At 35.8% G+C, this 62632-nt stretch overlaps 3 protein-coding genes across 3 annotated transcripts; 1 reads left to right on the top strand and 2 right to left on the bottom strand.

The window, feature by feature from the left end:
- Positions 1–16192: 16192 nt before the first annotated feature.
- LOC144666577 (uncharacterized) lies at positions 16193–16880 on the top strand. Its single transcript, XM_078527986.1, has one exon. It carries the CDS (start codon positions 16224–16226, stop codon positions 16878–16880), a length of 657 nt encoding a protein of 218 aa, XP_078384112.1. The 5' UTR covers positions 16193–16223.
- A 500-nt stretch (positions 16881–17380) lies between these two features.
- LOC144666576 (uncharacterized) lies at positions 17381–26796 on the bottom strand. Its single transcript, XM_078527984.1, has 7 exons — positions 26503–26796; positions 26142–26280; positions 20190–20316; positions 20144–20154; positions 19378–19491; positions 18790–18984; positions 17381–18314 (listed from the first exon to the last, which is right to left on the bottom strand). Exons 1-7 carry the CDS (start codon positions 26794–26796, stop codon positions 17995–17997), a joined length of 1200 nt encoding a protein of 399 aa, XP_078384110.1. The 3' UTR covers positions 17381–17994.
- LOC144666575 (uncharacterized) lies at positions 17995–42793 on the bottom strand. Its single transcript, XM_078527983.1, has 15 exons — positions 42655–42793; positions 42350–42527; positions 41743–42038; positions 40716–40830; positions 39762–39875; positions 37078–37351; positions 32149–32315; positions 31707–32002; positions 27614–27728; positions 26503–26816; positions 26142–26280; positions 20140–20316; positions 19378–19491; positions 18790–18984; positions 17995–18314 (listed from the first exon to the last, which is right to left on the bottom strand). Exons 2-15 carry the CDS (start codon positions 42426–42428, stop codon positions 17995–17997), a joined length of 2715 nt encoding a protein of 904 aa, XP_078384109.1. The 5' UTR covers positions 42429–42527; positions 42655–42793.
- Between the last annotated feature and the right edge of the window lie 19839 nt (positions 42794–62632).

The raw sequence follows: 62632 nt of genomic DNA, 5'->3' as shown, positions 1-62632 counted from the left end.
GAGTTTTGCACTGGTCCATATTTTGATTTTGTTTTGGCAATCATTTGGCGATGATCGAAATGCAGCCTTTGGGTACAGAGTAACCGATATCAATTAGAGCTATGTGATATGTAATTGGAATCCTTTTGGACAAATCTTCATGCTACGTCACATTCGTCAGTAAGCTAGAGAGAAAAGATGCGCACAAATCAAGTGCCACTGCAAGTTTTACCTTTCTAGAAATTTAAACCATTTACAAGTTGATAACACATATGTGATATACCGTGTACAAATTTGAACTGCGATCGGTAAATTGAAGAGAAAGAGAGCTTTGTACCATAATCTTTGCCCGACGATCATTTACTCAATTAGTCACTCGGTGAAGGAAAAAGTAAGGTTTGGGATATTTTTAAAGACTCAAAAGCGATTCTGCTTTTTATTTAAATACTCCTTAAGAAAATACGCCAACATGGCCGGTGTAATAAAAACAACACTTTTTCTGCTGTTACTTTGGTTTCGAAAAGCTTGTCCAAAAATTGATGTCGCCATCAATTTGCACTGACGTTTCCCCGACTCTAACTTTCTCTGCTTGACAACGTGGTTAATAACAGATGGTTATTCTTGATTGGCAGGTGAAGAAGATTGAGTCATGCATAAAATACTGGCCTGTATTTATCTCGCTTTTTTCTTTGGAGTTGTAATGGGTTCGCTAAAAGGTACATTATCTTCTCCATACATGCTTGCGTGTATTCATTTAGTATTACATTTTAGAGTCTAATGCTTGCGTGCGCTTTGCGCATGCGCATTAGACTCTTTGTTATATGAACAAGCAGCTATTTCAAAAAGAAATAGTGTTTCGTTTCCAGATTGCGGATGGGTTTGTGGTTTACTTTAATTTGGAGAAGGTCCTAGTGTATGTTGAATTTGCCGAATTTATGCACGAGTGAAGAATGAAAAGAAGAACTTCAAATTGATCAGTAGTAATTTAAAGGTCAAATGAACAGAAATTTCAAAATGCCATTTTAATCAACCAAATGCTAAAACTATCCATTATTGAGAAAAATTAAGAAACATTTTTGCTTTCCGAGCCATAAAGCGTGAATAACAGCAAAAAATACGAAGATTTCCGAAGGCTTCACGAAAACGTTTTTGAATGACTGCGCACTAAAATGGAAGGAATGGAACGAGTTTTTGACGTCATAATTGGTGTTTTTGAAGACGACCGCAGACCGATTCCACAGACCGCACTGACGGCAACGTCAACGACAACGTCTGGTAGAAAATGAATTTATATTTTACTTGAGAATCTCGCAACTTTCCGGACGTATTCTGCTTATTTATTGCTTAAAAAAGCTAGCTCCCGCTGAATATTTAAAGAGAGCGTTTTACCCCAAATAGAAAAACCGAATATTAGCCGTCGTGGCTGATAATGTCCAAAATACGCAGAATTTCGTCATTTCATGTTGTTGTTTGGCAGAGGACGGCTTTGATTCAAAACGCACGTGCATAGTTAAAGCACGTGCAAATAATTCTGCTCATTAACGTAAAATGCTAATGAAAGAACAATAGAGATTCCTGATTTGTTTTCATACCAGCGTGCATTCTACCTATGTCTCACATGATTACGCAAAACGACAGCAAACAAAACTTAAAGCTATTTTTGAGCTTTAGCTATTTTATTTTAAAAAATGTGCGTCTCTGAACAACAACGAACAATCAATCAACTGAAAAACGGCCAAACAGAACGAAATAACTGCTTGAAATTCACTAAACACATTTATTTAAATTTTAACCGTGCGGTCTGCGGAATCGGTCTGCGGTCGTCTTCAAAAACACCAATTATGACGTCACAATTTTTTATTTCCGACAATTTTTCCGAGCGCTCTACGATTATGAAGGGCTAGAAAAAGCATTTTTCAACTTGCAATATCTCTGCGATGCAATGTCCAATTACTTTGAAACTTAGGGATATGTTTATTTGGCTCTTAATAAACACGTGGGCAAAAAATTAAAAAAATCGAAATTTCTGTTCATTTGACCTTTAAATTCCCATTTAACGCCTACTGTCCATTTTATGTAAAGGAGACATAAACTACGTCCTGCTGCAGTTTGGCTTTCAAGAGTTCAAGTAACACATAAATATTTCTCTTTATAGAAATAGCACGTGTCTTTCTCTCCAAATTAAGTTAAGTGAAGGGAGCTTGCCTTTGTCGTTTTTAATCATCCAGTGAAAATTAAAATGATTTTTTATTTCTGTAGAACACTTTTTTGCTTAAAATGGCACCTTTTAGCATAACTTTGAATGTAACATGAATGGAAAAATAACTTACAGAAAATATTTAAATATATTCCTATCAATGTGAGGAAACATCAAATCACAAGAGTAAAATGCACGATCAGAGTAATGCAACTGATTTAAATGGTTTATTTTTTGAAACAAACAATCCAAAATAAATCAGTTCCATAAATAAAGTGTTTTGTGACTACTGATCTCTGATAAAATGAAAAACAACACTTTAATCGTAGATGAAATTATTACCTTTTGACAAAAAGCTTGAGGTATATACTTCTCTGAGTTGATCACATGCTCAAATCAAATAAATGCCAAATTCAAAACAAACCAAAACCCTGGTCGAAAAGAACAGAGATAAGCACACTGCTTCGAAGCCATTTCTTCAAAATCAAATGGCTGTTGTCACTTTACAAAGACACGTAAACAACCAGGGCAAATTAATGTAAAAAGCTACCATACACAGATTTTTAACCGGGATTTTTAATTAAGCAAAATTCAAGTTTAGAGAAAGTTTTATGTTATATGTTATACATGTATATAGTCATACCAGGATTGTATTTTGCTCGATCCGCGCTGCACGCTCTCCCGGCAAATACAAAATTATCTCCACAGAATAAGACACAGCCAAGTTGCTTCTGTTGTCAGTGTAACAGCCTTGCATTGGTAACACTGATAATAACGATTTGCATTTTTGGCGATACTGTGGAGTTTCGATCAGACCGCGATGGCTTTGAATAATCCAAATAATGTTTATATCATTAATTTAATCTCAGAAATCTGCTCCAGCAGTTGCAACGGTAGTTAATGTTGAGCGTTACATCAACTACGGAGACAAATTTAGTTCGACACGGCAGTTGCACACCTTGCTATACGATACTGTCCATACAAAATTTAAACTTTGAACAGAACTTGACTGTCTTCTTTTTGTTTCGTTTCCTCAGAAACGATACGGTATTATTTTGGCTTCGATGTGAACTATTTACACAGTGGGGGCTACTATCCAATCAGAAAAACGGTCGTAACCACAAAGTAAATACGTTTGACCGAAGGCAATTAATTTCGTAAAAACATGTTCTTCAAATATCGGAAAGATATTCCTCTGCATGATAAAAAAATATTGAGATTCGTTGCAAACAGAAATATCTGACGACTGCAATGGTTTTAAGTTTGATTAAAGCGATGTATTGTAAGAAAACTAGAGAAAGCTCTCGTAGCGTTTAATTGTTAAGTAAACATTCTAGCGATTTTCTGAAACGGAAGTCAATTTCCACCAATCAGTGTTTGTAAGCGCAAACAAAAACGGGATGACTTGTCGTGTTTGCTCGCACGGGGGGCTGCTATCCAATCACAAGAACGGTCGTAACCACAAAGTAAATACGTATGACCGATGGCAATTAATTTCGTAAAAACAGTCATGTTCTTCAAATATCGGAAATATATTCCTCTGCATGACCAAAAATATTGAGATTCGTTGCAAACGAAATATTTAACGACTGCAATGGTTTTAAGTTTGATTAAAGCGATGTATTGTAAGAAAACTAGAGACAGCTCTCGTAGCGTTAAATATTATTCTGAAACCGAAGTAAATTTCCACCAACCAGTGTTTGCAAGCGCAAAGAAAAACGGGATGACTTGGCGTATCTCGTGTTTGCTCGCACGGTAGAGCTTAAGTGCGCTACAAAGAGATGTGCATATTTGCAGGTGACTTACAAAGTTAATTTCACTTCATGTAACAGAGGAATGTATAAATGTGGGAGATTGCCCTATTCTATTTGTACAGGAAAATTTCACAGCATCTTCGGCGTCACAAACAGCGCGAATACACGCAAAATTACGTGGGTTCTCGCGTGGATGTACCCGGAATTGCGTGATCAGTGTCACGTCGGCGTCGCAAAAACATTCGAGTCTGCACGGAAAGTTGAGAAAAAAGAAGACAGTAAGTTCTGTTCAAAGCTTAAATTTTGTATGGACAGTATCGTATAGCAAGGTGTGCAACTGCCGTTTCGAGCTAAATTCGTCTCCTTAGTTGATGTAACGCTCAACATTAATTTTTAAACAGCGAATTCATCTTTAACTACCGTTGCAACTGCTGGAGCAGATTTCTGAGATAAAATTAATGATACTGATAAACATTATTTTGGATTATTCAAAGCCATCGCCGTCTGATCGAAACTCCACAGTATCGCCAAAGATGCAAATCGTTATTATCAGTGTTACCAATGCAAGGCTGTTACACTGACAACAGAAGCAACTTGCCTGTGTCTTATTCTGTGGAGATAATTTTATATTTGCCGGGAGAGCGTACAGCGCGGATCGAGCAAAATACAATCCTTGTATGACTATATATAACATATAACATAAAACTTTCTTTAAACTTGAATTTTGCTTAATTAAAAATCCTTGTTAAAAATCTGTGTATGGTAGTTTTTTACATTAATTTGCCCTGGTTGTTTACGTGTCTTTGTAAAGTGACAACAGGCATTTGATTTTGAAGAAATGGCTTCGAAACAGTGTGCTCATCTCTGTTCTTGTCGGCCAGGGTTTTGGTTTGTCTTGAATTTGGCATTTATTTGATTTGAGCATGTGATCAACTCAGAGAAGTATATACCTCAAGCTTTTTGTCAAAAGGTAATAATTTCATCTACGATTAAAGTGTTGTTTTGCATTTTATCAGAGATCAGTAGTCACAAAACACTTTATTTATGGATCTGATTTATTTTAGGATTGTTTGTTTCAAAAAATAAACCATTTAAATTAATTGCATTACTCTGATCTTGCATTTTACTCTTGTGGTTTGATATTTCCCCACATCGATAGGAATATATTTAAATATTTTCTGTAAGTTATTTTTCCATTCATGTAACATTCAAAGTTATGCTATCAGGTGCCATTTTTAAGCAAAAAAGTGTTCTGCAGAAATAAAAAAAATCATTTTAATTTCCACTGGATGAGTAAAAACGATAAAGGCAAGCTCCCTTCACTTAACTTAATTTGGAGAGAAAGACACATGCTATTTCTATAAAGAGAAATATTTATGTTACTTGAACTCTTGAAAGCCAAACTGCAGCAGGACGTAGTTATTTATGTCTCCTTTACACAAAATGGACAGTAGGTGTTAAATGGGAATTTAAGTTACTACTGAATATGAAGTTCTTTTTTCATTCTTCACTCGTGCATAAATTCGGCAAATTCAACATACACTAGGACCTTCTCCGAATTAAAGTAAACCCCAAACCCACCTCTCCTTAAGTGTTACACTATTCTCACCCTTCCGCAATCTGGAAACGAAACACTATTTCTTTTTGAAATAGCTGCTTGTTCATTCTCAACTTTCCGTGTAGACTCGAATGTTTTTGCGACGCACGTGACACTGATCACGCAATTCCGGGTACATCCACGCGAGAACGCACGCAATTTTGCGTGTATTCGCGCTGTTTGTGACGTCGAAGATGCCGTGAATCTTCCTGTACAAATAGAATAGGGCAATATCCCACATTTATACATTCCTCTGTTACATGAAATGAAATTAGCTTTGTAACTCACCTGCAAATATGCACTTCTCTTTGTAGCGCACTTAAGCTCTACCGTGCGAGCAAACACGAGATACGCCAAGTCATCCCGTTTTTCTTTGCGCTTGCAAACACTGGTTGGTCGAAATTTACTTCCGTTTCAGAATTATATTAAACGCTACGAGAGCTTTCTATAGTTTTCTTACAATACATCGCTTTAATCAAACTTAAAACCATTGCAGTCGTTAGATATTTCTGTTTGCAACGAATCTCAATATTTTTGGTCATGCTGAGGAATATATTTCTGATATTTGAAGAACATGTTTTTACGAAATTAATTGCCATCGGTCAAACGTATTTACTTTGTGGTTACGACCGTTCTTGTGATTGGATAGCAGCTCCCCGTGCTAGCAAACACGACAAGTCATCCCGTTTTTGTTTGAGCTTGCAAACACTGATTGGTGGAAATTTACTTCCGTTACAGAAAATCGCTAGAATGTTTACTTAACAATTAAACGCTACGAGAGCTTCCTCTAGTTTTCTTACAATACATCGCTTTAATCAAACTTAAAACCATTGCAGTCGTCAGATATTTCTGTTTGCAACGAATCTCAATATTTTTTGGTCATGCTGAGGAATATCTTTCCGATATTTGAAGAACATGTTTTTACGAAATTAATTGCCTTCGGTCAAACGTATTTACTTTGTGGTTACGACCGTTCTTCTGATTGGATAGTAGCCCCCACTGTGTAAATAGTTCACATCGAAGCCAAAATAATACCGTATCGTTTCTGAGGAAACGAAACAAAAAGCTGTTAGCAATCCCAAGGGAATGGTTCGGGATCGATAATCGTTCGCTGTAATGTAGAAAACAATGATCAGCTGCAAGAACGGACTCCGTACGGACACGCACGATTAGTTTCAATTAAAAACAGCCAATCAGCGACACGTGTTCCCACGCATAATTAAAAGTTCTTTCTCAAGTCACGATTATTCAACACTTGAACAGGACGTAATAATTTTCCAGTTAAGACATTTGTAAGCTTTTTGTGAAAATAAATCTTCGTTTTCAGTTCAGTTAAGCACTTGTGTTTTCGTCTCGCTTAAAAAGCAAGACGTCTTTGAGAAAAAATATTTCGACGGCGACTCGCGTTTATTTACACAATGCGACCAAATATTTATTTTGTTTTAAAAAATAGAAAACTTTACCTCGTATTTTGTATTTAAGTCATTCGAATTTTGACCAATTTTTTCTTTACAGTGCAAACAAAAACCTTCAAAAATAAAAGATGTACATGGATAAATGTAAATCAAGTTACGCGACTAAATCAAAATGCGTTTGTTTGGCCGCTTTGCAGTATTACACTGTCCCGGCCTTTGCCATACACTGAAATCGAATTTCATGCTTTTACGACTCTCAGAGATCTTAAGTTCTTCTTACAGCTAGAAAAATCATAAAATGGTTACATTGATATGGAAGTGATGATTCGCGAAATTTGTACATCATGATAAACAGTCTTCGCTCCTGTGTATGGTAGCTCGATAATAATTGCCTAGTTTCCAGCGTTCAAAAGGTCATCATTATATTGACGTGAGCATTTACACCCGTTTTTAGGAAAATCTGTCACTAAGTGCTTACAGTACAATGGAGTAACAGTCACTATTTCAAGTGCTTTTATTGCAAAATCTGTTTCAAGAGTCATCATCAAAATGGTGAAAAATCTGAAAGAAAACGATGTGAAGTTCTTCAACCCTTGTTGTAATGAACATGCTTTTTGTAAATCGTCACGCAATCTTGTCCAAATGTTTAATCGTTTCTGCTTTTACGGACAATACGGAAGAAGTAACATCAACTCCTGTTCATACTTTAAATTTTGTGAAGCATATAACATTTATGACTGTTTCGTTTTCATCCATAATCATCCACGATGCCCCTAGCTTGCTATAAGCATTTTAAATTAAACTCCCGAACACAAACCTCTAACCAATTTTAACCGGCTTACGAAAACCGCGCAATCTGTATCACTATGCCATACGGCATTAGACTCATGTCACCCTTGGTGACCTTTTTTTAATAGTAAGTGTCCATATTTAGTCGAGTCTCGTTGAGTAAATAAAGACATCGAAAGGCATTCAATTTCCGTTTTAATTTCACAGAGGGTGGACAGAGTCTTGGAGAGAGGGAACTTTGGGTGGCGATATCTTTTTTTTAACATGCATATGTCAACAATAAAAAAACGTAAAAAAAATAATTATGCAATCACTAGAACTCAGGGCTTTGTAATTGTAAATAAATAAAAGAAGTTTAAATGTAAGTTCACTCTATTCAACGTAATATAACCCCTTGTGCAGCGATGCCCTCAAAATTATATGATATGCCATGTCTGTTTCACTGTTTTATAGATTATGCTTTCGAGTTCCCGAACAAAGGAGTGGATGATTTTGTGCGTTTGTGGAGTACGCGGAGTTTGGAACAATTCACCGTGTGTTTCTGGATGCAATCGAGTGACGCTAGCGGTGGGACACCATTTAGTTACGCTGTACCTGGAGTAGATAATGAACTGGTTATCACTAACTACAATAACTTTACTGTGTGGATTGGGAACGAGGAAAGGTAAGTTTCTCTATCGTCATACCCAGTTTAATTTTGCGTTTTTCGAGCTTTATTATTTGTTAAGGATAACTGTATAACCCTTTCAGAACACATACAATTTCTTAAGACCACCTGATGCGAAAATGAACAAACATTTCCATCAGTTGCCGCTACGAACTTTTTTCTTTTATAATCATTTTTTGTGAGGTGCTTAAACTCGAGATCCAAACCATAACTTTGCTTTCTTTTCTTGAGAGGCATTAATCTAGTGCATTGCGGGAAAATCTAAGCTTGATACATGTTATTGTTATTTTTTTTTTTTTACTTTTTATATTTACATTGCTTTACATTACATTACAACTCTTACAATACGTAACGTTACACTTATTTACACTTCAAGTAGAAAACTAAAATTTTACATTACATTCCAAATAAAAACGTAAGAATTTACAAAACAAATTAAGACATTAATACGCAATTGAATGCACTACAAATACTCTACTGAATTTGCTTATAGCTCACCGAATACAAAGTTGCTAACCGAAATAAAACGATCTATAAGTCTTTCACTTACTTACTTGACAATATTTATGTTGAGACCTTCTGGAGAGAAAGAAACTATTCTCCTTAATTCCCACCACTTCCATGCATTTTTTTTATCAGTCTTTTATCTGCCTTCTGTTTTTGCTGCCACTGGATTAAATGTTTTATTTCGTCTGCCAGACACCTTTCATTGTCAGCTAATGACGGTAACTGGCATCACATTTGTGTCACCTGGGAAAGCACCGCTGGCTCGCTGATTTTCTACAAAGATGGCTTGTTGTCCGCAAGTGAGACAAACTTCAAAACAGGCCACAAGATACGATCTGGAGGATCAGTGATGCTGGGTCAAAACCAAGCAGGTGGCCTAGATAGCGGACGATCATTTCAAGGTTTCCTGAGTAATCTGAACGTGTGGGATTACGTCCTTTGCCAGGAGATCATCTTCCGGATGTCAAAAGCATGCCTATCTGGAGAGGGGAACGTACATAAGTGGTCCAATTTCAAGCATGGTGTTGAAGGGGATCCTAGATTGTTTGTTCCATCTCCCTGTGCTCCAATGGGTAGGTACATGTGGCTTTTGGAAAGAAAGGGTAGTGTGGTGGATCATGGTGTTTTTACAATTTTAGCAAAAAGAGGGAATATTCCAGTTCCATAAAACAATAAAAGGTGATAACTGAGCATCGAAAGGATTTTGATGAAACTTATTTTCACTGAAAGGAAATCATTCGAATCACAGTCAATCAGTTTCAGTTTGTATAATATCATTAAAACGCCAAATATAGTTGGATCTACGCGTGGTTTCTTTCTTAAGCAATAAGGAACTTTCTCGTGTTCATAGGCTTAGTAATATACCGTAAAAATCCGGTTATAAGCCTCACCCCCACCCCCCGCTTATAAGCCCTCCTCTGTCGGATGAGGGTACTGAAAAGGGCTAAATGTTGCTTTATTATGCGTTTTTAACTAAAGAAACGCATTTCGATCAACACTCCAGTGGCCCGTTTCGGGATGTTTTTTTTTAATTCCGCTTATAAGCCCTCCGAGATATAAGCCCCTCCACTTATAAGCCCACCCAAAAACTCTTATGAAGTTGTATATAAGCCCAGGGCTTATAACCGGAATTTTATGGTATACAGCTTAGTAAAGTTTTTAAAAATAACGTTCTGATCAATCACCCATTAACGTAACTTTATAAGCACCTTAAGGTACAATACTAAGTTAACTAATAGAAAGTTTGGATCTTTAAACAGATATTAACAATAATTACTGCGCAATGAATCCTTGTACGAACAATGGGACCTGTACCAGCCGCGTAGGCGGATATAATTGCAGTTGCATTCCAGGATTTAATGGAAATCGATGTGAGCTGGGTGAGTATAAACACGGTTCAAGTATTAGCGTGAGTAAGGCCATCCCAATTAAATGTTTCGTTTCCCATCGCCCGACCGACCCATTTGTTTTCGAAAAGTAAAAACCAAAAAAAAATCCAGATTCACTAGTCAAGGACGCAAGTACTTCAGTTTACAAGCACAAGATCTTGTTTTATTAACAGCAATATGTATGATGTGATGTCTTTGTCTTTAATAAACATCGATACTACGTTATTTAAAGGCTGTTAAGACATTTGATAAGGAATAACGAACGAAAAGACCAAATCAGGTTTTCTTACTTTGCAGTCGGGCCTTCTCTGGAACCCAGAACCCTTCAAGTGTTCATTCTTTTTTTTTTTTTTTGCCCGACCGACCGACCCACCATCACAAGAGACGGGGCGATGGGAAACGAAACATTTTATTGGGATGGCCTAAAAAAAAGCTCATTATTTAATTATTATTATTATTTTTTTTTTAAACTCATTATATTCCTTGTGTGAGACACGCCCACAATTAAAGTTTCAAATTTATATACTTGTGAGACAACCTACAAAGATAACTTCGATCTCGGACAAAACGATTGACAAACTAATTTTTACCAATTTTGGCAATTTTCTCCCGCTATTTCAATTTTGTCGATGTTGTCTTGTTATGGAAACAAAGCCTGGTGAATTGCAAACCCCATAAAACTACCTTAAATGGGGAAAAGAGGTGGGTAACATGTTTTCACAAGCTTGACAGGCAAGACATGCGCAAAAAATCTGTGAAATGCGATTGTCTCAACTGGTTTTGTCCAAGATTGTGGATTAATCGTTACTAAAAAAAGAACAAGGAAGAAGAACATGCGAAACATTTTTGCTATATGTGCGCGCGTAGTCGATTTCAATACAAAACGTCCAACAGCTGATGGACTGAGTGGGGTGGCATGGAAGATCTGTTTGGCTAACTTATACATAGCTTATATTTGATTAGCTTTTCGCTGATATAATAGGTCATAATATGTAAATAATCAAATACTCACATTCATATTTCATTTGGATACGCACAGTATTTGTGCCTTTTAAAGGAAAATTTACTTACTACTTGGTCTCGTTAAGTGGCCCACAATTGAGTATACCTTGTTTACCTTTTCGAAATTAAAGTCGAGAGGTTTGTAAAACATATAATACACCCCTTATATGAAACAAAACAGCAATTTGCTTTGTATTTGTTTGAACAACTACACTTTCAGGAGGACAAAACGAAGCTGTTCCACAGAAAAGCTGTTCTTCATGCACTTTCCAGCTGGCTGAGAAAAAAAAATTCAACCCATCTGGCTGGCCGTGTTTTTTGTAATCAGCAGTTTTCTTGCTTAGTATAACCATGTAAAATTTCATAAAAATCTAATGACTGGTTCGTTAGAAATCGTACGTTTTCTCGGCCAGCTGGGAAGTGCATGAAGAACGGCTTTTCTGTGGAACAGCTCCGTTTTGTCCTCCTGCACTTTGAGGGAACAAAAAAAACAAACAATAGAAACAGCGCCTCTTAGCCCCCAAATTACAATACTAGAGGACTAGTAGAATTACACAATTACGAGAGCTGCTACACTACTGCTTCAATTACTATAACACAACTGACTAAGTTGCTGTGTTTGTACCCGAAAGCCATAGGTCCTAGGTTCACGTAGGTCTCATGCGTATAGACCTTCGTTTCGAAATTTTGGCCATTGCTATAAACCAGACTGCTGTTTATTTTCGCCAATGATCCTTGATTAAATGCTGCATTCAATCAGCCCGCAGTGTTTAGTTTATTTAACATTTTTCAATTAAAATAAGTACATTCTTCACTTTTAGAAATAAATGAGTGTGCGAGCAGCCCTTGCCTGAACAATGGCACGTGCACTGACCAAGTCAATGGATTCAACTGCAGCTGTCCAGCAGGATATGCTGGGGATCGTTGTGAAGGAGGTGAATTAAGAAATAAAGACAATTTTGCTTTTAGTATTATCTTTGTGTGATTTCGAGTTAAACGTTCAAAAAAGTTCTGAATTCGTAGACATCTCCAACTGTCAATTGTCAAAATTACAGCGAAATACTAAGCAACAATACTAAGCTTGCTCTGTACTACACCTTAATTTACCCTTATATCACTTACTGTAATTCAGCCTGGTCTTCTACATATATAACTAATTTAAATAGAATTTTTTATTTACAAAAACATGCTGTGCGAGCTATTACCAACTCAGACTATCGAGAACATTCTGCCCCCTTATTTGCTAAACTGGGCATCTTAGATATCTTTCAAGTCAATGCTTTGCAAATAGCTAAATTTATGATTTACTATCATAACCAATTATTGCTCCCGATGTTTCCCAATTTGTTTTCTACTAGTAGTCAAATACACAGTTATGACACGAGAATAGCCAAGTGTTATCGACCACATCACTGTCGTACAAATCTAAAGCAGTTTACAATACTTTTTCAGGGTCCTAAAATTTGGAATTCTTTACCAGAATCGATCACTGGTTGGAGTAGCTTCTCTTCTTTTAAAAAAAAAAATGATTAAATTTCTAATAAAATGAGTCTGAAATTGGCCTAGCTGCACATTCACAGTGAAATTACAAACTTATTGCTAACCCGAGGTGGCCTCCCCCATACGCCTTGTGGTTTCTTGGAGGTCTCCTCGCCCTTTCTATTTAAGTTATATTGTATGTTTAATTCTAAAGTGGCAAATAAATGATGATGATGATGATGATGATGATGATGATGATGATGATGATGATGATGATTATGATGATGAGGATGAAAAGAAAGCGTGATAAGATTTCGGCTGTTATTACAGTACAGCGAGACGTACATAAAAAAATAAACGAACGCACAAATGAATAAATAAATAAATAAATGAATGAATGAATGACGCACAGATGAATGAATGCATGAACGAATAAACGAATGAATGAATGAATGAATGAATGCACGAATGAATGAATGAAGGAATGAATAAATGAGTAGATAGATGATTAAGTCAATAAATAAATACATCTACGAAAAGAAATTTGATGCATAATCTTTAGTATGAGCTTTTAAACACAGTTCGTTGTATAATTACTTTTAAGTCACTCTTTACTAATCCAGAACTGAATCCAACAACAATTTTTCTTTCGTTAGACAGGCTGATCTGTTGAACTCTGTTTTTGTTTTTTTACTCAGGCTTTTTCGATAACTCAAGTATAATAGGCGACAATGAATTTTATCAAATCACTCTTCACCAGTTCCTTGCACCAGCTGTTGGAAGTCGCGCTATGTGGCTGCTCTGTTACCGCGCCTCCACTCATGGTTGGGCCATGAGAAACTTCCACACCAGGTGTGATGGGAAGCGTGACACGGTCTCGATCATCTTAAATGATCAGTGGATTTTTGGAGGATATACTGATATTCCATGGGGTAAGTAGTATGTGATTTTCACAGTTTTATTGTGGTTTCGGAACACGCGATATTTTAAAACCATAGTTTAAAATTCATAACCTAAAGAGTTTAACGCTTTACGAAAAGAAATACTTTATGTTATTATGCATTATAGTTTGGAAAAATGACTTACTGTTTCATCTATTAAGACGTGAGTAACAAAATAATCTACATTTCCTTTTTTACTTTTTCTAGAGCGTGGAGATGCTTGGGGTTATACCCCCAATGCGTTCATCTTCTCTCTTCACAATAAAGAAAGCCTGGCACCGTTTAAAAGCATTGTGAAACACCCAAGTGGCGCAATTTATTCCTCAATAAATATTGGCCCAACATTTGGTGGCGCACACGATATCTACATCGCAGATAATGCAAATACTAACCCTGGTTCATACACACACTTTGGAAGTGGTAATGGAAACTACCCGGTCCCTGCTGGAGTTCAAAGCAGCAATTCAATCCTGGCCGGGACAAACGGCTTTATGCCTGAAGAAGTGGAAGTATTTTATGTTGCTTTTTGATGATACAACACTTCATCTCTCTCGTTTGAGGTTAAACTGTAATTAAATTAGATTTTAAGGTGTTTAAGTAGGCTGGGTAACACGTTTCCTTTAAAGGCGTAACGGAACTCGCTGGATAATGTGAGTCCTTTTTTAGCAAATTTGGTAACCATTAACCCTATCGACTGTGGCCATTAATAAAATGTCATCAATGTATTGGATGCACCTTTTTGTTGTGCAGTGTTTATTTTCCTTGATGTTCTCAGAATCCCGCCGAGGTAATGTGGTCCACATTATAATGAATGACGGAAGTTCTTGTTCGTCTCTTTTTAACCGAAAAATAGATGTGTTGACAAATGGTCAAGTTGATCAAATAATTCAGAATATCATATAATCTTTATTCGCTAGCTCTTGGCATTTAAAAGATACAAAAATTGCAAAATCAAAATGAGAGAAAATTTAAAATGCGTTTGTCCAACTTCGATTAACATTACGTTATTATTGTTTTGACGTTGAGTTTGTAGAAACATGAGACTAACAGTCTGTACGTTGGAGATATGCATATGCATGATGAAAATTTGATGTGTAATAGTGTAATGCTCCATTTCCGTTCTAAAGCTGACAGTCATCAGAAGGAAATATTAGATGGGTTCTCTAAATAATTAATTCTCTGTTTTCTAATTTGTATAGTATTGGTACTGCGTGGCTCCGCATTCAATTTAAGGGAAGTGGTCATAACAAAAGTACTCGACGAGGACCCACCTTGTGTAGGGGTAGGGGGCTATGCAAGATACCGCCTGTCTGGTTAGCCAAATGGACAAAATTTATTGGCCTCAAAATTTGAGTTCAGACTTTCTCGGGGACTGAGACCTAAGCAACAAAACAACCGTAGACAAAAATGCGGGGCTGAATATTAGAGCTAACATAGCATGTTCATCACATATACAAAACTCTGTTTCCCGGACTGACAACTACATGTTGTTGTTCAGTTTTTTTTTGTTTTTGTTTTTGTCTTTCAAGTCGGGAAAGTATTTATCTTTTGAATGTAAAAAACCAAAATGGCTGAGACTAAATTTGTAACTGGGTCATTTCTCTTAGGTTTCTCATTTCTCTAGGTTATTTCTCTCTTTTAATTAATTCGTCAAGTAATTTTTTTTCAATGGTTTATAATTCTGTTTAAAACTTGTGGTTACACATTCAAACGTGATGGAAATATCGATGAAAAAAGACTTCAGGCAACAAAAAACAAAGCAGATGGCGTCATAAGGACGCTTTCCTTTTTTGCGTTGTAATTTCACTAAAGAATCTGTTTTTATAAGAATTATTATTGACGTCATCCTGTGTTAATTTGGAGATTTTCGCGGTCTCCTGGAGCACTCTCCCCCCCCCCCCCTCCCCCCCCCCCCCCCCCACACACACACACACACACACACACACACACACACACAAAGTTCTGAATATAGTTCAATTGAAGTTACCTTTATTAAGATTGTTGCGTTACACAACGCATGGACTAGACACCAATTAAGTAAGGGCCGCAAAGCCCTATGGACCGACTTTTTATTATGCAATCTTTTTATGTTGAACATGTTTGCCATGCATGTATGTCGAAGTCGCGAAAGCTAAATGTTTTGTTAATAAGGTTTTTTAAGGAATCTCTAGTTGAAATAAGAAAACCTTCCAATTGAGATATCGTTTCAAATTTTGTTGTATTTTTGACTTTTAAGATATAAACACGCGCTTTTTTGGAAAAGCTTTATTCAGCCTCGTTTCCGTGCTTCTCTAAAAACGTGTCTCTGAGCTTCTAAAAACACCCATTTTTCAATGACTTTCCCTGCCGGGATTTTCTGGGACTTTTGATATGATATTAACGATAAGTTTTTCGGTCAAAAACCGTTGGAATTTCTTCTGTTGCAATTAGTTGCAGGTTGACCCATTATTTTTAGTAAAATGACTGGACTATTACCCCAAGCTACTCCTTTCCGACAATGGCTCGCAAATGGTCGGAGCAGAACGTGAACTGCGCCTAATGATTCAAGGATGGAACAACACCGAGCTCACAGAATTCTGCGCCAATCGTGGTATGAAGTGGCAATTTACCACACCCGATGCCCCACATCGGAATGGGTGCTCAGAGGCCATGGTTAAGACTGTAAAGAAGTCCCTCAAGAAAGCCATTGGAGACACTGTACTCACCCCATTTGAGCTCTACACCTGCCTTCTTGAAGTTGCCAACCTTGTCAATCAGCGACCTATTGGTAGGATACCCAATGATCCCGATGATGGTGCATATCTATGCCCAAACGATATCCTGTTAGGAAGAGCATCCAGTACAGTTCCCCAAGGCCCATTCCGCCGCAAAGAAAATCCCCGCCATCGATTTGAATTCTGCCAGAAAATTGTGGATTCGTTTTGGAAGAAGTGGGCAAGAGATGTCCTGCCGCACCTTGTACCCAGGAAAAAAAGGAATGCTGAAAGGAGAAATGTTGCAGTCAACGATTTCGTTATTCTGGCCGACTCGAACGCAGTTCGTGGAAAGTGGAGCGCTGGCAGGATTCTTCTTGGTTCGGAACGCGCAAGTCAAGACCGCCTCAGGAACATACATGCGTCCCATTACCAAGATTTGCGTGATCTTTCCTGCCGAAGGCTTTGGTGAATAGAATGGGGATTCCCCATTGCGGGGGGGAATGTTGCGTTACACAACGCATGGACTAGGGCCGCAAAGCCCCATGGACCGACTTTTGATTATGCAATCTTTTTATGTTGAACATGTTTGCCATGCATGTATGTCGAAGTCGCGAAAGCTAAATGTTTTGTTAATAAGGTTTTTTAAGGAATCTCTAGTTGGCGAGTTTATACTCTATGTCTTTTATCTACGGCCGGACAATGTAAGTAATATTTTTATGTAATCAGTTTTTAAATGCGTGTCATTTGCCGAAGATATTCAGTCGTAACATTTTGTACAATTTAATTGCAGCTTCAGATTACATTACATAACATTTCATCGAAAATCAATAAATCCTGAAATCCAGCCTTGCTGATACGTTTATTATCGTTTACTTCATTGACCCATCGGCCCAAAGATATGCAAAAAGTGTTAATTAACATTAATTTGATTTATTTCTTTATTAATCCTCCAAAAATCTTTTGGCAGATATAGCTTATAATATGTGGTCTATATGACAGTTTTTATTTTTAGGTTTCAAGGTGATGTTGCTCCTCTATCACGGAAAAATCGCTTTCAATAGAACTCTAAAACTCTTTTCGACACCTATCTACACTGAAGATTCGAGACACAATAAAATTAAATAGTTTGACATATGTCGAACAAAAGAAGAGAAGAACTAGGTCGATAAATCGATTTATCGCTCAGGCTGCCAATTATATATGATGGCAGCCACACTTTATTCCTGAACTTCAAAATGTGCTAAATTCTATGTGCCACTACTACAAGTAGTGAACTTGGCTTCTTCTTATAGCTTGCTGTAATGTGTTGAAATTAACTGTAGTCCCGAGCTTGACAGAACAAATCGACCTAATCTTAAGGTGTCACCATACCGTTTTTTTTTTTTTTCAGGACCAAACATAACATTTACCATAATCTGATTGATACGAAAGTCACATCAGCTATTGATCATGTGAACTTCACGTGTTTGTTTTAAAATATTGCAGTTGTAAGTATTAATAAAGCCCAAAATTTTAATCAATTAACATGAAACTAATGCAAACTTCGTTACAATGATAAGATAGCAGTCAAGTCATCGGACAAATCAACCAACATAAAACACCTCCACCTCATCAGGGGTAAAATGGTAAGTCCCAGCAAGAACCGTTTTACAGTCTTTTGCTGCACTTGGAACGTGGTAGTCTTTGTGGTAGCTAAAATTTGTGTACGATTTGTTGTTGCTGTTTGCATTATCAGCGATGTAGATGTAGTGTCCGTGACCAAAGGTCGGACCGAAACCTGGGAACCGCCCAATGGCGTGCCTGCCAGGGTGTCTTGCCGTGCTTTTGAAAGGTCCAAGTCCTTCGTGATTTCGGAGAGAAAATATGAACGCTTTGGTGGTGGCACCATATTTACCGCCATGCTCTTAAGGAGGAGATAAAGGGAAAAAATAATTACAATGTTAGCATTTTTTCCTTCGACCAAGTACGATAAGTTTGATGTTAGTATTTTTTCCTTTCGACCGAAATAACAGGAGACAACTTTATGACACTTGTTTTCCGCACATTTTCTTTATATTTCCGATTGTTCAAGCTTTATAATAAAAGTGTCTAGCATCCTCCCCCTTTTAACAAGTTGCAAACATACTGACTGCAATGATCTTTAGTGTCTTACAGTATACAGTCTTTTAAGTTTGGTTAAGCAAATGTAATGATGTTTTGGCTCTATAACGATCGCCTACGTGTAGCAGTACCGACACGTAGGTTAATTAACGAGGAATAGGTTCACTTTTGAACTAAGCATTGAAAAAAAAAATACTAGTACACGTGCGGTGATCACAAGAATGTGAGTTTAATACAAGATGTCAATATACTATTAGATGAGAAAACATTAAACCTACCCCAAGGGATGTCAGTGTATCCTCCAAACACGTACTGTCCCTTTTTGATGATGGTAACCGTGTCACGTTTCCCATCACACCTGCTGTGGAATGTATCCGCTTTCCAGCCATGAGTTGTTGCTCGGTAGCACAGCAACCAATTAGGGTTATTTCCAACAGCAGGCGAAAGAAACTGTTTCAAAGTACTTGTAAAATCTAAAAAAAAGAATAACTGGTTTTGAATAAATCAACGAATTATTTCTTAGATTAGACTGTGAGTGAAGTCATTTTATCACCACAAACAAATGGGGACTTCTGCCATAAATGATTTAGTGAGTGTAGGTTATTTTTTCTATGTCCCGTTTTCGCCGCGTTAAAAATACAAAATGTAGACACTTGCCATAAAACAATAAGACATGGTTTATTTTAGCACGATTTAAACTTAACAAAACGAATTGAGATTGGTGTAACAAGATAAATATAAATTGTAGAAAATAAAATTTTTAGTTGCAACTTCGACACTATTAGAAGGTTAAGTGTTTAGCTCTCATAATATGATCTGGGCTTTTGCGTTTATAAAACAAGTTTTACGAGGTTGATTAATCTTACCGTCTTGGCATCGTTCCCCAGCAAAGCCCAGTGGACAGCTACAGTTAAATCCATTGGCATGTTCATTACATGTCCCGTTGTTCAGACAGGGATTGCTGTCACACTTGTTTTTCTCTGTAAGACAAAATTTACCCAGTCAAGAGAAGAAAAGATATTTACAGTTGTTTTATTTCCCCAGTTGGCAGATTTAACCACAGGATGTATTTATAAAACCTTAGCTTAAGCCAGTCGGAGACTAGCCTGTTCCAGGCGTCCGGTTAGTTGGGAAGCATCTACAATCAAGTGGTTTATACATGTAAATGAATATGTTTACTGGTTTTATTTTTATTTCCTTTTCATTTTTCTGTTTTTTCAACTTGCACTCGTGATAACAATTAATCCACGGCATGATGTGTATCTCGATTTCTGACTTTAATGCGAGTAATGATATACCTTACAGAGTGATTACCGTGCGTGGCAGTATTGTCGCAAAAGCATTTTATTCATTCCGCATTATGGCGTGCCCAGTAATAATTACATGTAGTCTTCTAGCCAAGGAAATTAAGAAAGCCTTTATTCCCGCTACAGGAGAGTTAATTAAATCCACAAAAGCGTTTGAAATGAAAAATCTGATATAAAGAAATAATGTAAACAAAGTGGGGATGGTTTTAAGTTTGAATCATAATTAGCAGTTTAACTTTGCGTGAACACTCCCATCGACCACAGTTGTATATGCAAGGGAAAAATGATTTTTTAATATTTTAACTTTTTAGATATAGCCACCTACCCTCGGAAGCGCTAATAGAGTCACTTGCGTCTTCAATTCATCTAACTGCTTCTTTATGTCTGTCAGAAGGTTCTCGACGTTCTTCTGTGGCCCAGCATAGTAGTTGTTATTGTAGTTGTTAACACTACAATCTTGTGGAACCTTCGCAGCAACTTCGTCATTGGCTGATATCACTGTCGGAAAGAAAAGTACACAAAAGGCAAAAAGATAAAACATTGTAGGACGTAGTACCAACACAGTCTTGCTTCAGCGAAAATAAGTTGCAGGGGGATACTGTTTATCGGGAACGTGACCAGTGCTAATGACTCAGTCGCAAAAATAGCTAATCTATGGAGATGTCATGCTACCGACTGTAATTGTATACTGATTATACAAACAGCAATGTTTTTAGCTAAAATTTCGTTCCATGCAAGCTATTTCAGCAGCCTTGCTGGAAAGTGACTTATATTGTAAACGTCATCTCCAGAGCTAGCATTAATTTGTTCAAAACTGTGTACCGTACTCCTGGTATCTTCATAATGAAAATTACCTTAAATTTGTACGTGATATTATCTTCAATGAAACTGTTCGTTCGGTTTAACAGGACAATCTCATTCTAGAAGGATATTACTATTCTAAGAAGATTATTATATTTGTATGAACTTTAGAGACTTACTTGACGTGGAGCAAAAATACGCACAAATCACGAAAAGGCACGAATGAAGCATTGCAAATTTTTGTCGTTTGCCAAAAGGCAGCTTCAGTTTTCTTGCAGAGCGCGGATTGTAGAGACGGAATTTTCTTACACAAGTGAACAGTTTACTGCACTGTTGATGAGCAATACTATTTTGGAATTGCTTACATAGCTGGGACAGCTAACTAAATGTTGATTAAGTTTAAGGTGCTTTGATTGAATCGTTTTGGTATTAATTTTGCTCCTCGCTTATTAGTTTTTGACAATACATATTTTGTTTACTTAAATGAAATCGCTTTTTGGCACGGAATCCTATAAGTCGCTTAGAAATGAAGTACAGTCGAAGCTCTCGTAAGCGGACACCCTCGGGACGCGAAAAAATTGTCCGTAACTGGAGCTGGCCGCTTACGAGAATGGTTCTCGTAAGCGGCCACTAGAGATGAAGGGGATAGATGGCCGCTTACGGGAGCTTGCCTAGCTAACAAGTGGTGTTTCAAAATGTAACCGGACGTGGATGACGACAAAACAAACACTGAAATATGGTTCTGTAATTACTGTAAAATCATTGAGACGAACGGCGATGTAAAGTTAATAAGAAACAACAAGATACAGAGGTTGTTTATAGGATTTTCTTTTGGGTGTCCGCTTACGGGAGCTTAAAAACAAAGAAAAAGTCAAAGTCGTAATCTCTGAAAGTGTCCGCGGCCGCTTACGGGAATGTCCGCTTACGAGAATGTAAAAATACAGAGTTTGTATGGGAGTTAAAACGGGGTTTCAAACAAGGCGGCCGTAAGTAGAGCTGTCCGCTTACGGGAGTGTTCGTTAAGAGAGCTTCGACTGTAGTTGTGAAACTCGCTCTCTTACCTAAAATCGCTGCAATACTAACAAAACGATTCGATTTCCTGCGAGGGACATAACAAAGTATATGAAAGGCGCCTTGATTCTCGAACTGATAAGTCTTTAACCACCCATGACATAATCACTATAAGAGTGTTTTCGTGCCGTGGAGCATTTATTTACCCTGTTGTCTAAATAGTTATTCCGGAAACGTCATATATCATTCTTAGCAGTGTTATAAAGCCATCCTTTGCGATTTGTTGTCTGCAAAGTTTCTTGTTTTTTCCATTACGCTTGCTCATTCCATTTGTTAGTTTCCTAACAAAATTTCTGTAACTGCTGTAAAATGTACATTGTACACCACAACTCAATTATACGAAACTTGTTTGTGCGATATTTTTTACCTTTAAACGAACTGTGCCCAAGTTTAGATCGAGGTACTGCGTTGCCTGTCTGCTTTCCTCCCTTTCTGTTTGACAATAAGATTCTATTTAATTTAACGTGCGTCTGTTCAGTTTAATAGAAACTGTTTGGGAAATCCGCGAATCTGATTACTTCTTTCATTGTTCCGTCTGTTTTTAATAATTAGACTACGAGCTCGTGTTTTCCATGAGCGACTGGCATGCTTTTCCCGATAGTCCTTCCCACGCTCGCTTATAACAGATTGAGATATGCAACCGCGCTTGTGTGAGTTGTGAGTGGAAAGGGTGAGGTGGGGGATAGAGGGGAGTAGGCCAGCGCGAAAAGAAGAAACAACAAGTCTTGGCTGCCAACAGCCCGAATTCTTACGCGAACTGGGCCGAAATGAGATGCAGTACTCTTATTTATACCCGCTCTTGTAAGGGACATCAACGCGGTTAAATGTTTCAGGCAAAGTTTCTTTCTATTTCGGTGAATTTTGTTTATATTAAGGAGCAAGTATGAGCAAGGGTAGTTAAAATAATTGCTGAGTGTAAATATGTTTCTATTCCCTCGAATAAGCGAGTATTTTTTATTTTTAACGATATGCAACAGAGCCGAATTCTTTGTCAAATGGCGCCGTCAAGTCCGTATTTACCTGCTTCCAAACGATAACAAGTAGAATGTTTTCAGTAAAATTAACCAGCAGCCAACAGCAGTTAACCATCAGAATACCTGTAAAGTATCGAACTTTGAATAGTGAAAATGAGAAATTTATCTTTGAAGTACTTTTCTTGTTTTGCACATATTCACGGCTATCGTTAAAACGCAGTCTATAAAGGGACTAGCGCGAATTACAACGGATTTTTTCTACTCTCAAGAAATGCAATGCCCAGAGCTCTTTCTTGTTTGCGGTTAGAACACCAGTTGGAATCTGGTTACCGGTTACCGGTTACCCATTTCACATTTTCAGTTACCGGTTACCGATTTCTCATTTGGCATCTAAACTACCTTTCCTCGGTCTAATTTTAAAAAAATCCGTATGTGAGGTATTGGCAGGCTTTTGCCTAATACATACACAGCAAACAAAGTGCTAGAACAAAAACAAAATGCATATGTTGCATCAGTTGTTAAAAATAGCTTTTCTTGTCACGTTTTGTTTGTTATGCAAGGTTTGCGAAGTTTGAAGCGTTATAACTTAGAGAAAATTAGGTTAAAAACTCGGTTCTTTGCAGGCGTGATGTTACATTCGTTGGTGTAGTCATCGCAATATTTCACTCGCCGATCGCACCACATGCTCAAGGTATATCAGGTTACAAAGTATGGCGGACGCATCTTTTTACCTAACGATGTGCCATTTTCAAAACGTTATAACTTTCTATACCGGCAATGAAGGCGCTAGATTTTGCAAAACTTTGAAGTGCTGCCGCGACAAAATGATCATAGATAAAACCCGTTTGTTTTGGTCTCTGGTTTTTTAAAAAAAAACTTTGTCACAACGACTCACTCACACTATGATCCGTGATCAGCCGATAGAAGGAAAACCTCACAGTGAGGTCATATGTATATCTATCCTTTCAACGATCACGTGATTTACATACTTATGGCGCGTGCGATATCGCTTATCGGTGTCGTTTAGCACATGCACACACTCTGGAAAATACATTCCACGCTTTAACACCAGTGAAGATGCAAGGTTTTTTATTGAAAGCTTGAGGCTATTGAGTGACTCATTTATGTTTATCCTTAAAATCTAACGTAAGATATAATGCAAGGTTTGCAGTTAATCCCTTTTCTGGGCGGCATTAAATCAGTTAAAAACATAAACACTGCAATTTAAAGTAAAGTCTCTAAACCTAAAGGCTAGTGGACTCTTGAACTAGCGAATTTTATATATGTCTGGATTTATCAAAACCAGGTTAATGAAATTTTCACCGTTTTAAGCGCAAATCGCTGTAAACGCGCTTTTTCTTGCCAAACTCGACGATATAAAAACGAAAGGGAATGTCAGTCTCTTTTTCTCTTCCCTTCTCTCTTCTCTACCTTTCAGCGCTCTTGTTCATTTTTCTTTTCCTTTCTTGTTGCGATTTAAGCCAATTCGCACAGTAACATACATGTTCAAGAATACTGACGTCACTTTTCATTTTCATTGACCAGGTTTTGATAAATCCAGACATATATACATTGACAAATGTTATGACACATAAAGTATCATAACGCAGAAACATGTTCAGCAACACGCCCAATAAAAAAGTAAGCACACGCGGGAGATTGCGTCGCTACAGCATGCACTCGTTACGTTCTCGTGTTTTTCCAGGTACACGTTGTGATGTTATACCGCAATATGTCCCTGAAGCTTGTCCCTCTGTGCGTCAGCATTTTACCGAGTTAACCCCTGAAAAGCGTAAACGATCTAGTAATAAGCATGTCTTAATAATTATCAACATGTACAGCTAGACTATAATTTTAAAGAAGCACTTTCTCGTTGCAACCTTCACTCTAGCCTCAATAAGCTTTATGGTGGATACTCGGCGTTCTTTTTCTTTTTTTTTCTTGTCTCAAAGATTCGATCACATTTCCAAGGCTAAAAAAGGTTGGAATCCCAGAAAATGATGTAAACCTTTCCCTGTCGCAAAGGATAAAATTTTTCAATTTACAACCCCTTTTGTAAGGCTAAATATATACAAGTGCTTAGTTCTTTAGAAGTAAATATGATGCAAATTAATCCAAAAGGTAAACGAGGGTTAAACCAACTAGAAATATGAAATAGATTTAGCCAAGCCTAAATACGGAGCTCCCAGGTTTTTAACCTTCCCCTTTATTTAGATCTGAATTTTCTCACCATAGACAGATCCAGTGGAAATGCCATTACCTGGTCGGGGGTCAACTTCAAAAAACACAGGACCTCGATAAGCTCTACACCAAAGCATGCGATAAGGTCATATATATGGTCAGCGGATACCTTTTTTGACAGCTGTCAATTGAACATAACATGGATGTCCAATGTCCAATATGAAAATTAACTTTTAGTTTTCCAGTATGCCTGACTTTAAGCCTGGAGTTCGGCCGCCATGTTGCGCGACGTACTTACGTACGTACGAACTTGGGTACGTGTATACGTACATGAAAAAATGCCGAAAAATAATTTAAAAAATCTAACACATGGGTTTCCTATTTCTATGGTTATGGGGCTCCCCTCGGCAGCTCTTCGAATGCTGGAGGTACATGAAGTTACCAGGACAAACGATGGCATTTACTATTGTAATTAACTCCATTTTTAGCACTTGTTATTATATAATTGTAGTTAGGTGTCCCCAATTAGTTACATCGTATGCTTGCGATTTGACACGTTAAAAAAGATATGATCTTATCTTATCTTATCTTATCTTATCTTATCTTATCTTTGTTTGTTTGTTTCTTTGTTTGTCGGTTTGTTTGATCTTTCATCCTCGTCTTGTATACATATAGGTTACAAATTAGTTAAACTTTAGGCGACTTAACAACATCTATAGCGCATTGCGCTTAACATGTTCCAAGTATTCCCCACCGGTGCGTAAATTTTACGTGTTGCTAATTGCATCCAGCTTTATTCCCCCGTAGTGAAGACGTCGGTCTCTTTAACAGGTCGTGTAACATCCAAATCCTAGTGCCTGTGAATTGTCCCACTCTTTCTTGATCACGAAAAGCATGAACCCCATCAATCTAAGAAAAAAATATCGTAGATATCTATGCGAAACGATGTTTTCATCCATCCATTCATTTATTTATTCGTTCATTCACAGTTAGTTAGTTGGTTGGTAGTTTAGTTGGATGCCTCGTTGACTGATTGACTGACCGACCGTCCGTCTGACGGTCTGACCAATCTACAGACTAACCAACCGACCGACCGACCGACCGACTGATTAACGCATTTATTGGTTGCATTTCCTTCCTACTTACTTAGGAACTCAGTTTCGTCAGCCTCCCTCCCTCCCTTCCTTCCTTCCTTCTTCACTCCCTTTTTTTTTCTCCCTTTTTTTTTGTTCGTCCCTCGTTCGACTGTTGCTCAGTTTAAACTTTTTACGTGTAAAGGAAAAACGTTTGCAGTACCTTGGCATCCATACAGCTCTACCCTCATTGCTATGAAATTGTTCCAAGCTGTTGGCCGGAAACGGATATAACGCGCTGTGATTGGTGGGTTAAGTTCTTGATAAACAACAGTGTTGCGGTCTGTGTTTCCAGAAAAATCCTAAATCGGTAAAATTTAAAACTTATTAATTATAGATCGTTTAGTAATTTCCTTTTATCAAACCTTGTTACCGCCAAAGCTATTTTCAGATCTCATAGCACGCCATTGATCATTTGAAATTGTCATTACAAGCAAGTTTAGCGCGATTCTCTTTGATAACGTTAGTGAGTTTGAGAAACGAAAAAATGAATCTAATCAACGCATACATTACGCCTATTTTACCTTGATTGCGGTTTGTCCTTGTTCCCTGTAATACTGGAAGTTTGCTCCATCATGTCCATACTGAAGCTGGTACCTAGTCACCCACTGGTCATAAGAATACCTTCCTTGTGTTGCTACACGTGTAATGCGAATGGAGTCATTACGCAAATCAATTTGAAGCCAGTGTTGACCAGCCCCAGTTGTCCAAGCGCCTGCGCTTTCTTGATTGTAAAGCCTGGCCCGGAAAGGTGCGTGATCGATATTGGTGTACAAAGAGGCAGTGATTTGATCATCCAAGATTGAACGACTTTCCATACCGAGGGTATCTTGACATTCTAGGGATATTTAGTGGATTCCATTGAAAAATAAACATGAATGCTAACTATGGTACAATACTGTTATGCTGAGTGGGAGGAGCGGTGGCCCAATGCATAGAGTGCTGGGTTCTGGACTAAGTCAATAGTGTAGCAGCTCTCGGAAGCTTGTAATTCTACTACTCCTTTAGTGTAGCAGTTGCTAATGATTTTGGGTCTAGGTGCATTGTTACTGGGGAGTGCTATTGTTTTCTCGAAGGACAGCGAGACATTCATGTAAGACTTTGCGAGAGCTGCTACCCGACCCCACCCTGACTGGGGACGTTTTATCGTCTCCTTGCCAACGGGCGCACCACTTTACTCTTACGTAATCAGGATATATAAGCTATGAATTGTTAGGCAACATGGGAAATTGTTATGTGCTTGCATCACAGGCAAGAAGAGAAACAGAAATACTCTCAGTGTCCTCATGCCGCAGACGCTAAAGTAATCAGACTCTTCTGATCACAAGGATAGAATGAAATTAGCCTTGTTTTAGTGTAAACAAGTATTGTTATTAAATCTCTAAGTTGATTGGTAGATATTTGCTCAGCTCAGCACTATTACTTTAATTTTGTCTTTCCAAACAACTATGAATAAATTTCTGTCTCGTAGACACCATAGTTTGTATGGGAACTATGAGTCAAAATGATTCTTGTAATAATTCCAGCGCATAATTAAATACAGAAAACACTGAATTTTTCAACTGCTCAAGTCATTGTGATTTGAAAGCAGTGAAAATGAAGTAAAATAATTACTTAAAGGATAAAGTTCCTTACTTGTTTCACAGCGTGTGCCCTTATAATTGTAAGTGCAGTGGCACATATAGCTGTTCTTCTCGTACTGTGGTACACACGTTCCATTGTTCTTACAAGGCCAGCTACTACATGGAGACTGCAGAAAGAGAATAGGGCTTTGGGCTCTTTAAAAAGTAAGAGAAATATGCGTTTTCGCATTCTTTGGAAGATTAAATGCCCTGTGAGACAAAAATATCTTATTAACTGAATATAATCACCAAACTTAATGTCGTTCATCGTTGTCGTAACCCTGCCCCTAACCATAAAGAAATTATTAAAGAATACAAATATAAGACATCTAAAACCCAGTACCCGATGACAGTTTCAGGACATAAAGGACGAAGGATAAACCGAATAAGTTCATTGTGTCCAACCATTCAGACAACAAATGAGGATCTTGATAAATAGCTTGTTATATTTCGGTATAAGCTATACCATCATCAGACTAATAAAATTAACATACAAGCTAGATCTTAAATACTGTGAGTGAGGAGACGGAAACAATAAGTTTACTCAGGAGAATAGATAGAGTTCTCTGCTGGATTTTAGTCCATTGTTCAGGGAAGGTGCTAGGCGTTTGATATAATAAGCCTCTTTGTATAGAAGAAGATTCCAGTTGTGATCACAGTCTAATGCCGTCAGGTTGTATTATCACGGACAACATGGGTGAAATATTCTTTGTCATTACTGATAGAAGGTGGAGCAATCTCAGTGTTTAAATTATCCGGTAAATTACACAAATCACGAATGAAAAGTAAATGGTTACACGTTCGTAGGTGTTTGTAAATTGCGCTCTCTTTGTCAGAGATTGCGTGTTCATGTGTTCGGACGAAAAGAGTTCTGTCCGTTTTGCCGATGTACGCTGATTGGCAGCCAGGGCATTTAAATTTGTAAACAACATGTGATTTATTCAGAAGTGGAAGTCGATCTTTATTGTTCGTATAGAAACATAGTTTCGTTGTTTTCTCGCGTACTTTTATCTCGATGTTAGAGTTTGTAAGACATCTGCGAAGCTTTCTTTTGAAGGATCTTAAGAGTTGGGATGTTTTGTCTCCGATGTACGGGACAGAAAGCCAGATGGTTATGGAGTCTTCCTTGTCTTTGTTCGCTGCTGTACGGATCTTATTCAGGGCATCGTAAGAGAACCGTCGAATTAGCGCGTTTGCAATGCGCGAGGGGAAATTGTTCCAAGATATGATCGTTTTGAGCCGTTTTAGTTCAGATTTAAGCATATTAGGTGAACAGATACTGTGGATGCGGTTGACTAGGGCTTTAATCCAAGAAATTTTCTGGCGCCATGGAACGAAACTATCAAAGTTCGTGTATTGGCCTGTAAAGGTGTCCTTACGGTAGATTCCGATGCCGTTGGTTAAAATGTTGATATCCAGAAAGTGCGGAGTGGTATTTTCAAAGAGATCATAAGTAAAGCGGATGTTCTTGTCAAACTTGTGGAAAAGTTCTAGAATGATGTCGATTGTGTCAGGTTTTATCAAGAGTAGTGTGTCGTCAACGTATCTACAATAGAAGGTGATAAGTCCTCTTTGAAAATACCTCTCCGCACTTTCTGGATATCAACATTTTAACCAACGGCATCGGAATCTACCGTAAGGACACCTTTACAGGCCAATACACGAACTCTGATAGTTTCGTTCCATGGCGCCAGAAAATTTCTTGGATTAAAGCCCTAGTCAACCGCATCCACAGTATCTGTTCACCTAATATGCTTAAAACGACATATCAAGTGCCTGTGAAAACAGCGACGTAATTCTTTATGCCGATGACACTGAATTTCATGCAAGTTCCAATGATGTTGGTGCTGCTGAACAGTGTGTTAACGATGATCGTAATCAAGTAAGCGTTTGGTTACGCCGCAACGGTCTCATCAGCAACCATAAAAAGTCCGAGGCTATGCTAGTTGGATCAAGACATTCGGTAGCTAACACCCGTGACTTACAAGTGACACTTGACGGATCGCGCCCTTTCTTAGCCAACGAGTGCTTCTAAACATTTATAAACAAACTATATTACCCATCCTAGATTATGGGTGTATCGTATGGGGTGTTTGTGGAAAGAGTAATTCACGACGCTTAGAGAGATTACAGAATCAGGCCATGCGTATTATTCTTGCTGCGAATCGCAGAACGTGCTCACAGGATATGCGAAACAGGCTATATCTGCTATCCTTAGACAGTAGACGGAGGTTTTTGAAGCTTCTTTTGGTGTTTAATATCGTACACAATGTTAACTGTCCGCACCAGTTAGAGGGATATCTTGTTAAGAGATCAGATATTCACGGTAGAACACTCAAAGACTCAACACTTATAAACGTCACACCATCTAAAACGAAAATGGGTCAGTCTACGTTCAAGTGTGACGCTGCACGAGAATGGAACGGATTACCAAGGGAAATGAGAGAATTAAACACTCTATCTAAGTTTAAAACACACATTTTTAAGCATTTTATGGAACAGGACCGTATAAATCATATATGTACTGTAAATTAGGTTCAATTTTTTTGTTTTTTTTGTTTGCTTGCTGCTCTTTGCTCTTCTCTTCTTTTTAAATGCTTGAATTTGATACATAAACTCCAGAATACTTGTATTTTTTTTTAAATGTATTTTTTAATGTAAATTTTTAATATGTATATATATAAATCTTCTACAATTTTAAGAATAGATGTATTTTACACTTAATGCTGATCGCCAGTTTATACCAGTGATCTAATGATCACTGATTGGCCCTTCAGGATAAATAAAGTTTTTATTTATTTATTTATTAAATCTGAACTAAAACGGCTCAAAACGATCATATCTTGGAACAATTTCCCCTCGCGCATTGCAAACGCGCTAATTCGACGGTTCTCTTACGATGCCCTGAATAAGATCCGTACAGCAGCGAACAAAGACAAGGAAGACTCCATAACCATCTGGCTTTCTGTCCCGTACATCGGAGACAAAACATCCCAACTCTTAAGATCCTTCAAAAGAAAGCTTCGCAGATGTCTTACAAACTCTAACATCGAGATAAAAGTACGCGAGAAAACAACGAAACTATGTTTCTATACGAACAATAAAGATCGACTTCCACTTCTGAATAAATCACATGTTGTTTACAAATTTAAATGCCCTGGCTGCCAATCAGCGTACATCGGCAAAACGGACAGAACTCTTTTCGTCCGAACACATGAACACGCAATCTCTGACAAAGAGAGCGCAATTTACAAACACCTACGAACGTGTAACCATTTACTTTTCATTCGTGATTTGTGTAATTTACCGGATAATTTAAACACTGAGATTGCTCCACCTTCTATCAGTAATGACAAAAAATATTTCACCCATGTTGTCCGTGATAATACAACCTGACGGCATTAGACTGTGATCACAACTGGAATCTTCTTCTATACAAAGAGGCTTATTATATCAAACGCCTAGCACCTTCCCTGAACAATGGACTAAAATCCAGCAGAGAACTCTATCTATTCTCCTGAGTAAACTTATTGCTTCCGTCTCCTTACTCACAGTATTTAAGATCTAGCTTGTATGTTAATTTTATTAGTCTGATGACGGTATAGCTTATACCAAAATGTAACAATCTATTTATCAAGATCCTCATTTGTTGTCTGAATGGTTGGACACAATGAACTTATTCGGTTTATCCTTGGTCCTTTATAAGACATCTAATTTGCATATGCAGACCATTCCGTCGTAATGAACTGAGCCTACAAAGGACTTGTTTTTGCAGGGGTACTACTAAAATCCCATGATGAAATAGTTGTTGATGCTTTCGAGTGGGAAGTGAAAGAAAAGATTAGCTAAAAAACAAAAACATGGCCATTTTTAATTCCGTGATTATCTTTCACGATAGTAAACGTAAATAAGCATTAATTTTTCGACTGTCGAAAGAAGAATTTTCAAACTTAGTCAAAATTTAAAGCTTTCAAGTCGATTTACGCAATATTTCAACGATACCTTCCTAACTACCTTGTGTAGTGAATTGACACGAGAAAAAAAGCACGGAAGGGCACTCTTGAGTTATGCAACACTTTGAATCAAAAATGTAGCAGCACTCTTACCGGGATGCCGAAATGATGAAACACCTGACTTGCGATGATCTTATCCGAGTTGTTGTACTTGTTAGATGGGAGCAACTCGCACAGTAGTTTACCGTTGACATCTGGGTATGCAGCCAAGTTGTAAGAAACACATGAAGGGATTTCCAAACAGGCAAACCCACACTCGCTGCCGCTTCTAACAGGATAAGAGACGATGCTGGTGATGTTCAGGTAGGAAAACTTGTCAGCCTCGAAGTTAACGAAGGACACACCTTTGGAAGAACCTCGGCTGAGAGCTTTGCCTTGTGCATCAATAACTTTGGTGTTTACAGTGACGGAAAAATAAAAAGCAGAAAGTTAAAATCTGTCATAACCTAAATTCAGTATACTTCCTCGAATAAATAGAATTATGATAACAAACATAAAAATAGTAGTACACAAGACAAATACTGCAGTTGCTTACTTTTTGTTGCATATAGAGGGAAGAATGGCAGCCCCACCACCACGACAATGTAATAGATCCCCATTTGAAAGAGGCTCAGCTTCATATTTCTGTCCTTCGCCCAGACTAAAAAAAATATTATGTAAAATGAACACAAAATTTTTACGTAAGAAAATGAAGTAATGGATTAACGTTGAACCATGTAGCATGCATACTATGTTCATATAATAATTCAGCATTTTAATGTGTTGTTATGCACCTGCCTTGTTAAACGCTGCGAGCATTTGAAAAACCGCGATGAAATATTAATTGTTGCATGACACTTTCCATACTTTAATCTTGCTTTAGGACAAAAGCTCTTGAATTGGCCAACGCTTACGGAGTAAAGGACTATTAGAATACGCTTAAAAAAATGAGTGAACCTTTTATATTTGCACGCTTGGTTCTTAAGAAGAGAACTAACAGATACCTTGTCCAATTGCGCTTTCGATATGTTTCTACACCCCGCTTATACGTACAATAACCATTTGACCTCGAGGCTAATATTTTACCCGCTGGCGACCCTCGCACTCAATCAATTGAGGAACCTGTTGGTAATTGTCCAGTGTCCCGTGAGTCTTCTCTTATTTTCTGGCAATCTTGCCAAGAAGTAACATCTGCGTTTCAAACTAAAGACCCACAGTGTTTCAATAAATTATATGTTATACTACGTTCGCACTTTATACAGGCAGCATTGTTACGGTTAAAGGCGAACCATTGAACTGGAAAAAAGCATAGACCATGTCGCGTCTTCAGTATTCCAGAGCTTTACACCATCAAGACTTTCCTTAATGCTACTCTTGATCTGAATAACATTTCACAAGGCATTAATAAAGACACAATCACTCAAACAAAGTGCCCTCCGTGACATAATAAACAGAACACGCACAGCATTATTTTTTTTATGAAGGGCCGAATGTTTCAATTGCAAATGCCGTCCCCTTGGCTTGCCTTCTTAATGAGCAATGCAGAGTATATTTTATTTTAGCCTTATAGAGAGGTCTCCGGGTTTCGCACCAGGTGAATATATCACATATCCCTTCGCTCAAGGTGAATAACCGTTACATTATTTCTCTTTCAAGAGCAACGCGCGGGCTATGGTATTCCATGAATGGTTCCTCGAATGTGCGAATCGTTTGCCAAATTTCGCTGAACAACTTCGCTCCCATTCTCTTGTTTTGTTGTTTAAATGATTTTTGATACAGCATGCAACCTTCCTTTGCGAAATTAAACATACAGGGTTTTTTTTAGTTGTAATATATTTTATTAGTAATGCACCATAGACTAATGTTTCCGTATTAAACATCTTTTTAAAATGAAAGCTGGATGGCACAAAATTCAGGTTGAACTAATTTCTTGTTTTTTAGCCTTTTGTTTAATTGTTTTTTTTTTCTGTTTATCGTTGTCATGATGATGTAACTTTAATATCAATCGAATGAAGAGAAGACTGGTTTAAAGCTGTTATAAATTGTTAAAATATAATAAAAAACATTATTATATTTTTTTTAAAAATGAAAGCAAGCCACAACAATACATTTTTGCCGTCTACAGAATAACAAACTTCTTCTTCAAACTTCAAAATTTCGGTTATTAGACACATATACTGTATGCATTTATTTGCATGGTATGGTTTAGATTATCCTGAAGAAGACCAACACTTGAACGACGGCAACATCTTTGTCTCTTAACTATGAAAACTGAATGTTTTTTATATACATTAAATTAAATTAAGATAACGTTAGTACAACGTTGATAATTATTTAAGTTGCAATCTTCATCTACACAATTATTTTCATGCCCTGCCTTAGCCTGTCGTTGTTAGAAGAAAATTGCATTTTCGTGTGAAAATTTGAAGTTGTCTTGAAAGATTTTCACAATATGTAGTGATAACTTTTAGGATCATTAGCATGAAAAGCAAAACATACCTTTACAAGCAACACTGAAACGGTCAAAGGCAAACAGATGAACTGGAAAAAAAAATATTAACAGATCATCTCGCGTCTTCAGGTAGTCCAGAACTTTACATGATCAACTTTCCGTAATACTGCTCTAAACAAAATTTCACAACGCCTTAATAACGACACAAACACATTAACATGACGCCCTCCGTGAGGTGAGGAACAGAACAATTAGGCGCAGGAATTTTTCCTATTGGTCTGATGAAGTGCCAGGTGTTTTTTTATGTCAAAAGCCGAGCTCTGTTTTGAGAATAAACAGGGCCCAAATTAACATAGCCCCCCGACGATTAGGATATTTTGGTCCCGTACATCTACTTAAAGATTTAGCAAATTTTCCAATCAACACTGCGGTTGGGGGTAGCAGTCAATCTTTAATTTTAAGGTCCTCTTTTTAAACACGGTAACCATCTCCGTGATAAAAATTGTTAACCCATTATGTTTAGAAAGAACGCTCTCTATATCCCCAAGTGATGAAGTGGAGAAATACATGAATCATCTCACGTATTCAGTAGTCCAGAACTTTAACCAAAAAAAAAACTTTTACAACGACTTAATAAAGACACGAACACATAAACATGGATGGCGCCCTCCGTGGCATAATGAACAGAATACCCGCAGGATTTTACCTGTATTGTCTTTTATGAAGTGCCAGATGTTTCACGCCGAATCTGTCTGCCTATGGAGCCTCTGAGTAAGCCGTATGAAGTACTTTTATTTTAAGTCCTCTAAAGCGGCGTTAGGTTTTCGCACGAGGTGAATATAGCTATTTCAATTAACGTTGTCCGATCAAAGTAGTGGGCTGTTGTGCGCGCGGAATACAGTAAATTAAACACCCGCATATAAGAACAAGTGGATTAAGAACATGAGGCTGATAGTTGGCCAATAAATCACCATATATATAAGAACCAATTCAGCACAAATTTAACATGTTCTTTTATTAAAAGAAATAGGATGCTAGAATAAGAAAGCAATACAGTAACTCATATTAAAGTATTTATTTATTTGAAATTTATTTTTTAGTGTAAGTAATAAATCATTGCATGTTAATTAAACCTCTAGTAATGTATAATATTTCTGAAACAAATTCTGAGAACATTTTAAGAACATAAGCACTTGGTATATAAGAACTTGATCAGCCTGAAACCGAAATCATAAGTTCTTATATGCGAGTGTTTAATTACCTAATAACTGATGTAACGACATGCAAACGTGATTTTGTACTTTGTCTTCAAACATGCGGAAAGTAAGTACCTTAAGCCACATTGAATTGTAGAAAAACTTTACAAGCTGAAATTCAAGTAACAGTGAAAGAGAAGCTACAGAAAAAAAAGTCTTATTCATGAGTCCAAATTTTGGCTTATGCGCATGCGCCAAAGTAAAATATTGTACATTTTTACCATTGTCGACCCCAGAAAAGAGAAGGGCTCTGGGGTCGAGAATGCATTTTTACATAAAAACTTGATCAAAATCTTACTGCAGTGTGAGAAAGTGTATTTCTAGCAAAGTTTAGAGCAATTGAGCACCGTAGCGCTAAAAAATCAATTTAACCGTTAAAAACATAATTTAGCAAATTAGGGTTAAGTTACATCTTATTTGTGTCAATGGTATTTTTCATTTCATGTGAATTTAAGGCGTGTTCAAGGCGCAGAACGTTGCGATCCTATGAATGCAATAGTACAAACTTCTATGGAATTAATTGTTTTAAGACTGACTTTTGGCTAAACTGGTTTCCAAAAAACGTAGTCCACTTTTCGATATACTGTCTTCGATAGAAGTCCTGAAAAGGCGAAAGTTAATTCTACCAAAATTGTACTTACAACTGAGAAGCCATTATGTCAACCAGTCAAATATTACAATCCGTGGTTATATAATAATCAGTAATTAATTACTTTTTCTATATAATTAAGCTTAAGTTATATGTACTTTTCTTAGGATGAAGATCCATTCGTAAGAAGTGCGTTACTTCATTATACCATCTAAAATTATTAATACATTTGTTGTATGCTACTCTTCACATGAACAATCTAACCCCCCCACCCTTCGTTTTCTACTCTTATCAACGGAATGACTAAGTGAAAATTAACGAAATAAATCGAAGTTTTCGGTGTCTTCATGACGCCATTGACAAGGTAAATTTATAAAGATTACAGATTTTGCGAGTTCACTTAAATGTTATGCTACATTTACATACTAAGGAATGCGAAGTAGAAACGAAACACCCTCCAAAGCTATTAACGGTCAAGTAACCCGTTTATAACAAAGGTGATCATTAACTGCGTGTTACTAGTCACAATGCCCTTGAATCCTTCAAGTTTTACTACCAGCTGCACTCATTTGGGACATTTCTGTTGAAGGCAAAGATAAACAGGATTTATTTCAATATTATTTAAAATACTGATTTCAGTCAACTCCCGCCTTACGGACACCTCGCGACAACGGATAACCCGTTATTAGGGAAAAGACTTAAAGTTACGGTGAATAGGAATCTTTGGAAATAACTTTCGCTATGACGGACTTTCCCTATTACGGACATCAAATAATGGTCCCAAAGGTTAATTCTTTTATTACTGGAGTTGACTGTAGCATAATCTATACTACTGATTAATATAATTGGTTAGAGAGTGTAAAAGAACATTCTGCTTTAGTGTCATAGATTATAAAGCCGAATATCTCTTTATATCAATCCGTTATGGGCGCAGGTCCATAGACAGACGCTTTCCTTCAAAAAGGCATTTCAAGCGAGGCAAATAGACCAAGAAAAGGAAAGGAGAGTAATATGCCTTCGTTCCACACTTTTTTCTATCGGTTTACTGAAAGAGACCTCTGTGGAAGAGAGAGGGTCTACAGACAAAAATTCCTGATTACTGTTGCACTGAAAGCATGATTCAAGGGGGTACTCCCCAAGAGTTTTTTTTTGGAAATTACACATACACAGGTTTTCCCACTCACCTACGGCATACACTGGTACTTGACAAACAGATATTTGCCAATCCCCTTACATGGATCTCCAAACACGCTGTTAGATGCATACAACGCACAGCTGGCTTTGTTTTGGCACTTATTATATACAACAGTGTATGAATTCGCGGCTTGACATCTGTTAGCATCATTAGAGCACGTGTAACTGTCCTGCCTTCCATACATTGCCTCCAAAACATCGATTGTTCTTCCACTGTTGCAGCTTATGGTCGCAGCGTTATGTTCACAAATGGTAACGGTCAGTGGGTCTGTATTTAGTGCAGGGACAACAAAAAGGAATTACGTGTTTTAGTGTTGTGTGTCAGTTTTCCTTATCTCGTAAAAACATAAATTGCTAGTTATTGTAAACATTGCAATACGATAGATAATAAACATTTTCAAAATTGTAAAAGTTGCAAAATGAGATGTGAATTACCCCCCCCCCCCCCCCCTTCCCTTCCAGGGATAGTTGCGAAAGTAGGTGATTTACATTTTAAATTAGAAAGCCCTAAGCTTTTTATACAAAATGACATATTATTGGTTTGGGCTGTGACGAAACTAGGAAATGACGCATATTGATATAAAATGAAGCCAAAATGCTAATGAAATGTAAAAAAAACACCACTTCTATAATTTTGCTTAAGAAAACTGGACAAAATGAGGAATAAAAGCTAAAGCTAGATACAAATGAAGATACTTAAGTAGACACTAGGGCAAAAACTAACGTAGATGCTATGGTTAGATGCTAAGGTGGCTGATATATGAGCAATAAAATACCATACGTTTAGAGGCTGCTGCTTCTTCACTTTTACCACTAATGAAGAGGCAGCAGCCTCGAAACGTATGATAGTTTTAAGGTCTCAGCACACGTGGGGTCAAGACGCAGGGACATGTCGCAGCGACATGAAGCAGCGACAAAATCATGTGTTATTCACACTGAGGAGACATGTAGCAGGGACGTGTAGCGGGGACATGTAGCAGCGACAAAATCACAATATTTACACAGGCAAGAAGATGTAACGGGGATATGTCGCAGAGACATGTCCCCTCGTGTGTGCTGATAATTTGTGGCGCGTGAAACACGGATTCCTGCAACATTTTGTCCCTGCAACATGTTGCACGAAGTTAATAATAATAATAATTAAAACATATTTAAACAGGATGACCATTTCAGTTATAAAAACTGCTATTAACATGGGTCCTGGGTTAAAAATAAATAAATGAATAGTTAATAAAATAGAGTAATAAAAACAGTTAAAAAGCTATATAAAAAATCTAAGAAAAGACATATAAAAAGCGATAAAAAGACTAGAACTAGATTCATATAAAAATATTAAAAATATCGGCCCCTTTATAAAAAAACGCTCTTTTGGTCGATTCTAATTTAACCCTGTCAATAACTAATTTGTTCTTCTCCCTAATGTTATAGTCATGAATATTATGCCTTTTCAGTTGAAAATATTCAGAGAAATAACTTGGGGCCGTTCCCTTGAGGCACTTTTCAACCAAGTTAACAATGTGATTTTCTCTTCTCTCGTATTTATTGAGTTGAACTCCGTGCATCATGTCGCAGGGACAAAACTGCCGCAAAATCGTCCCTGCTACATGTCCCCTCAGTGTGAACAACACATGATTTTGTCGCTGCTACATGTTGCTTGAACATGTCCCTGCGACAAGTCCCCACGTGTGCGGAGACCTTTACGTTTCGAAGAACACATTTTCGCTCAATAATGAACATATCCTAAGTTTAATATCTAATTAAATTTTTCTCCTTGTTTGACTTTATGCCTAGGTAGCTAGGTGCTGAGATGCATTAGAGTAGGTGCTAGATACGGAGATAAATGCTAAGGTATCTCCTAAGGTCAGTTGTAAGATATTCTAAGTTTCTCCTCTTCCTCAAGATCCTAGTCCAGTCCCTGAACTCTCTCTTCCACGTGCCCTTTATATAGGGGGTTGAACCCAGGCGCGCGAAGAGAGAGCCCAGGATAACTTGCATGCGCATGCTCAGAACGAACCAATCAGAAGCGAGGAGACTGGCGTCACTTGCTTGGGACGCGCGCGCTAGGTTAAAACTGGCTCGCTCAAATGACGAATTTAACTACGCGACCGAGCGCGCGAATAAATGCAAGAAAAAAAACTGTGCTCAATTGCATCCAAAACCAATTCAATAAACAGCTACAAAATACTAGGAATAGTTGACGTATAGCGATTTTTGTTTTGGCCGTTAGCTTTTTGCAGACACTGACTGCAAAGCTAGGCTTTTTTAAGTTATTCCGGCGATCCTGCTTTAGTACACGGTCGCGTAGTTAAACTCGTCATCTGTGCGCGCGCGTTTTCAAAAGGGCTGCCAAATATGGTTTTCCCCCAATTTTAGGGGGAAAACTGGCGCATGCGTATGCAAGTTATCCTGGACTCTCTCTTCGCGCGCCTGGGTTCAGCCCCTATAAAAGAGAGAGTTCAGGGACTGGACTATTAAGATCCATGAACGACAACACTACATTGAAATCCACCTCCTGCTCTAAAAAGTTGCCTTGAATTGTTCATTGTGCCTGATCTACTCAGACAATAAATTGAATCGTCTTAAGATTTTAGCTAGGGGATAAGCGTCAGATAGCTAGACAACAGTACTCCTTAAAAGGTGAACAAGAAATTTTCTTAGAAATATTGTAACTAACTAGCCTTCTTCACAATGTGTTCCAGCAAAACCCCGTTTGCAACTGCAGCTGTATCCGTTAACATGGTCTGTACAGGTTCCGCTGTTCAAACACGGATTGCTGGCGCACTCGTCAATTTCTGTCAAAAAAAAAAATCAATTACTTAATCTCAGAAATACTTCACATTCTTAGAGTACATGCAAACTCTGACTTCCACGATCATGAAAAAAAGGATGGTAAAGTGGGAGAATTCCTTGTCTTGAAGACGAAAACCATTATGCCTTTACCAAATGACTAGTAGCTTCATTATTATCACTGCTTTTATAGCAACATTTCTAACTCATCATGGTTACATGACGTCAAAGACTAGGTGTAACGTAATATACTTCACAGTGTGCCAAGTGAAGCGTGCTCCCCTAGAGTACATTAATGAATTGATTATTTGAAATTTGAATCCGCTAGCAAATTTCAAGAATACATAGCGCCGATCGATGTTCGAATAAAATTTACTTTCTGATCACAGACCGTACGTTTTTACGCTTATTAGATGCAACAAATAGTAAGACAAATTCAAATTCTCACCTTCTCTTTGTTTCAAATCGGGCGGCTGCGATCGGAAACTAAATTTTGATTCAAACATTGATCGGCAGTTATGTATTCTTAAAGTTGACTTAAGGATTCATATTTCGAATAATCAATTCATTAATGTACTCTTGGGAGCGGGGGGGGGGGGGGGGACGCTTCGTTTGGCACGACTATATATAGATGACACAACAATAATTTGACAGCAGTCCAACGTTCAGTGCGCCAGTAATGACCTTGGACAGCAGAGATACGCACAGAGATACGCGCGCCAAGCGCCCAGTGGGAGTTTGGGAGAATGGGGACCACTATGCTGACGCAATATTTGCCACATTTTATGTGACAAAGGGTCTTTGGAACGTAATAAATACATTCCACTAAATTAAAGGTTCCATACCTGTTTCACAATATTTCCCTGTGAATCCGTTGGCGCAAACGCAAACATAGCTATTCTTCTGATATTGGGCTGCGCAAATTCCATTGTTCTGGCAAGGCCAACTTATGCATGGGGACTAAAATGGAAAATAAACAGAACTAAAATGATGTTATTTTTCATACATTTATCTGGATTGTAATTACCTCCGAATATTATTTCAACCAAAACCTGTCATTGCATTTCAGGGCCTTACTTGTGCAATTTAGCGTATAAGTCGATACGTGTTTCCAAAGTAGTTTGAAGTTCGAGCTTCCGTGGGTATTTTTTTTTAATTATCCTTTAAAAGGATAACGTAGCTTGTGAGAAGTGGCTCTATAGTTATAGGAAAATATTACTCGTGTCAGCCATTATAAATATTTCGCTTCTATATCAATATAAGCAGATTCATTTTTCGTGTTTTGAAAGTAACTGGGGAACTTATGTTTGCTAATTAACTATCCTAGTGTAACTTTGCTGCTATGAATTATGAGCGAAACTTCTAGTGTTGAGAGAACGATAGCGTATTTTCATGAACATCTAATTGGCTACAGATTTGCCAAAATAATAAACAAAAGTCGTAAAAGTGCTTATGATAAGAGCACGAACGAAGTGCAGAAACACAATCGACCGCGGCTCGTGTTAAATTCAATCCTTGGCATCAGTCTTCACAAGCATTCACTCGAGTTAAACAAAACCCTCTTAAAACACGACAACTTTAAAAGATCTGATCAAGCGGACTTTAGTTTTAATATGTATACAACATGACATGACATTTTGTGAGCATCCACGAAATAGGTAAGAAGTATGTTTGACGTATGTTTGAGCCAGATTGACCAGTCTGTGTTTATATTAGAAAGACTGCCTTCAACTCGCGAATGCAAAATAACTGAGCGCCATTTCTCTTCTAGACTTCGAGTGGTCCTATTTCTCTACTTGTACTTGATAAAAATACCAGAGATACATCAAAATTAAGATTTTTAATTGGTTAGTGGAGTAAAAGTCGCCGTACCTTGATACTATAATGATGAAATAAATGGCTGGCGACGAACTTGTTTGAGTTGTTGTAAATGTCCGATTGAAGTAATTCACACAGCACTTTACCGTTAATATTGGAGAATGCAGCCAGGTTAAAGGAGAAACATGACGGTATGTCGACACACGCAAGCCCACATTCGCTGCTTTTTATAACATAATCCGAGCCAATGCTGCTAATGTTGAGGAAGGAAAACTTGTGTGCCTTGAATTTGGCGTAAGCCATTCCCTTATCGGTGCCTCGGCTGAGAACCTTGTCACCAACATCAACAACTTCCATTTCATGTAGAGAGTAAAGACGAAAATATAGATTGGAAAGAAAACAAAAAGACAGATAAGAAAATGAAACACTCAAACTGTGATAACAGGGTAAGTAAGGGCTAAGTTGAATGCTTTACGGAAACAAATATTTTTTTTTTGTTTTCACAAACTGGCCTCCTTTTTCTACAAACGTGCTTCTGAAGTAACAGACGCGCGCTATCAATCTCAAACAGCCGCTTTGCGCGGTCAGTTTTAAACAGGCACTGTGTTTTTGCAACAAAAAACAATAACAACTTACAACAAAAACAATGATATATATTTACCGTCGGAAGCATCTGTGGCAAACACTGTTAACACCAATAGAAACAGATAGCTGTTTATTTCTAGAGGGCCTAGTTCCATTTTTGTTGAAGCTGTAAGCTGGCTTGACAGCTACTTACAAGATGCTTCAATTCTCTTACATTATTATCTCGGATGTTTTGCCACCGACATCGACAACTTCTGTTGTAAAAGAAAGAGAGGATACCTAATTAGAAAATGTTATGTTAAACCTGACATTAATCATAGCAACTGAATGTTATACTTTCAGAAAAATTAAAAAAAAAGGAATCGACAGAAAGTATATTACCTTTAGAACTTGAAGCAGTTGTCGCTGAATTAAGATACAAGTATCCAAAAAAGAAATAGTAAAAGTTATAGTTAAGCTCTCTGAGACCGAATTCAATTTTCAATTTAATTTCGCCGATGACTGAATAAGACAGCGGTAAAGCAACGCGGGTTTCTCATTAAATATTGAGTAATGTAACAATATATAGATATTGGTGGTAAGTATTAGTATAGTTCAATTTGCATAGTTTGTAATCATATGCATACGTCGGGTAACAACACTGGACCACTGACTTGTTTAAACACCGGACGAATTAGACAACACGAAGTTCAGTTGACGCCTGTTGACAATTAAGAGTCTCTTTCAAACAAAGTTCACAGAAAAGAGCCCTTTTCTGAAAATTTTTCGTGCACATAAAACGGGAGCATTTAATCACAAGTCGGAGCCAATTCAACCGCACAGCACGAAAAGTTTCTTAATTGGATACTTGATATAATTATATCTACGTTTTTGTTTTGCACACACAAGCTGAAAATAGAGTGTGCAAAAAGAAATCAACCAATTTCAGCAATTTAATTATAGATAAGATTACAGCCCCGTCTTTCATTTTTTTAACAATTTTTACGATTTCAGTAAAAATGTGCCAGTGAGAACCTACTTTTTCCATGTTAATCTAAACAGGTTCTAGTATAAATGGTAGTTAACGCAAATGTATGCTATTTAAACCCTTTAAAGGTTCTAATTTTCCTAAGAAAAATTTACTCTGTTGCAAATAGAACTCTAAGTGCATGGTCTTCGGCGTATTCCCTGTATAAAATTTGCATACCACAAAATTGTTTATTTATAAATAAAGCGCTAATCCTTCAAAACATGGAATTTTATACATGTACAGTGAAGCCTTGTTCAAACTTATTTTCCCAAACGTAAACTTTTAATCAATTCAAGAAAATAAGTACCTGCTTCCACATTTTAGGTTTAATAGGTTCTTAAAAAAGGGATTACAATTTGCAGATTTTAGCCTAACAGGTTCTTAAATAAAAAATGTAAAAAAGTAGTATAGTGTTTGAGGGTACGAAAGCAAAAATACTACTTAACCAGTGCTGGAAATCAAAACTGAAATCAAAAACTGAATCAAAACTGGAATCGAAAACTGAATCAGTGCTGAAATCAAAACTGAAATCAAAAACTGAATCAGTGTTGGAATCGAAAACTGAATCAGTGTTGGAATCAAAACTGAAATCAAAAACTGTAACAGTGTTGAAAACTTTGCGTTGGGTTTTAGTGCTGAAAAATTTGTGTTGGGTTTTAGTGCTGAAAAATTTGCGTTGGGTTTTAGTGGTAGAGAAATTAGTGCTGAAAAATTGTGTCGGGTTTAGTGATGGAGAAATCAGTGTGGGTTTTTAGTGCTGAAAAATTGGTGTTGGGTTTTTTATGATGTTTTTGAATTTAATTCAAAAACACCTTATTTAAAAAAATCTCTTATACTCTTTTTTTGTTTATAGTGCGTTTAAATATGTTGTAAATCTTTCATTGGAATCCAGCTGTTAAAGTCATCACTGTATCCCTTCCATTTGACAAGAGCCTGTTTCTTTTTGTAGTCTCTACGGATCACTTTATCAATTCTGAATACATCCTGTTTTGCCGTTTTAATAATTCAGGTTCATAAAAGCTACCTTGTATTTCCTCATCTCTGAGGTCTTTCAATTTGTATGTAATGGGATTAGTATGTTGGATCTTAGTAATTACGAACATTTCTTCACTCCAATTCGGTGTATAACCCTTATCGAAAACAATTCGTTTATACTTAGATATTCGGACCTTGTCACCAACCTTAAATTTTCGTTTAGCTGATAATGGCTCCATATCACCGTATAGGTTAAAGTAAACAGTTCCTTCATTCTTTTTCTTTGAAGCTTCTGTGGGTGCCATTTTGATAGAGCTATGTTTTGTATTATTATATTCTTTTACTATTTTTGGAAGTATTTCAAGATACTGTGTATTACCTTGAATAGTAAACTGTTTGTACATTTTGGGTTTTAAAGTCCTATTAAATCTTTCAATAACAACAGCTTTACCTTCATTAAAAGTGGAATACATCTTGATATCATTCTGCTTTAGCCATTCCTTGAATGTTTTGTTATAAAATTCAGATCCCTTATCGACCCAGAGATATTCAGGTTTATGCTTGTCATTAATGATAATATTGTTGAAAGCGCTAGTTATTGATGCACCTTTCTTATCTTTCAATTGTATAGCCCAAGCGAATTTACTGAATACGTCAATTATAGTCAATAGATATTTATAACCTTTATTCCATTTTGAAAGTTTATCCATAAAAACTAAATCAGCAGACCATATATCGTCAATTCCATTTGATATTACTCTTCTAGTTTTAAATTTTCGTCTGATTGGTTTATGTAACTCATCGGCTAATTGTTGAGACCAATCATTTTTACTCAACGCCGTTTTCCGTTTTTTGGCTTTTTAACACCGAGCCCTATTTTAGCCTTGGTTGCAATGGTATTACGAGCAATAGAATGACCCCATTGTCTGTCCTTCCATGGTATCTGATCGAGGGCTTTGACCATTTTCTTGTCGGCCTCATGCTTACAACTTAGCTGTTTAGATTTAGGCTTATTAGCACAAACGCTGTAATCCACGTCATGTTGCATGCTAACAGCATCTGTTTTACCAGTTGGTTGCTGATATATTTCAAGAATTTTACCTGTTTTTGCATCCCATTTTACTTGTTTTTCAAGAGGATTGCCGGGACCGGTAAACCTGTGCCCGGGCAATACATAACCCTTCTTGGGAGCAATTTTAAGTATAGCAGTATGGATATCAAGGCCTTTACCGCTTTTGTTTTTGATGAATTTGCTCTTATTTCTTCCGCATATTTGACAAACCGATTTTTCTATAAGCCGACCATTTTTATTTTTTACCTTTTTAGAGTTTAATGATTTGGTTTGTTTTTTGCACGATAGACAATACGATTGGCACATTATATATATTGATTAGATATTTAATCGCAATAATGATTTATCCATTTTCCATTTTTATACTCACTGAAATTGCATTTGGGGTCGAGATTTTCATTTTTATATGCACCAGCAGGCTTCCAAAAATTAGATGTCTGAATCCCTCTTTTTTTTATTAAATATACCTTGAGCAAAGTCACCGCGCCAATATTTTTTAAATAGATCTTTATCAGCTCCCGTAACTGCCATGATAGCTGATGCTAAGTCTTGAGCCTGTTGAAACCCTGGAACCTTTTCACCGACCTTTTTGTTTATGGTTTGTCCAACTCCTTGACCCCTTTTCTCACTGACAAATTTGCTCTTACGAATACCGCACTCTTGGCAAATACAACGCAACATGAGTTTTCCGTTCTTTGACCTTACATATTGTTCAGAATTTGGCACACAATCTGTTATTTTTCTCTGTTTTACACAATATGTTTTTACCATTATATATAATATGATTACATATTTTTAAAATAATTGCCTATAAAACGTTCATTGTACATCGTATCAGCCATCGATAATGGTTTTAAAATATCGTAAAAATCTTTTTTATATACTAAGGCTTGATGGAGAGCGTATAATACGTAATACCCGCAAAGTACTGATTTGATATTCTGATATTGTGTGTTATTATACAAAACTTGTTTTATCCCATATTTTTCGGCTCTCATTTTAAATTCATTTGGGTAGGGCAATCCGAAGCTATCAAAGTACCACAATGTGTCTTTTTTAATACCAGGAGAACAGCAAACCCAGTGAGTCCCTGAAGATTGATAATTGTCTAAATTGATTATACACGGGCTATGTGTTTTAGGCATGTGTTGGTCTCTGCTGTATATTCCTGTGATATTAATATTTAAATACTTACACCATCTCATTAGATCAATGTTACTTAGAGCTTTTTTGATAAATGCAGGCTTTTTTACTTTTTTTTTGGTTTCAAGATCTTTTTTTTTGGAAGCACCAATCCGCCTTTAAGAAATTTATCATATTCACCCAAATAACTAATAAATGTTGGCGGTCTGTAAGATAATGCATCTCTTTTAGTCGGTAGTTTAATTTTACCACCGTTTTTTGATCTTTGTTTCCTAATAATTGTTGATGTATAATAAGGGTATTCTATTTGCATTCCTCTACCTCCTTGATTATCAGGAGTGACTTGAATTCCTTTTCCAATCACCTTTCGCATTTTACTTATTTGTGTTTTAGATAAACTCAATGTAATGCCTTTTCCCTCACTTTTTACTTTATTATACCGTGTTATTTGTCTTTCTGTAAGGTATAACTCAGTATTACCCTTCTTTTTGATCTGATGCTTATCAATCAATAAACTCACTTCACTTGAATTTTTGATTGCTCTGGCTAGCTTTTTTATTTGGCCTTCTGTTAGAGGAATATTATGTTGAAATATATTTTGTGCTCATAGTCTTTGCTCTATATATAATAGTGTTAGATTAAATATTACATAACAATAAGTTCATTACCAATTTTATCGATAACGATTCTTTCCTCATAAAGAACGACTGCGTAAATCATATAATTGTCAGTAGCTTGTACATTCAATCGATAATGAAACAACAGCTGTTTGGGGTCATCGCTAACCGATTCCTTATGCTGTCTTAAATCGAAATAGATAACAGGATATAATTTAGAATAATTTTGTAAATTTAACTGAGTACCTGTATTGTAGTCATTGTTTCTATATGCATATTCTTGAATATCATTATATAATCTGGGTATAAAATCACAATCATATTCTAATTCTGGAGTAAAAAACGAAGTGCCAAGTTGTAAACGGCAAGTAGATAATTTACATGCTTCATCAGCTGAATTTATTTTAAAAGTATCAAAAATAAAGGTGTTTGCTAGTTCATTATTACTCTTGTTTCTTTGTAAGTATACAAAAACATGCTTTGCATTTTTAATAGATGGTGTGATTTGATATACCCCCGAAATAGCTGTAGTTGGCGAAGAATGTTTAATGAATTCTCTTAAATATGTCCATTTTGTTGCTGTTAAAAAGCTATTATTCACTAACATTTGTCCTGCTGATGTAAAATTCAAACGCGGTAGCCATAACTGAAAGTCTTGAATCACATAACGTGTTTCATCACCTGCGACTCTGTAAATGATTTCTCGATCATCATTTAGTGTTATATTTAGTTCAATTTGCATTGGTGGTAGCATTTTATCTCGAAGCTCTTGAAAAAATGAAAACCTGTTTAATGGAATGATTCCATATACGTCTTTTGATTCTGAAAACAGTTCAGCTCTTTTAATAGCTCCTGTTTTGGGGGCAGTTCTCAAATCACCAGCTAATACTGCTCTATCATCGAGATACCAATTGAAAATAGTGGCAACTGTACGACTAAAGTCATCAGAAAATTCAAGCAATCCTTTAATGAAAGAAATTTTGTGCATATCGTTGCCATCGTATAATTTCTTACCTCCTGAAGTTATCATAACGTGATTAATCAAACTAGTAGTATCATTTATCGTCGACGTTATTATTGGTGTTTGTAAATTATTGGCCACTATATTAGTGCCATCGGCTTTTTTCTGGAGCTTATACTTTACCATAAAATACCCGTTAAACCAATCAAACCATGAAGAACGATCAGTCATATTGAATATATACCCTGTTTTTTCCTGATATAGTCCATTTGCCGGCTGAATAATAGGCGTAGATAAATTGAACCTTAGATAATCTGTTTTTGCAACATTGTCTATGCTTCTAAAACTCATATATATTATTAGTTTAGATAATTTACTTCAACTGTGCTAATCGTTTCAAAATAAGATTACCTGCTATTTCACTTTTATTCAACACTGATTTTAAGCCTTTCTTTTGTGCTTTGATGATAGGTGATTTATTGATATTTTTTACAGTTTTATTGATATCTTTTACCATTTTTTTAGAATATTCTCCGATATTTGATAAATCATTAGTTATTAAACCTGATCCTTTATGACGATATTGATATAAACCTTTTTTAGGGTTATAAAATTTTGACCATTCGTATACTCGATTCATTTTATATTATTAGTTTATATTAATTCACCTCTTTGATAACGATATGAAACGCCGTATCGATTTAATTTAAATCAATGGGACGATTATACGAATCGGTTATATAATTTATAGTCTGATTGAATCAATACTATTTTTATTAATTGGTGAAAATTTCAGTCGTCTTGGTTCAAGAGTGAAAGGAAATGATCTACGAATTCCTTGTGCTATTATACTAAAACAAAATAATACATCTCTTGATTCGTCTGTTAAGCTTCTACTGGTTAAATCAGTATGGATGCATATCAGATCAACGCTCCTCGTCAAATCGGGTATATGGTCACTGATATTGCTTCTAGAAGTTAAATTTTTCTTATCAAAACCCAGTATCATATTAAAGTCTGATACAGATAAATCAAACATAACTGAAAATGGATAATCATCACCATCTTTACCGGTTGGATTTGTTAAAAAAGTATCAATGTCTGTATATGAATACATTCCATTAGGAAATTCAACATTTTTAAAACTTGTATCACTACCTGTTGTTTTTCGATATCTAATCTTATTATTGGCGAATGAAGTCAAAATATTATACCAACTATACGTCATACTGATAATTTCGTCTAGTGCCATTTCATAATTTTGTATTTGGATCTAGGAATAAAGGCTGGTCAAGATAAATTGTAAAATCATGTGCTTTCTGATTATAATTATTGGCTTGTCTTTTCGCCCTGAATGAACTAAGTATTAAATGCTTCTCCATTATATATATTTAAATTAGATAAAATAGTTGTTATAAATTTTTTCATATAGACGCTTTGTAATTCTTTTCACTCTTAACAGTTCATCTATTATTGTAATACCTTGGTTTTTTAATTCATAACTCGTATTTCCAGCGGATATGCTTCCACAAATTATATCCAATTTTTCAATAAGTTTTTCAGGGTCTCTGTAATAAATAGCCTTATAATTATGGGCTAGACCACTACCTTCCCACTCATCTTCTTCTCTATCAGAATCAGGCGCTGTGTCCCTTCTCATAGCATCTATCTTATCAAATAATGATTTGACTATAGTTGGCTTTGATTTTATTTTAGATTTACTTTTTGGGGTCTTTTTTAATTTCTTTGAACTCTCTTGTAAATCAAATGATGTGAAGGGAACCCGTTTGTACTCCATACGTTGTTTGCTTAGTTAATAACAACTGGTTTTCAATATTGTTAATTTGTTTTGTAAAATTATCTGATTGTTTTAATAGATCATCATATGTTAGCCCACGATACTTTCCCGTTTTAACATAATTTTTTCCACTCTTATTTAATTTCCCAAGGAAAACATTGACACGGCGTCTTTCTTCGGCTAGATATTTGCGTTAATTATCTAATTCCTTTTGCTTACTCTTATTGATAGAGCTAGGTGACCATTCTTTTCTCATCCGTTCTATTGATGGTGGTGGATCAAAATCGAGCATTTCATCTTCATCTTCTGTTTGAGCTTCATCAATGGGTGGCGGTGGATCAAAATCGGGCATTTCATATTCATCTTCATCTTCTGTTTGAGTTTCATTAATTGGTGGCGGTGGTTCAAAATCGGGCATTTCATCACCCCCATCTTCTGGTTCAATTGGATATTCTGGAAGAGGATCACCCTCTTTTACCCCTTTATTTTTCAACTTTTTAGTTGCTTCAATTTGAGTGTCGAGACGAGATGTCACTGGTATAAACATTTTTGCGAATTTGATTTGGCCTAATTCATCTACCAATTCTGAAGACATTATTTGATTATTAATATTCTTGATTTGATTCTCAACTTCCTCTTTTTGGTCAGCAATTTTTTGCCAAGCTAATAGACTCATTTATATATATATATTAGTGTAGATTATTATCGGTCTTCCAGAAGTCTTTCATCAGTCTTTCATTAGTCTTTCATCAGTCTTTCATTAGTCTTTCATTAGTCTTTCAGGCGTCTTTCATATTATATAACTGATATATATAGATATGAAAATACCGAATCTAGATTCTAAATCATCATCCGATCATGCAAGAAAATTATGCGATTTTATAAGCGAAGATTATAGAATGCTCGTAGCTGGCAGTAGCAATTGCGGTAAAACAAATTTATTGATGTTCATGTTGAGAAAACCGCTTGTCTTTTATGATAAAATATATATTTATACCCCTAATCAGCATCAAGATAAAATTCAAGATCTTATAAAGTTGATGCATGAAATATCTGGTTTTGTAGGTTATAATGTGCTTGAAGTTGGTGGAGAGGACGATATTAAAAATACAAACGAATATCAAACTGATAACCGTAAAATCGTCATTTTCGATGATATGATGAATTCAAACAATAAAATCCAGGATAAAATAGCTAACCATTTTACCGATGGAAGGCATCATCAGATTAGCCCTATATATCTAAGTCAAAGCTACTATGATGTTCCGCAAAAAATTCGGTTAAATTGCTCTCATATGATTCTATATCCACCCACGACAAAAAACAACCTCCAGATGATTGCTAGAGAAAATCTGATATCACCGAATTTGTTTGATAAACTCAAACTCAAACATCTTGACAAACAAAAAAATACCGTAAAAAAGAATTTTGACGAATCTATATTATAATCTAATATATTAACATAGATGGGTTACATTAACGACGAAAATGATTTTATATCAACTAAATATTCTCAAAATATAAAAAATGGAATACCAGGAATTGGGTTTAAACTAACAGAATCAGGTGATTATGATATGAACAAAAAGAAAATATTTGTTAAAGACACCAAATGACGTAGCATTTGATGCTGATCTCGATACATATGCAAAAGACTTGAGTAGTGCTGTTAACAAGAGATATGTCAACCAATTTTTAATGAAAAAAAAAAGTGATGAAACCCATTTTGATTGTGCAGGCTTATCACTTCAGAATACTGAGCAATACTATCCAGGACTATATAAAGGTACATCAATACCAAATGTTGAGTATGTAACATTAGAAGACAACAAAGTCAAAGCAGAACTCAACAACAAACTCGCTGATAAAGCTGATCTAAGTACCAACGACGAACAAACATTTAACGGCATAATAAACGTTCCGAATTTCGATCAAGGATACAGCAATATGTCAAACGCAATGAATAAAAGGTATATTGATGCCCAAGACATAAAAAAAGCTGACCGAATATACGTAGACAACGGTTTTGTCACAAAACAGACTGGTGCTCTGTTGGCTCAATCGTTACAGACTAGGGCCACCAAAATATACGTAGACAACGGTTTCGTGACAAAACAGACGGGCACAGCTCTAGCTTATAACCTTCAAAAAAAATTGTCACTTGATGGACGTAATCCTATGGAAGCTAACCTTAATATGGGCGGTTTTAATATAACTAATATAAATCAACCGACAAATGATACAGACGCTATTAGTAAAAAATTTATGAAAGATTATTTTGGTGAGAGCCATATCCAATCGGCTAACGCAGAAAATAAATTAAAATATATTATAGATGATGCAGATAGCCAAATATCAGAAGAAAACGATGTTACTTTAGGAAGCATTACCACTTATCAAAATTCACCACATCAGATCAATAAGAATGTAGTCGATATGAAACTTTTGATTGATAGTGTTAAAGGGTATTACAGTTCCCGGTTTGGGCTAAATCTTTACCCATTGTCAAATGGTGAATATACTGTTTGTCTTGAACTAATGTGGGTTAATGATAATATTGATGCTGACAGTATTGATATAAGTGGAATATCGTCGATAGAAACTATTCATAACGTAAATAGAAAAATTTTTAAAACTCAAAATTATGTTAGATTGATTATTAAGTTTACTAAAACTCAAAATATTGGAAATAACTACGTTTATATTGATATTACTATGAAAATGAAACCAGGAAATCTATATGACCCCCAACTACAAACATATTTTACAGTTTATGGAATATCGGGTCATCAATCGGATATTAATAAAGATATTTATGATGCTCTTTGGTTTATAAATAATGAACAAATTGTCTATAAGGGCCGAATCGCACTAGCGGACGTTTAAGTACTTTACAGGCGACAATGGTGTGTTAGGGCTTCTCCATCCCTGTACATTTCTCCCGCCTCTTGGCTCATCAGTACGCGGTAAATCTTTGGCATGGCGCTGGTCTCTTTTTCTTTTCTCTTTTGCCTCACTCTTTCCTCTCCATTTTGCGGCTGGCGGGCTGGCTCAACTTGTGCGTGTCGGGCTTTGGGCACACATCCAATCACAACGTTTTTCTGCTCGGGGGCATGGGAATGGTGGTCCCTGGGCGGCTCGCCCTTGTGAGTCCGTTCTTTGCCCTTGTCAACAATCGTTCGCACTTGTTTTTGCATTGTTTGACACATCGCGCGCGGACATCCTCTTCTTTTCCTATGTGGACGTTCTGGTCTCAAAAACGCTATCGCACTTGTTTTCTGTGACAAGTGACACGTTAATGATGAAATCAATCAATTGTTACAAAATTTGTTCGCTAGTGCGATTCGGCCCTAATGCACCGATAAATATGAATACACAGGCTATTTATGGTATTAAAGAAGGCGTTGTTGATGATCAAGCTGTGAATCTCAAACAGCTGAAAAATTATCGTGACAATTTGAAGATAGACCTTGAAGCAATGATTAATAAAAAGCGTAACGTTAGTTATTACGATGAAATATATGAGTACTTTTTTAATCTAACGGATGTATCGAATTTTACCATGTCAGATAGCAACGGCGCTGTTGTTTCTGGCTTAGGTAGTAATCTCGTTTTTCAAACTACGAAATTGTTAACAGAATTTAAGCCAAGAGATGGGTTTACAGGTGTTTTCATAGTTAATTTAAATGAAAATGTAATGAAACCAATAACTGGAGTATATATATGGCATTTAAATATGACTGTAAGCCCGGTGATAATAAAAGGATTAAAATTGAATTTATCGATCGATGCAAGTAGTTTCGAATTTCCATGGGTGAAAATTGAGCAGAATAAGCTATTCCTCGATTATGAGTTAGATTCATATACAGAGCAAATTAGAGATGGTTATATAGGTAAATATATGAGTCTCTGGTATACAAAGATACAGGATCAATTTAGAATCGCTGTTTGCAATAATGTTATGAGTATTGATCAAACATTTTCTGGGTTTAATATCAATACATCTAGCATTAAAATTTCTTCAGATTACTTTGTACAAAGAATCGGTTTTAGTAACACAGTAATGTCAGTGAATAGTCGAGAGTATCACAAAGTCCAATTTTTAGATAAAACAATGGGTATATTCTTCAAATAAATTATCTAACTCACTATTATATGAAAACTGCAGATTTAATACATGAGATGCTGAAAACTATTGAACGGTTGATTAAAAATATCAGAAAATTATACAACAGATTTAAAAATAGAAATAAAACATAGTCTAAGCATATAATATATATGCCGAAACAACGCAAAAATATATTCGAATGGAACCATATTAGTGACAAGCTTCGGGGGGCATAGTATCGTCCGTTTCAACTGGTGGTATCAGCCTGGTTGCAATCAGCACGGGAGCTTTATTGATACAAGGATGGCTTCAACATCAAAATCTCGATTTGAAAATTCAAAATTGTATATATGCAACCCAATCCTATATGCATATACTTAACACACTAAAATTTATTTTGCGAACGGGTGAATTCGACCTATCCAATATCCTAATAACGATGAAAAACACCGATGACTACATAAGTGATAACAGCCCGATTATAGATAAGTATATGGTAAAAAATGATAAAATTTTTACTTTATAAGGCGCAATATCTCTGCATTTTTCAATTCTAAAATCTTTGCCCAATATCGATTATAAAATTCAAGCGTTTTTCTCGATTTAGTAATCATTATACATTCAAATGGAAGATCAAGCAATTTAAATAACTGCCTGAGGATATATTTAGTGCTTATCATTCGTCTTCGGAGTTTATTAACTGAAGGAATAACATCACCAATCTCAATGAATTTTTTATAGATTCGTTTCCTCTGATTATGAGTCAATACTATCCTATTTTCAAAGCATAAATTATTTAATATTTTCTCAATATGGTACTTCCGATGATATACTGATTTTCGATGTATTCTATACATATTCTCATAAAAATCAATGTACTCATTAACATAATCGTAGCCATGAACTAATCCGCAATTAATACAAACATTACCGTTTTGATTTGCCATATCCGGCTTACTACAGCAGGGCTTAGCATCCTTGTTACCTTTTATCAATAGTTGATCACAGAAAGGGCATATAGGTTCTTTTAAATTTTTTTAATTTATCGTGGATTTCAGAATTACAAACCATTATATATATATATATATATATATATATATATATATATATATATATATATATATATATATATATATATATATATATATATAAACACACTTAACTTCACGGCACAGCTGTGTTTTGGCAGTAAATTTTAGAATAAACTTTTTGAGTAAAATTTACTCAAAAAGTTTATATAAAAAAAACTTTTTACTTGTTGAAATATGATCGGTCAATAGAAATCACACCAGATTAAAATACCTGCTGACGCGAAAGCCGAAAAATCACTTGATGACTCTGCTTGGCAGGCTAGAGCAAGGCATCTTCACAAAAATATTTCACAAAATGAAAAAATTTTCACAAAATATTTTCACAATTGTGAAAAAAAAAATGTGAAGTTTTTGATTGGCTAAAAAATCATATGAAGAAGCATTTTAAATATTAATCATTTCAAAACCGTTGGGATTCCAGCCCTGATTTGCATATGTCAACTTAAGCCAAAACCAAAAAACGAACCAACTTTTCAACCAAAACCAAAAAACGAACCAACTTTTCAACCAAATGGTTTAATTATTGGCAAGAATTCATGCATTTTTAAATATTAATCATGTCACTACACGGCTGGGGGTACGCACCTGAATTTCCATATTTTATTTTTTAGTATAAGAGCACAACCAGTCCATACATTAGGACGGTTTAAATATTTTCAGATTCCAGCATCTATACATAAATATAAAGAATATATTTATATACCATAAAAGCTGTGTAAGCAAACCAAATTATTAATATTATACAAGCTTCAAATTAAGAAAGCTGTTATTGGTTATATCACCATCTATATGAATGATATCACCATCAACTGATTCAATATCATTAAAAACCTCAAAAACGAATTTATCGACTTGATATAGCCTAAAACCATGCCCATTGCTAACGTTAAATACCATTCCTGAATCAGTCATTTTTGGTTTCAAAATTTTCCTCTTGGCAATATAAAGAATATCACCAGACTCATTAGCACCCCAACCTGGATTCAAGCTATGGATAAACCATATATCATCCAGCATCTCGATTGTTTCTGTTTCAACCAGTTGTTTGTTCATCTATATAATTATACTATATAACAATTCTTTAAGTCACTTTTTATAGTACGTTAATTTTGATATTTCCAGTTTTAAATGCACTATAAAAAAACACTTAAGGAAATAATATATAGTATATATAATGGGACGAAATAAAAAATACGATAATGAAGAAGACAGACAAAACGCTATTAAGGAAAGCAAGACCAGATATATGCTAAACAAATCATGGATATGTGATGCATGTCAACATGACTACACGCTCGCTGGAAAGCACTCTCACATGAGGACCAAGAAGCATATTAAAAATACTGTTATCAAGGCTATTGAAGACCAATACAACATAATACCAGCTGAAAACATATAAAGCAATATTATATAATTATATATTGTATAGCACAGTATATATGAATTGCTGTTATCTGTTGCCTTAGGTGACCAAAAATATATTTATTTCTGGTTATCTTTTAAACGCACCAAAAAAATCTCAAAAATAATTTTTACTATAAAGGACTTAAAGAAATGGTAATTCTATATAGTACACAAAAATGGAAAAAAATATCTCATATATTAATATGAATGAATTAGATCTAGAAAAATTATCTAAAACTGAGCTCATAAAACTAGTATTATCACTAAAAGCAAACCAACCAAAAATATATCCATCACGCCCTCCAAAACCTACCCCAAGACGAAACGTTAAACAAATGGTTCAAGATTATGAGGAAAATATCATTCAACCACCTATTGAATTTAGAGACAAACCAGTCCCGGCTCCACGTACTATAAAAACCCCGCTTTTATTACCAAGGACTAAGATAGAGCAAGTTAATAACGCTCTGAAAGGCTATACAAAATCTTTTGAAATTGGTATAAAAAACAACAAAGACCCGTTATTACAGCTCCAAAACACAAGAAAAGCTATAGAAAATCACATAATAAAAGAGCTAACAGTAATGAAAGGTATTAAATTCGTTGAAACTCTCAAGATAACATTTTCAAAGATGTCTGGTGATAGTATGATTTATAAAACAGCATATTTCAACAGTAAAGCACAAACCATAATTAATACATTAGAAATCGTTGAATCACTCCAAACATCAAAACAATATATATTAAATTTTGTAGCTCAATGGATATCAGAAGGTTCAGGATGGACTATTGAATCAGTTGATAACCATTATCTCAATATAGTAAAATATGAGCTAATAAAAGCCTCTTCATATGTCAAATTACCGCAAGAATTAAGAAACAGTTCAAAGGGATTGATTAACATGAAAAATAAAGATAATGAATGCTTTCGTTGGTGTCATATCAGATATTTTTAAAAACCCTCAGGAAAAATACCCTCAGAGAATAAAAAAAGTCGATAAACATATATAAATAAAGTCAATTATACAGGTATTAATTTTCCAGTTGAAATAAATCAATATAATAAAATTGAAAAGCAAAATGAGATTAATATTAATGTTTTCGGTTATGAAAACAAACAAGCATATCCCATCTATGTTAGCAAAGAAAAGTATGACAATCAGATAAATTTATTATTGATTACTGAAAATGAAAACAAGCATTATGTTCTAATAAAAGATTTTAATAAATTTATGTTTAACCAAACGAAACACAAAAACAAAAAACACTTTTGCATGCACTGTTTGCAATGTTTTAGCTCTGAAAGAGTATTGAATAATCACAAAGATAATTGTATTCAAGTAAACGGAACTCAAGCTATTAGAATGCCATCAAAAGACAAAAATATACTAAAATTTAACAACTTTCATAAGCAACAAGCTGTTCCATTTGTAATATATGCAGATTTCGAAGCCATAACCGAAAAGATATCTAGCTGTAAGCAAAAGATGATAAATCCTATACTGAAGCATACCAAAAACATACAGACTGCTCATATAGCTATAAACTGGTTTGTTTTTATAATGATAAATACACAAAGCCATTAGAAATATACAGAGGAGAAGGAGCTGTATATAAATTCATGGAAAAGATGCTTGAGGAAGTTAAATATTGTAAAAAAATAATGAAAAAATATTTTAACAAACCGTTAAAGATGACTGAAAATGATGAAAAGGAATTTCAAACAGCAAAAGCATGTCACATCTGTGATAAAGCATATACTGAAAAAGACATTCGAGTTAGAGATCATTGCCATATTAATGGTAGATATAGGGGCTCAGCACATCAAGACTGTAATCTGAAACTTCGGATAGAACCTGATAAAATAAAAATACCTGTGATCTTTCATAAACTTAAAGGCTATGACAGTCATTTTATAATGCAAGAGATCGGAGCTATTGTTAAGAACAATAAATATACAAATAAAAAAGGACAGACAAAAGAGATGAGTATTAATGCTATTCCAAATAACATGGAAAAGTATATGGCTTTTATGCTTGGTAATCATTTAACATTCCTTGATAGCTTCCAATTCATGAGCTCAAGCTTAGATAAGCTAGTTACTAATTTACCAAAAAACTCTTTCAAATATACTTCAGATGTGTTTAAAGATGAGGAGTTTAATTTAATGGCTAGAAAAGGAGTATATCCATATGATTAATATATGTGTAGTTTTGATAAGTTTAATGAGAGTTTACCAGCAAAAGAAGACTTTTACAGTATATTAAATGATGAGCATATTAGCGATGAAGACTATAATCATGCTAGAGATGTTTGGAAAACGTTTAAGATCAAAAATATGGGTGAGTATCATGATTTGTATCTTAAAAGCGATGTACTTTTACTTGCTGATGTGTTTGAAAACTTCAGAAAAACATGCTTAGAATACTATAAACTTGATCCATGCCATTACTTTACAAGTCCTGGTTTATCGTGGGATGCTATGTTAAAAATGACTAATGTCAAATTAGAGCTAATGACAGATGTTGATATGTATCAATTTATAGAGAGGGGCCTACGCGGAGGTGTATCATATATTGCTAATCGTTATAGTAAAGCAAACAATAAATATATGAAAGACTATGATGAAAATTTAACCTCAAAGTATATCATGTATCTTGATGCAAATAATCTTTACGGCTGGGCTATGTCTCAATACCTACCATTAAACGGTTTCAGATGGTTAACAGAAAAACAAATTGATGAAACAAACTTAGCTAAATATACAGAAGACAGTAAAAAGGGCTTGATTTTAGAAGTAGATCTTGAATATCCTTATGAAATGCATGATAGTCATAACAGCTACCCATTGGGACCAGAAAAAGTTAAGGTAACTAGAGACATGTTATCAGATTATTGTAAGACAATTGCAGATAAATACAACATAAAAACAGGACTTGTTTATAAGCTTATACCAACATTAAACAATAAATTAAAGTATGTACTACATTATAGAAATCTTCAATTGTATCTAGATCTTGGAATTAAGCTAAAAAAAGTTCATAGAGTCCTTGAGTTTAATCAATCACCATGGTTAAAGCAATATATCGATTTCAATACTGAAAAACGTAAGAATGCTAAGAACGCTTTTGAGAAAGACTTCTTCAAACTAATGAATAATAGTGTATTCGGTAAAACCATGGAGAATTTGAGGAAGCGAGTCGACGTTAGGTTAGTGACTGATAAAAAGAAATTATTAAAATTAGCTTCAAAACCAACTTATGTCAGTCGCAAAATATTCAATAAAGACCTCGTAGCTGTGCATAAGATCAAAGAAACACTTACTTTAAACAGGCCGGCATATCTAGGTATGTGTATCTTAGATCTAAGCAAAACATTGATGTATGATTTCCATTATAACTACATCAAAAAGAAATATGGAGACAAAGCTAAACTACTATTTACAGATACGGATAGTCTAACTTATGAAATTAAAACTGATGATGTGTACAAGGACTTTTTGAAGGATAAAAATAAATTCGATAACAGTGACTGTCCTGAAAGCTCTCCGTTTTATGATAATACTAATAAAAAAAAGATAGGCTTATTCAAAGATGAAGCTTCTTTTATTCCAATATGTGAATTTGTGAGACTTCGTTCTAAAATGTATAGCTATATTAAAGACAATAACAAACAAGAAAGAACAGCCAAAGGTATTAAAAAAGCCGTTATCAAAAAAGATATCACACATCAAAACTATAAAGAAGCACTATTCAACAATAAGCAAGTGCATCATAAAATGAATACTATTAGAAGTCAATGCCATCAACTCGGAAGCTATGAGATTAATAAAGTATCACTCAGTTGTTTTGATGATAAACGATATATACTTGATGATAGTATAACAAGCTATGCTTACGGGCATTATAATATAAAACAATAATTTTCATTTTACAATTCCAATATTTGTTTTCATTTACAATTCCAAGCATGAATAAACGCACCATATTTCAAAAATTTTAAAAAAAGTATAAGAGATTTTTTTTAAATAAAGTGTTTTTGGATTAAATTCAAAAACATCATAAAAAACCCAACACAAATTTTTTCAGCACTAAAAACCCACACTGATTTCTCCATCACTAAACCCAACACAATTTTTCAGCACTAATTTCTCTACCACTAAAACCCAACGCAAATTTTTCAGCACTAAAACCCAACACAAATTTTTCAGCACTAAAACCCAACGCAAATTTTTCAACACTGTTACAGTTTTTGATTTCAGTTTTGATTCCAACACTGATTCAGTTTTCGATTCCAACACTGATTCAGTTTTTGATTTCAGTTTTGATTTCAGCACTGATTCAGTTTTCGATTCCAGTTTTGATTCAGTTTTTGATTTCAGTTTTGATTTCCAGCACTGGTTAAGTAGTATTTTTGCTTTCGTACCCTCAAACACTATACTACTTAAAAAGCGGTTATTGCCTTTGTCTATCACAGTAGCGCCATCAAAGTTAATTAAGTGAGGAGCAACGCTTTTTACATTTTTTATTATTTTTTATTATGTCATATCCAGGTTCAAATGTTTCTTATTACTGGCGGAGGCATAAATGGCAAATACTAATTGAGATCATTGTTTTCACTCACCAGTAGTTCATTGCTTCTTGAAAAATATAGATCATTTTTGATGATACTGCATCCTCTTTGCCATGGGGTAGGTAATGTAACAATAGAAACTTCGCGAGCCAATTAGATCACGAACAACACAGTCGATTTACCGTTGTGACAATCGATCATATTTCGATGGACCACGGATATATCCGATCTTCCATGCATGGCTACCGATAAATGCCCGACAACACTCGGAAAATATTTGGCTGTGTTGTGGTCAAGATGTGCATGAAAATAATGGCGGAACGCGAGATGAATTCAGAACCTTCCAAGGTCGTGCTTTTCATTCTGAACACGGAAATTCCCTCTTTGGGACTTAAAATGAAAAAAGGCAAAACACCAATTAGTTTTAAAGTGGGTCAAATACCACAGTTCACAAAGTACAGAGTGCTAAAACCTTGCTGGCGAATAGTTGATCTTTCAGTCCTTCGACGGCCGCAAAAACAAGATGACATGGCCCTTCCAGTGTGGTTTGAATGCAGATCACGGACTTCTTGAATAATCGTGGAGTTTGTGCGGCTTCTGAAGACTTTACAAAGCAAAATGGTAATGTACAGTGTTGCTTCGAATTTGGATGGAACTTTTCATGACTTTTGGAAGGATCAGTTAGGGACGGACCATTATTTTCTTGGAGGGGGGGAGATGAAAAATTTTCCTCTGCAAACTTTTTTTTCAGTTTATGCACCTATGCAAACATTTTTTTTTGAAATTCTAACTATTTTTTGTTATAAATATCGTGTTTGCACACAATTTATTTTGTCTTTCTAGGCCCTGCAAACAATTTTTTTCAATATTTCTCATCCCCGCCCCCCCTCCAAAAAATAACGGTCCGTCCCTAAGTACTACTAAGAGACTTTCCCGACCGATTTTTTTTAATTTTTTACTGAAACTTTCAATGGAAATTTAAAATTCAGCTTTCGAACACATTGCAAATTAAACGTACTACTTGCTAACAATGGTGAAAATTTAATAAGCGCCCAGCCTCGAATAAGCGCCCAGCCTCGAATAAGCGCCCACCCTCAAGGTCCAAAAAATTAATAAGCGCCCAGATAGCTTAATCGAATAAATACGGTAGTTACTTCAATAGCCCTTTAATTCTATTACTTTTGTTTTTTCGGCAAAAATTAGAAGTTGTGTCACTACAGGAAAATACTCATATTCTACTTCTATCAAAAACATTCTGTATGCAATGAGCGTCTCTCAACCAATGCTAGGTTTTTTTTTATATTTCTTTTGTAAACTAGCAAAGTGTTTATGAACTACTGTATAGCTCTAGAGCGCAAAACAAGCATGGTGACTCCCTCCTTTTATTTCATTTTTTAAAGGAATCGTTGTAATTAACAACTGTGCAAAGTTTAAAAAAAATTTGACTACAAATTCCTTTTCAATGGAATCACCTTAATGCAAATCGTGGAAATTGAAAAAAAAAACAAGCCTACACTCAATGAGGTAAGTAAAACGTAATTTTATTCACCTGTTTGAAAGGTTTGAAGCCTTCGGCTGCGAGATGTTGACATGTCTATCCTCGGACATT

Source organism: Oculina patagonica, chromosome 9 (assembly GCF_052425735.1).
Source record: "Oculina patagonica isolate OP01 chromosome 9, crgOcupat, whole genome shotgun sequence".
Classification (NCBI taxonomy): domain Eukaryota; kingdom Metazoa; phylum Cnidaria; class Anthozoa; order Scleractinia; family Oculinidae; genus Oculina; species Oculina patagonica.
Note: the sequence above shows the minus strand (reverse complement) of the source record. Positions and strands in the feature narration are given on the sequence as shown.

Bases quoted from the DNA above. Each gene is read 5' to 3' on its own strand.
- LOC144666577 (XM_078527986.1), top strand. From the start codon at position 16,224: ATGGTCGGAGCAGAACGTGAACTGCGCCTAATGATTCAAGGATGGAAC.
- LOC144666576 (XM_078527984.1), bottom strand. From the start codon at position 26,796: ATGGAAAGTCGTTCAATCTTGGATGATCAAATCACTGCCTCTTTGTAC. The intron at 20,317-26,141 runs GTACTGCAAACG...TCTTTCCGACAG, and splicing joins AGAGCTGTATGGATGCCAAG to TGATATCAGCCAATGACGAA. The intron at 18,985-19,377 runs GTAAGATTAATC...TCTTTTTTTTAG, and splicing joins TGGGGAACGATGCCAAGACG to ATTTTACAAGTACTTTGAAA.
- LOC144666575 (XM_078527983.1), bottom strand. From the start codon at position 42,428: ATGGAACTAGGCCCTCTAGAAATAAACAGCTATCTGTTTCTATTGGTG. The intron at 37,352-39,761 runs GCTAGTTAGTTA...CACTAAATACAG, and splicing joins TGGAACACATTGTGAAGAAG to ACCCACTGACCGTTACCATT. The intron at 32,316-37,077 runs GTAGGTGAGTGG...GGTTCAACGTTA, and splicing joins GTCAAGTACCAGTGTATGCC to ATCCATTACTTCATTTTCTT.